Source organism: Dermochelys coriacea, chromosome 3, assembly GCF_009764565.3.
Source record: "Dermochelys coriacea isolate rDerCor1 chromosome 3, rDerCor1.pri.v4, whole genome shotgun sequence".
NCBI classification, from domain to species: Eukaryota; Metazoa; Chordata; order Testudines; family Dermochelyidae; genus Dermochelys; species Dermochelys coriacea.
Genome location: NC_050070.1, coordinates 31,462,018 through 31,522,965, shown reverse-complemented (window position 1 = coordinate 31,522,965; position 60,948 = coordinate 31,462,018). Strand labels below are relative to the sequence as shown.

At 42.7% G+C, this 60,948-nt stretch overlaps 1 protein-coding gene across 4 annotated transcripts; it reads right to left on the bottom strand.

The window, feature by feature from the left end:
- Window positions 1-358: 358 nt before the first annotated feature.
- On the bottom strand, window positions 359-47,666 carry YWHAQ (tyrosine 3-monooxygenase/tryptophan 5-monooxygenase activation protein theta). 4 transcript variants are annotated; one of them, XM_038396342.2, is made up of 6 exons: window positions 47,378-47,666; window positions 45,546-45,924; window positions 8,757-8,880; window positions 3,203-3,366; window positions 2,667-2,762; window positions 359-1,449 (listed from the first exon to the last, which is right to left on the bottom strand). In XM_038396342.2, exons 2-6 carry the CDS (start codon window positions 45,837-45,839, stop codon window positions 1,390-1,392), a joined length of 738 nt encoding a protein of 245 aa, XP_038252270.1. In that variant the 5' UTR covers window positions 45,840-45,924; window positions 47,378-47,666; the 3' UTR covers window positions 359-1,389. The 4 variants fall into 4 exon arrangements, with proteins under 4 accessions (XP_038252270.1, XP_038252271.1, XP_043366200.1 ...); XM_038396343.2 differs by having other exon boundaries at window positions 45,546-45,896; window positions 47,378-47,620; XM_043510265.1 differs by lacking the exon at window positions 47,378-47,666 and adding an exon at window positions 46,591-47,291.
- Window positions 47,667-60,948: the final 13,282 nt, after the last annotated feature.

The window sequence follows — 60,948 nt, the reverse complement described above, 5'->3', positions numbered from 1 at the left end:
CATATTTGCAGCAATGGAATACGCATCAGGCTGTTTCAACTCTTAGGAGCAAGGAGTACTACTTGGTATTTAACTGCTTAGCTTCTGCCTTTTACAACAATTTCTATCAGCACAAGAAGCTTAAAATAAGGAGGACACATGCCACAGGTTAAACTTTGAGGATTATCTGTGCCTATGAACTATTCAAATGAATAACTAACTTTCAGGTATTTTGATACAATTCATTAATATTTAAATACAAAGTGAATTCACCTGAACAACTGACTTTAAGAACGAGTTTCAGGACATTTCTCCTAGCAAGATTTGCTATAGTTCAGCCCTTAAAGTAATTGCATGGAATTGTTACAAAAACAGTAAGTGGTTTATAAAATGTAATTTTATTTAATGTTACTTTGCTGTTACATAGGGCATAACATTTTCACAAGGCTTTTTTGGGACTACAATCAATGATTAGCAACACACAATAGTGGTCCAACTCTCTAAATAACAATCACTGGACAAACTTGACACCTTCTCACATGTGCACAAATCTGCATGGAAAAGTACTAAATGTTATACTTGAACATGTGAACTTGAACTGGTTTTCCCATTCCAGTGTATTAAGAAATGACATGCACTTTAATCTGCCAAAAAGCACTGTCTGTATTCCAGTAGTTCCACGCTGCTTCTAGCACATAGTAAAGTGAATACCAAAACTACAAAGGCAGGAGTGTAAGTGACTTTTATTGGGAAGGGATATCAACTTATAAACAGCAGCAACTGAAGAATGAGTAAGAAGAGACCCCCATTTTCATAGACATACAGTAGCCCCTGCAGAATATTACACAGAAGGCAACTCAAATTTGTAATTCTCAATCTACAAATGCCAAAAACTTTCCATCTGGCCCAATACTTCCATAACCCTCATGAAAAGAATACACAGTAGCATGTGAAAATCAGTTACTGAAAGGAAACCCTGCAGAATAAGAGGGAATGTGGAGAATTAGAAAGCTATGTAGAACACTCTTTAGTTGCAATTAACTACATTTTAATATCTTTACTGTAATACAAAACACAGCCAACTTGCAGGAACTGGTTCAGATTTTTGTTTTTAAATACCAGGTACACTTTAGTCCGCTACATAAGTGTTTGGAAATGACTTATGTTTATATGAAATGAAGCTATTAATACTTTTCTACAGCAGTAACTGCACACAGGGAAGGCCAGGACAAAACACAAATCAAGGAATGGAGTTTTCCCAAAGCTGCAATGTGAAAAGACTATAAACTGATTTCCATACACATGGATGGGTTCTCTTTGCTATAGGAAATCCAAGTGGAGCTATAAGGAATGGAGACGTGTAAAAAGGTTTCTTGAGAAGGGAAGAGAGAATGACACCCCATGGGCAGTTTAGTTTTCTGCACCTTCTGCAGCATCACATTCTTCTCCTGCATTGTCTGATGTCCATAACTAGAAATAAGAAAAAAGCCACATCAGCCTGAAAACTTACTCATCTACCCTCCAGGTTAGCACCAACTGTCCTATTCCTAAAGTCAAGGACTAGATGGGAGGAGTTCTACATTTGTTAAGTGCTATGGTCTGGAGGTGTAAAGCTCTCTTGCTTTAATTTGCAGAGTTTCCACTGGCTTACCGTGAGCACCTTCTCATCCATAGGGCACAACCATATACATAACTGTTTAAGATTTAACCAGCCAAAGTGGACATAATGCTAAACAAATACAGATCTGTTTAATATATGGTACCCAATTATACGATTGGCACTTAAAAAATACACAAGTCTGTTTGACTGGCACCACCCCATAAAAGAAAATTGTTCTCGGAATGTCAACCTCTCTGGTTGTGACTGACTTGTGAGGTGAAAGTGCAATTCCTATTGTTATTGAAAACTACAGTAATATTGCTGGGAGTATGTAGAGCTAGCTGTCCCTTCGACAGTTAACATGGTATACAGTTGGTGCACCTTAAGTTTCAGAAGTATTAAAAGTTCCAGCCATATTCCCCATTTAAGTACGGGGAATATTGCTGGAACCAGTAATACCTTTAAGACAGATAACCTTTTTTCATTCTTGTCTTAATGACTGGATTATCATTTTTTCCCACCAGATTTATAGTACTATCTGCTAAGTCAAGTCAGCCTGCTAGTCTTATGATGAAAGTGAAGTTGTATTTAGCAAAACGGAAACTGACTAACTCGTGCTATTTTTTTAGTCCAAACCAAGTTTGAATCTGCCACAGATTAGTTTAATGCAATTAATTTTTCACACTAAAGTTTAAATTAGACATCAACCTATTATGAAAGTAAATCTTCAATACAGTACATAATAGGCCTAAATATCAAGATGCTCAGTGCTAGATAAAAAGAAAAGGAGTACTGGTGGCACCTTAGAGACTAACAAATTTATTAGAGCATAAGCTTTCGTGAGCTACAGCTCACTTCCGATGAAGTGAGCTGTAGCTCACGAAAGCTTATGCTCTAATAAATTTGTTAGTCTCTAAGGTGCCACCAGTACTCCTTTTCTTTTTGCGAATACAGACTAACACGGCTGCTACTCTGAAACCAGTGCGAGATAAAGACCATGTTTTGGTTTCATCACACAAATGAGGTCTAAATATAGCCATTATACAATTACAGCTATTGGACCAATTAGCACAAAAGGGCAACTTACTGTTAGGTTGTCTCTAAGCAACTGCATGATGAGAGTACTGTCTTTGTATGAGTCTTCGTTCAGTGTATCAAGTTCTGCGATAGCCTCATCAAAAGCCTGGAATAATTAAGTTGTTTTTCTTATTTACATTGATTATGAATTACTGGATTATGAATATTCCTATTAGTGTTACTATGGGTGGATATTAAAGGGACAATTCAAAATTAAGTTTAACCTTTTTCCATGAAGACAGCTTTATTAAACAAGCATGCAGCATTGAAGAAAGTGAAAAGAATTTCATTGATTTGCATTGTCCAAATTGGAAAAGTAGCTTAAAACAGCACAAATCTTGCATGTTTAAAATTCTTTCAACAACAAATATTGTAAACTAAAGTTGACAGTGTCCCTTTAAGTAGTGACAGTAGGCACCTGCAAATCAAATGCATTAAACAAAACAGGATTTTATTGTACAAGACAGACTGATCAATTCACATTATTCAGATTAGCTTCCATTCATTAGAATTACCCTCCTTCCAAAAAAAGATACAGCAACTTACTGTCTTAGCCAGCGTGCAGGCAAGCTCAGGGTTGTTGAGGATCTCATAGTAAAATACAGAAAAGTTAAGAGCTAGGCCCAAACGAATTGGATGTGTAGGTTGCATCTCTTTCTTGCTGATGTCAAACGCCTCCTGATAAGCTGCTTGTGAATTTTCTATTGTTTCTGTTGAGAAACAGGAACATTTCAACATAAAAAGGGGGATGATAGAGAAAAGTGAAAGCCAGTCCCTCACCCTAGCTTCAAATACCTCCTTAGAGAAATGCTTAGTCTCATTATTTAGGCTGAAAGAAACAGTTGCATTGGCTTAACTAAGGGTCGGACTTTTAAATTGGTGCAACTGTGTACTGACATTTATAGGCTCAAACTAAACTGATATTACACACAAAAAACCATGTTAAGATTGCAAAGTGAAGGACCCAGGAAATCCCAGAACTACGGTTGCCCACGTAACCTTTATTTAGCCCTCTTACATGTATGAATCTTTAATTACATGATCACATACAATTTTTCCACAGGATCCTAGTGGACAGGGTGGAGCTGCTCTGGGGATGCATCAGGGTTATGTAGTAAAGGAGGTTGGTGTCTATAGCGTTCCTGCTTTGTTTGTTGCAGAAGCTAGAAGGTGTACATAGTAAATGAGGCAAATGATAAGAAAAAAAAAAAAAAAGGACGTGTTTATGGTCAAGGCTATTTAATACTGCCCTGGAAATTTGGATTCTATTCCTACCACAGAGTTTCTATGATTCACTTTAAAAAACAAACAAAAAACCAAACTTTTCACAGGTAGTCACTAATTGTGTTCTCATTTTCTGGGTGCCCAAATTGAGGTCTTGGCATCTGATCTGAAAAACGGCTGAGCACTCACATCAGTGGGAGCTGTGCTTTCAACATATGAAGTGGGATATAATACTAAGAACTCCATTGGGTATTAGACGTATCTAACTGGGCAATGAAATTAGTGAATACTTTTGACTATATCATCGTGACTGTTCCCCATCTTTAAAATGGGGATAATACTTCCCCACTCTTCCCATCTCACAGGTGTACTGTGAAAATAAATTCAGTAACACCTGTAAAGCACTCTACTATATACTATCGTGATTGTCACAGAAAAGTTTACGAGGAAATAATTGTCTTTAGAGCAGCACTTGAATTAGAGCAGTAAAGACAGGGGGCCATGCACTGAGCAACAAGGAGAAAACTAAACTTCCCATTAAATGAGCACAGTTCATTCTATGCACTGAATGAGGCAGAGGTCCTATGGCAAAAATAATGTGATCATGTAAATAAGGACTATCATACTGGTACAATTTATTAGACAATCTGTAAGCACCTCCTACAGGATAATAGGGTAGTAAGGAATAGCCAGCATGGATATATCAAACACAAATCATGCCAAACAAACAATGTTATTTTTTGATAGGGTTACTGGCCTAGTGAATGTTGGGGATGTGGGGGAGATCTGATACATCTTGATTTTAATGAGGCTTTTGACAGTCCTACATGACATGCTCATAAGCAAACTAGGGAAATGTGGTCTAGATAAATTTGCTCTAAGGTGGATACATAACTGGTTGAAAGGCCATACTCAGAAAGTACACCTTCCCTTGGAGCATGGGGCCTGGGTCACTTACAGATTTGAATTCAAGTAATGGTGAATTCTCTGACTTAAAAGTCTTTAAATCAAGATGTGAGGACTTCAATAACTTAGCAAGAGGTTACGGGCCTACTGGAGGAGTGGGCAGTTGAGGTTCTGTGGCCTGTGATGGGCAGGAGTAGTTGTCAAACTGGGAGAGGCATATCTATTGAGATCCTGCACGGGGTCTGGTACTATTCAATATTTTCATCAACAAATTAGATAATAAAGTAGAGAGTATGCCAACAGAATCTGTAGATGAACTAAGCTGGGAGGGATTACAAGGACTTTACAGGACAGGATTAGCATTCAAAATGACCTTAAACTGGAAAATTAGTCTAAAAACCCCCAACATGAAAATCAATAAAGACCAGCGCAAAGGATTTTACTGGGGGGGGGGGGGAGGAGACAAAACAAAACTACAAATTGGGGAATAACTGGCTACGCAGGTGTACTGCTGAAGGATCTGGGGACTATAGTGGATCACAAATTGAATTCGAGTCAACAAACATGCAGCTGCAAAAAAGGCTAATATTCTGAGGTGTATTAAGAGGAATGTTGTAAGTAAGACATGGAAGGTAGTTGTCTTGCTGTACTGGGCATTGGTGAGGCCTCAACTGGGCACCACACTTTAGGAAAGATGTGGACAAACTGGAGAGAGTTGAGGAGAGCAATAAAAAGTGATAAAAGGTTTAGAAAATCTGAGCTATAAAGAAAGATTAAAAACTGGGCATGTTTAATTTTGAGAGAAGACAGAGGGGACCTGATAAGTCTTCAAATGTATGTTAAGGGCTCTTATAAAGAGGACAGTGATCAATTGTTCTCCATGTCCATTGAAGGTAGGACAAGTATTAATATGCTAAACCTGCAGTATAGGAAATTTAGGTGGGATATTAGGGGGGAAAAACTAACTAAGGATAATTAAGCCCTGGAATAGGCTTCCACTGGAGCTTTTTAAGAACAGGTCGGACAAACCCCTGTTAGGGATGGTCTAGATGACCACTTGAGGTCCCTTCCAACATTCTGTGATTCTATAGTGCACATGTACAGGCAACCTGAATTCTGGCATTTAACTTTCAAGTTCTTGACTTTACAACCTTGAAAATTGTATTTTAAACAGTGTGTTTAATTTCCTAGTTTTTTTAAAAAAACTAAAAACAAATTTCTCCCTGTGGCATCATATTGACACCCACATAGATGAGCAGGAACCATTAGATACACCATGCACCTTGGCCACTTGAGCTAATGGAATAGCTCATATTGTTAGTCCCCTCAAGAATATGGAGGAGTGCGCGCCTTAAGGGGCATTTCTGCCTACCTGCCCCCCATCCCCACTTCTTCCTCCCACCAAACTCAACTCCTTTTTCCACATACCCTCCTTCACCCTGTCCTATCTTTCCCACACCTGGCTCCTGTTCCAGTCCACATTCTTCAGGCTTCTCATCGCTCTCCTACTCTGGCTCTCAGTCTGTATCCTTGTTCTGTGTCCCAATCTCCCTCCCGAATTCCCGCCAGTCTCTAGCCCCAGTTTCCTCATCCCAACCTACTTTCCACTCAAAGGTCTGGTTTTTGTCTCATCTGCATTATAGTCAGGCAGATTCCTCCTCCATTCTGCCTGGGCCCATCAGGGGGATCACTGAGGGGACAGGAGACAAAGTCTCAATGCTCTCATTTGAGGTGTGTGAATCCAGGCTGGCTTGCAGCAGTCCAGAGCTGCGGTAAAAGGTAAAGTCCTGCTCAGCCCTGGGCTGGAGAATACTCAGTGCAGATGGAACCTTCAAGGAAGTTAGCTGTTAAAAATTAAACAGTCCCTATTGAACATGTGGGAAGTACAATTCTTCAAAAGCTTTACAACAGCCAAATTTGGGTAGATATTCACAGGGATGGAAAAGGCACACCCCTGACACAAAGGCCACCTCCTGCCAAATTTCAAATCTGTGCTTCAAAGCTTTTCAAAGAAAAGTCATCAGAATTTTGTTGCACGGGCAAAGCATTTTTCTCTGTTGTTGTTTTCGTAAACTAGTAAACCATTTTGGCTGAAAATTTCTAAACAAATTTAGCCTGAGGCAGACACCTGACAGAAAATTTTAACCCAAATGGTTTGACAAAGTTATAAGCCACTAAAAACAGGGTCTTATTATGGAAAATGTCAGGGAATATTAATACCACAGAGTACCCACACAGGGATTTGCATTAGTTTACAAAAATGGGTTTTAAAACCCAAGTTTTAATTACTGCAACATCTGTGCTTAGACAAGCCCTTAGAGTTATATTGGGTACTGGAGAATAAAACAGAGGTAAGACTATCATCATGGAAGCTGAACAAAGATAGCGTTGACAGCTTGATTACATTCGATGATAGCCTTATACAAAGCTTTTCCCTTGATGCTATGGTACTGGCTTTGACTCTCTGCTACAGTCCTGTTGGGGCCAAGGGCTTCAAAAAATTTAGATTCTGTTCTCATTTACATCAAGGCCTCTTTACACCGTTTTACATTTGCACCCATTTTGAGGTCACTTTACACTGCCAGAAAAAGTGTAACGAGGCCTTTATGTAAGTGAAAAATCAGCTCCATGCCCCTCCCTCACAGCTGGTTTAAATGGATTCATCTGCAACTGACACCCTATCAGCAACCCATTCTGTTCAATGGCCAGCCAGAAATATTGACAGCTCAGCTCCTCAGGGACTGGCAAACTCCCTTCTCTATCAGGGCAGAACTCCAGGAATACCTTTTGGTTTGAGCTGCGTGAAGTTATCACTAATTCTTAATACCTGCCCAAGCTTTTATATTGCCCTTGCTGTGACATCTGGGTACCATACAGGATAGTTCTCTTACTTGTTCCAATGTGCCTTCTGAACATCTAGTTTAATTGTTATGGTGAACAATTTTCTATGGTCTATAGAACTGGTGTTGACTGCTAGCAGTGTCAGAATGCCCCGTATCAACTAACGGGCTGTTTCTTCCGCCCCTGCAGTAAGTCCTAATGGCTGCTGAGGTTTCTGAGGGACTACAGTCCTTCACGATCAGCAGCAGTAGGCAGACTAGAATCACAAAAGGAGTGTACTATCTCTACCAGCATCAGACAGCTTAAGACTGGAGCTCACCATAAAGGTTTTCTTGATAGGGTACCAGATTACTATTATTTTAGTATCACTTTGTCCATCTAGGTAGTAATTTAATTTACATTTGTAATCTTATTCAGGGCATGTGTACACCTAAAGCACTACAGCAGCATAGCTGCGCCACTGTAGCGCTTCCGTATAGACATTACCTACGCTGACAGGAGGGATTCTCCCGTTGGCATAGGTAATCCACCTCCCAGAGAGGGAGTAGCTACGTTGACAGAAGGATTTTTACACCCCTGGAAAACAGCTATACTGAAGTAAATTCCTAGTGTACATCATGCCTCATCTGACTCAAAGAGTCATGGCTTGACAGTTAAGTTTTGCCCAATTAAAACTATGGGTTGATAGGGTCAATGCAGATAGAAAGTTGTAGACAGCTTCCTCTTTCCCTAATACCTCTAGCCTACTTACCCTGGGGGGAAAAAAAAAATACAAGCATCTCTTAAGCCATTAGGAGATCTTTCACCTAAACAGTATTTTGAAAGTTTCAAATGAGCATTTCTTCAATAGCCATTCACACAGGAGGTGGTAGGGGAAGGGACTATTACACTAAATTCCATTCCATCATATACTGAAGTCTTCAGGTCCAATAAAAGTCAACCTAAATTTTGAAAATTAGCACCGAGAGATCAGATCTAAACGCGGCTCCTCTCCATTTTATTGGTGGCATATGAATTATGAAAGTTAGTGACACATGCAGTGCATTCTAGCTCCTCTTTCCTCTCCCCACCACCTCAAAACAGAAGTAAGCATTAACTATTTGAGCATGATTGAACACATTATGCTTACGTTTTCTGTCATCTCCACATGCAACTTCAGCAAGGTACCGGAAGTAGTCTCCCTTCATCTTCAGGTAGAATACCTTGCTCTCTGGATTAGTTGCATTAGCTATTAAAAATTTGTCCAGCAGCTCCTAAAGCAGGAATAGGAGACATTAGCATGTTACATGCACTGCAATGGAAGACCCTCCAAATATTGGTCTAGATAAAGTAATCTTAGTCATGTGCCACCTCAAGCACGTTGCGCATATGCAAAGAAGTGGCTCAGAGTAAAATATACAAAGTATTTAGAAATTTTTAACTATGTCTTTTAGACAAATGTATATTCACTTAACTAATCAGACTACTTGCATAGTAACAAACACTAAAACCTAGAACATTTTAAAGTCTCCAGTTCGGTGAGCTGTCTAAAACGTTGTGGAAAGCGTGATAGTAAGTTAGAAAAGGGCAAAAATCTAGTAGCAAATGGCAAGTCTGAATATATACTTATGCACTAAGGAAGAATCCATGTATTCCAATAGAAATTAATTTCAACTGAAGATTAGTGTGAGACCAGTCCATTTCACTGGAAAAAACCCAACACAATCTATCAGAAATTCAAGTCTCTTTAAAAAGAGGGAATTTTTATTTTCCACTTTATGGCCAAGACATATGAGCAGGATTTTATTTACAATTTTCTTAAGTGATATTCATTAGTCAATTATGACTGAATATTTAGGTGTGGAATATAAACTTGTCTGCCAGTTTGTTGTAGCTATCCAGCAAGCATGACATCCAGATTCAAATGAAAGCTTGCATCCCACATAAAACAGTTTCTAGGCCTCATTGGTATAAATACAACCTTAAAATATGAACATATGTGTGAGCCTGGAGAATGCTGTATAAACCTGAAGCAGCTCAGACACATGAACCACCCAAGCAATCTCAACAGGAGATTATCTGAAACCATGGGGCAATTTAGGCAATTTACAGGCCAAACGTTCAAGTGTACATGTGCATCATGCACACTTCATTTGTAGATGACATTTATTGATTCATATAATTTAAGGCCAGAAGGGACCATAAGGTTGTCTGACCTCTTGTATGCAAGGGCCAATAAATTTCATCCACCTATCCCATACTGAACACAAACATATGGTTGGCTAAAGCATATCTTCCAGGAAGCACATCCAGTCTTGATCTGAAGACTAAGAAATGGAGAACCCACCACTATCCCAATGGCTAATCACCCTCATTGTTAAACTCAAAATTAAAAGCAATGCACACATTAGGTCTAGCTTCAACTTCCAGCCATTCGTTCTTGTTATACCTTTCCCTGGTAGACTAAAGATCCCCTTAGTACCCATATCCCATCTCCTTCCCATTCCCCAGGTACACTATAATCAAGCCACCTCAATCTTTTTGTTAACTGAAGAGACTGAATTTCTTAAGTCTCACTGCAAGGCATTTTCTCCAGCCCTCAAAACCCCCTTTTCTTTCTGCTCCCAAAATACTTTTACAAAAAAAGTAGACACTAGAACTGTACATAGTATTCCAATATCTGCCCCTCTAGCGCCATAGACAGAAGTAAAACTCATCTCCCTAGTTGTATTTACTAATCCTGTCTACATCCAAGGGCCATATTAGCTCTTTTTTCCACAACATTGCATCGGGAGTTCATGTTGAGTTGTCTGTCCAATACATTTAGTTGTATTAAAACATTTAGTTTGTAGGAGGCCAGTTTACCAAGTGATCCAGATCTCTGTGTTTGCTCTGTCACTTAGTACTCAAATCTGCAAGTTTCAGAGTAGCAGCCGTGTTAGTCTGTATTCGCAAAAAGAAAAGGAGTACTTGTGGCACCTTAGAGACTAACAAATTTATTAGAGCATAAGCTTTCGTGAGCTACAGCTCACTTCATCGGATGCATTTGGTGGAAAAAACAGAGGAGAGATTTATATACACACACACAGAGAACATGAAACAATGGGTTTATCATACACACTGTAAGGAGAGTGATCACTTAAGATAAGCCATCACCAACAGCAGGGGGGGAAAGGAGGAAAACCTTTCATGGTGACAAGCAGGTAGGCTAATTCCAGCAGTTAACAAGAATATCAGAGGGACAGTGGGGGGTGGGATGGGGAGGGAGAAATACCATGGGGAAATAGTTTTACTTTGTGTAATGACTCATCCATTCCCAGTCTCTATTCAAGCCTAAGTTAATTGTATCCAGTTTGCAAATTAATTCCAATTCAGCAGTCTCTCGTTGGAGTCTGTTTTTGAAGCTTTTTTGTTGAAGTATAGCCACTCTTAGGTCTGTGATCGAGTGACCAGAGAGATTGAAGTGTTCTCCAACTGGTTTTTGAATGTTATAATTCTTGACGTCTGAGTTGTGTCCATTCATTCTTTTACGTAGAGACTGTCCAGTTTGGCCAATGTACATGGCAGAGGGGCATTGCTGGCACATGATGGCATATATCACATTGGTAGATGCGCAGGTGAACGAGCCTCTGATAGTGTGGCTGATGTGATTAGGCCCTATGATGGTATCCCCTGAATAGATATGTGGACAGAGTTGGCAACGGGCTTTGTTGCAAGGATAGGTTCCTGGGTTAGTGGTTCTGTTGTGTGGTGTGTGGTTGCTGGTGAGTATTTGCTTCAGATTGGGGGGCATTTGCTCCAACCCCTCAGACAGAGACAAACACCTACAAGATCTCTATCATGCATTCCTACAACTACAATACCCACCTGCTGAAGTGAAGAAACAGATTGACAGAGCCAGAAGAGTACCCAGAAGTCACCTACTACAGGACAGGCCCAACAAAGAAAACAACAGAACGCCACTAGCCATCACCTTCAGCCCCCAACTAAAACCTCTCCAACGCATCATCAAGGATCTACAACCTATTCTGAAGGACGAGCCATCGCTCTCTCAGATCTTGGGAGACAGACCAGTCCTTGCTTACAGACAGCCCCCCAATCTGAAGCAAATACTCACCAGCAACCGCACACCACACAACAGAACCACTAACCCAGGAACCTATCCTTGCAACAAAGCCCGTTGCCAACTCTGTCCACATATCTATTCAGGGGATACCATCATAGGGCCTAATCACATCAGCCACACTATCAGAGGCTCGTTCACCTGCGCATCTACCAATGTGATATATGCCATCATGTGCCAGCAATGCCCCTCTGCCATGTACATTGGCCAAACTGGACAGTCTCTACGTAAAAGAATGAATGGACACAAATCAGACGTCAAGAATTATAACATTCAAAAACCAGTTGGAGAACACTTCAATCTCTCTGGTCACTCGATCACAGACCTAAGAGTGGCTATACTTCAACAAAAAAGCTTCAAAAACAGACTCCAACGAGAGACTGCTGAATTGGAATTAATTTGCAAACTGGATACAATTAACTTAGGCTTGAATAGAGACTGGGAATGGATGAGTCATTACACAAAGTAAAACTATTTCCCCATGGTATTTCTCCCTCCCACCCCACCCCCCACTGTCCCTCTGATATTCTTGTTAACTGCTGGAATTAGCCTACCTGCTTGTCACCATGAAAGGTTTTCCTCCTTCCCCCCCCTGCTGTTGGTGATGGCTTATCTTAAGTGATCACTTGAGCTGTAGCTCACGAAAGCTTATGCTCTAATAAATTTGTTAGTCTCTAAGGTGCCACAAGTACTCCTTTTCTTTTTGCGAATACAGACTAACACGGCTGCTACTCTGAAATCTCCTTACAGTGTGTATGATAAACCCATTGTTTCATGTTCTCTCTGTGTGTGTGTATATAAATCTCTCCCCTGTTTTTTCCACCAAATGCATCCGATGAAGTGAGCTGTAGCTCACGAAAGCTTATGCTCTAATAAATTTGTTAGTCTCTAAGGTGCCACAAGTACTCCTTTTCAAATCTGCAAGTCATCCTCAAATTTGATCAACACTGATTTTATATTTACTTCCCGATCACTAATGAAAATTTTGAATAGCACTGTCGAACCTCACTGATTTGATGGTTTTCCTATTGACTATTTTTTAAAGTCTGTCAGTTACCACCTCTTAATTCATTTAAGATGTGCTCTGTTGACAATTGTATAGTGCTAATTTTTTAAATCAGAATGTTATGCTTTACCAACAAAAAACTATGTTTATTACATTTACATACTTGCCTAATCAACCAAACTTGTAATTCCAAAGAATGAAATCAGGTTTGACAAAATCAATTTTCCATAAAACTCTGTTGACTGGAATTATATTCCTATCCTCCATCATCTGAACTCTTGATTAGCTTTCCCATTATTTTGCCCAGAACTGATGTCAAGTTAACCAGTTTATACTTCCTAGGTAATCTGGCTTAACCTCTTAATATTAGTACAAAGTTAGCACTCTTCCAGCCTTCTAGAATTCCCTTGTATTCCAAGATTTATTAAAAAGTAAGATGTTCATTCCCCTCAGCAAACTCCTTTGGGTCTTTTGGGTGCATGTTATTCAAGCCTGCCGATTTTAAAATGTTTATCCCTAGTAGATTTCTAAACATCGTCCTTTGTTACAAATAGTCTGGATACTACATTCTCTTGCTATGAATGCATCATTCTGATTCTCTCCAAATACAGAACAGAATTATTTACTGAACTCTTGTTTTTCTGCATCACTATTAATAATTTTACTATTGCCATCTGGTACAGGGGTGGGTAAACTATGGCCCATGGGCGGCATCCAACCTTCGAGCTCCAGCTGGGGACCACTCCATGCGGCTCCCGGAAACAGCAGCATGTCCCCCTTCCAGCTCATACGCGTAGGGGCAGCCACAGGGGCCTCTGCTCCGCATGCTGCCACTGCAGCTCCCATTGGCTGGGAACCGCGACCAATGGGAGCTGCAGGGGCAGCATCTGTGGATGGGGCAGCATGCAGCAGAGCTGCCTGGCCATGCAGGAGCCGGAGGGGCAACATGCTGCTACTTTTGGGAGCTGCTTGAGGTAAGTGCTGCCCGGAGCTGCGCCCGAGCCACCCTCCCACCCCCTACCGAACCGCTCAGTCCCAACCCGGAGAACCCTCCTGTACCCCAAATCCATCATCCTCAGCCCAGACTCCCAGCTCAAGCCCTCACCCCCCATGCCCCAACCCCATTCCTGCCCTGATCCCTCTTCCGCCCTCCGAACCCCTCATCCCCAGCCCAGAGCACCCTTGTACACTGCAAACCCCTCATCCCCATCAGGAGCCCTAACCCCCCACTCCCCAATCCCAATTTCATGAGCATTCATGGCCCGCCAATTTCTATATCCAGATATGGACCTTGGGCCAAAAAAGTTTGCCCACCCCGATCTAATATCTGGACAATACCATTGTCTTTTGTCCTATACATAAACTTCTTATTGTCCTGACGGCTGCCAGCCATGGATTTTCCTTGATTGATAAGGGAAGCTAAAGCAATTTTCTGCACTTCACAGTAAGAGATATAAAATCAATAGTTACCTATTCTGTTTCCATGTGTTAGGTATTTTTTTTTTTATTTCTAATTGCTTCCTTCATTTTACCACTGAACCCAGATGGACTTTTAAGCCAAGTTGTCCTCTCTTGATTGTGGCATTTTGGACATATACTAAAAACTTTAAGAACTCCCAATTTTCATTCAGTTTTCTTTCCAAATTTTTGCTTCCAGTATGTTTTGCTTATAATTTTCCTGTCACAGTCACTAGTCCCTAGACAATCACAAACTTCCAGTCCAGTGATTAATCAATCTTTAAACTGTCCAAAATTATTACCTGTTCTATATATGAAAAAGTCAAATATAGTAAAAATCTCAAAATGAATCAAATCTCAATGGACAGAAATTTCATGCTTGAATAATAAGAGCATAACACAAGGAATATGTTACCAACCACCTGACTAGGATGGTGATTTGAAATATGATAGAGGGGAATATGATAGAGGTCTATAAAATCAGGAATGGTGGGGAGAAAGTGAATACGGAAGTGTTATTTACTCATTCACAATACAAGAACCAGGGATCATCCAATTACATTAATAGGTAGCAGGTTTAACAACATCAGAAGGAGGTGGTACTTCACACAATATACAGTCAATCTGTGCACCTCATTGCTAAAGAATGTTGTAAAGAGCAAAAGTATAACTGGGTATTAGATAAATTAATGGAGGATAGGTCCAACAATAACTACTAGCCAAAATGGTCAGAGATGCAACCCCATGCTCTGAATTTCCCTAAGCCTCTAACTGCCAGATGCGACTGAACAATAGAAGATGGATCACACAATAATTGTCCAGTTCTGTTTATTCCCTCTGAAGCATCTGGCAATGCCCACCATTGGAAGACCAGAAACTGGGCTAGACAGACCATTGGTCTGATCCACTATCCTTTCCAATATTCTTACCTTGTATTGGGTGCAGTACCTTGTGTGTTAGAAAAAACTTCAATAATTTTTAGAAATTCATGCTTTACTGCTAGCTGCACGAGACCACCACAAGTTCCCCAAACGCTTTTGCCACTTTTTAAGTCTGTAATTGAGTGAACCAAGAGATTGAAGTGTTCTCCGACTGGTTTGTGAATGTTATAATTCTTGACATCTGATTTGTATCCATTTATTCTTTTACGTAGAGATTGTCAAGTTTCACCAATGTACATGGCAGAGGGGCATTGCTGGCACATGATGGCATATATAACATTGATAGATGTGCAAGTGAACGAGTCTCCGATAGCGTGGCTGATGTGATTAGGCCCTATGATGGCGTCCCCTGAATAGATGTGGACAGAGTTGGCAACAGGCTTTGTTGCAAGGATAGGTTCCTGGGTTAGTGGTTCTGTTGTGGTGTGTGGTTGCTGGTGAGTATTTGCTTCAGGTTGGGGGGCTGTCTGTAAGCAAGGACTGGCCTGTCTCCCAAGATCTGTGAGAGTGATGGGTCATCCTTCAGGATAGGTTGTAGATCCTTGATGCGTTGGAGAGGTTTTAGTTGGGGGCTGAAGGTGACGGCTAGTGGTGTTTGTTATTTTCTTTGTTGGGCCTGTCCTGTAGTAGGTGACTTCTGGGTACTCTTCTGGCTCTGTCAATCTGTTGCTTCACTTCAGCAGGTGGGTACTGTAATTGTAAGAACGCTTGATAGAGATCTTGTAGGTGTTTGTCTCTGTTTGAGGGGTTGGAGCAAATGCGGTTGTATCGTAGAGACTGGCTGTAGACAATGGATCGCGTGGTGTGGTCTGGATGAAAGCTGGAGGCATTTAGGTAGGAATAACGGTCAGTAGGTTTCCAGTATAGGGTGGTGTTTATGTGACCATCGCTTATTAGCACCGTAGTGTCCAGGAAGTGGATCTCTTGTGTGGACTGATCCAGGCTGAGGTTGATGGTGGGATGGAAATTGTTGAAATCATGGTGGAATTCCTCAAGGGCTTTTTTTCCATGGGTCCAGGTGATGAAGATGTCATCAATGTAACAAGTAGAGTAGGGGCATTAGGGGACGAGAGCTGAGGAAGCGTTGTTCTAAGTCAGCCATAAAAATGTTGGCATACTGTGGGGCCATGCGGGTACCCATAGCAGTGCCGCTGATTTGAAGGTATACATTGTCCCCAAATGTGAAATAGTTATGGGTGAGGACAAAGTCACAAAGTTCAGCCACCAGGTTTGCCGTGACAGTATCGGGGATACTGTTCCTGACGGCTTGTAGTCCATCTTTGTGTGGAATGTTGGTGTAGAGGGCTTCTACATCCATAGTGGCCAGGATGGTGTTTTCAGGAAGATCACCGATGGATTGTAGTTTCCTCAGGAAGTCAGTGGTGTCTCGAAGATAGCTGGGAGTGCTGGTAGTATAGGGCCTGAGGAGGGAGTCTATATAGCCAGACAATCCTGCTGTCAGGGTGCCAATGCCTGAGATGATGGGGCATCAAGGATTTCCAGGTTTATGGATCTTGGGCAGCAGAAAGAATACCCCAGGTTGGGGTTCCAGGGGGGTGTCTGTGCGGATTTGTTTTTGTGCTTTTTAGGGAGTTTCTTGAGCAAATGCTGTAGTTTCTTTTGGTAACCCTCAGTGGGGTCACAGGGTAATGGCTTGTACAAAGTGGTATTGGAGAGCTGCCTAACAGCCTCTTGTTCATATTCCAACCCATTCATGATGACGACAGCACCTCCTATCTCAGCCTTTTTGATTATTATGTCCATTACAATCTACATACCACGCAGACTATGCTGACAGCTTGTGCCACATGCTCTCAAAGAAACTGCGGAACCATCTGATCCTCTACAGCAAACAGGGAAAGATTCAGAATGAGCTCCCAAAACTGGATACTCTCATAAAAACCAACCTTCCACACAAACTTCCTCATGGCTGGACTTTGCAAGAACTAGACAAGCCATTTACAACACACATTTTGCTTCTCTACAAAAAGACAAAGGACACTAAACTATCTAAACTACTACATGTGACAAAGCAGGAGCTCTTAGGACTTCCTCTCCCCAAAAAAGGAAAATACCGCAATGGACTAGAAACTGGCTAAGAGGCAAGAACGAGCTGGAATAAATGTTAAATTTTCAGCATAATAAAATCTTATCAGTTGAGTACCTCAAGGTTCCATATTAGGACTACATTGATTGTATTCAGTTCCTGATCTGAAAGAGGCAGAAGAGAGTGATGCAGCAAAGTTTCAATGTGACAAGATTTACCCTCAAATTTAAAGACTGAGGAATTCAGAGGGTCAGGGACCAGGCCACAGTAGCCAAATGCACAGCATGATGGAAAACCGAGTTCTGTATTGAGGCTATGTCTACACTGTGCAGCTTAAGCAGCATGGCTGTGCCACTGTAAGTCTTGCCGCTATAAGGCACACAATATAGTGGCTTTTTGTCAGCAGGAAAGAGCTTTCCTGCCGACAAAACACTCTCTCCCCCCAACGAGGAGTGGTAGCTTTGTTGGTGGGAGAGTGTCTCCTGCTGACAACGACAACACAACGGCACTTATCAGTAAAACCCCCGAGTGACAAAAGTTTTACTGATGAAAGTGCAGTGTAGATACCGCCTGAGAAGTGCCAAATAATGCACACAGGAACGAATATGAACTATTCACACATACTATTGGGTTATAAAGCAAAACATGGTAGTAAGATAAACATCTGAGAATCAAGATGCAGAGAAAAATCAAGAGACAAGGACAGAGATCAATGCTGGGCATAAAAGCCATTAGCACTCTGGAAACTAGCAGTGAGAACACTACAGAAATGTATATATAGTACAGCCACCAACTGGATTGAAAGGTAGTGTCAAGATGAGCTATTGTAGCTTAAGTTCTCCTGAATCCCAACAACTGACATGCAAACTTTTGTCAAGCTCCTTCAAACAGTCAGGGAGGAACTGATTAGAACAATCAGAGGACAGAATTTGGCTTGGGAGGATGTGGCCTACATGGTCTACCTTCCTCTGCCAAAAAGCCTTAAAAGTAGGTGGGATCTGCCAGTCTAAGGAGCTAACATTCCAGAAGTGAAAATCCTGCACAGAAGGTTCTTTAAAACCAAAGATTTGTTAAAGCATGTCATTTTTTAGTTTGTAACAATAGCAGCCTTTCCATACCCCCTCACCTCCAAAATCACCGATGTCAACTTTAGAAAGTGTTAGTTATTTCAGCAAATAAAGCTATATTTGTAGAAGGGGTTTAGGGAGGGACCTCATTTCATCAGTTAAATTGGTTTATGCTTTCTGTAAACTGAAGATTTATTGGAAACTTTTAGTACTACAGAATCTTACAGAAATACTTAAACAGCTGTCTACGAAAAGAGAAAGATAAACCACATAACACTGACAGAAGTTTACCTGTTATTCTACTTGCAAACTGAAGAGTGTCAAGAAAGCAGCAACACTGAAGCTATTGAAACGGTATGAAGTAAATGAAGCCTCTAGGGAATTTAGCTAGTATAAAAATACTACACAAACAACTAAAAAAAGTGATTTTCCCCTCCCCCACCATTCTTGGCACATTCCAAAACTAAATACATATGGTAAGATATTTATTGCATGTTTCTAAAGCATGCTCAGAAGATGGACTGATGCTAATAATTTAGATATGTCTGTTGAACAAATAGTGGGTCTTAGCTAGTATTAATATACTATACACAATATAGAAAGACTTGTAGATTTGAAATTAACTAAGATATATGAAGTGTTCTAGTTACTTTTCATCCATAGAGCTCACAGAAAAGGGTGTCATCTCTCCCCTCTCCACCCACAATTGTGATAGAGAAGTGATCACAGATGTGGAGATGGTGATTCAGAAGTGGAGAGTTCAGTGACTTGCTCCAAAAACCACAGTAAGTCAGTAGGAGTAGAATAGCCAAGAGCAGAAAAAAATCTGACCTATTCTTCTTTTCCATCCACTTGGACATACTTACCTTTCCATAAAACATTTAATGTCTTACAAATAACTCCATTTTATGTATATTGTCACTTATGAAATGAGCAGTAATCTAGAGTACAGGTGGCATGAATGATCCTCTCTCTTCCCACCACAACTTGTGACATTTATAATTAACTTTATGTAATGAAGACAAAAGGTTCAGGAAACTTATTTGCAGTGTGTATAATATGTTGCATGTTAAAATATGTTATGTAAGCACACATTTGATGCTATTCTTGAATACACAGTGGACAAGGAGAAATAGTTTACATACTAAGTTAAAGAGTGGGAAAGCATGTTTACCATTACCAATATGTAATCATAAAACAAATGCTCTATCAAGGACCTCCACACTTTACAAGTTTTAATCAAAACTTTAAATACCCCTCCATGATACACGTCTCATTTTTATAAAGTGAGAAGTTTGCCAAGATCACCAAGGAAGTCTGTCAGAAGCAAGAACAGAATTTAGATTCTCCAACTTCTAAACCTATACTCAAACAATATAGGAGCAAGTATGCTAGAACAATAAAGGCATCAAAAATGAGTCAACTTCAAGCGCAAAAATATTCCGTTCCAAACCAAGAACTTCCTACTTCCCCTTTAGATAGGTCCTTACTGTATTGAATCATGGTCATGACGACAAATTCCAAAGGGATGTGGCCTCTTTGCAGATCAAGTGCCACCAGGATCAAATTTCTGGCTAGGTCCTTAAGGTAGTCTGGCTGGATATTCACATCAGGTCCATCACTGGCAATCGTATTGTGCCTCAAGCTTTTGGCACCCACGTAATTGCTGAGTGAGTAGCGGCATTCCTTGGTAAACACACTTCAGAATTTGCGGTCTTCAGTATGTCCATGCCAAGAAAGCCAACAAAACTGAACCAGTGCTGGTGGAGACAATTGCTGGGTTCAGCTTTAAATAGCCTCATTTCTGATCTCATCCTGCTACTTCATAGCAAGCAGCTGATGAAGATGAGAATTGAAAACATCAATCCTGGTGTGTTTCAGCCTCTCTCAGAACCCATATTTTATTTCCATACAAGAGGGGTGGTACAACTCTGGTTCTACAGAGCCACAGTGTTGTGGCGAGCTTCATGTCACAACATCCTCATAGAGGTCACTAAAGGGCCCAAAAAAGTGCAGCAGCAGTTGCTCCTGCTACACAAGCATCCACATCTTTTGATTATCCTCCAGAACCATTTACAGTGCTTCCCAAATATTTGGCAGACAACATCTGTTCAATGTCCCATCCTGACACGGTAATACTGGGACAGTTGTAATCTGGAGATGCAAGCAAATTGATGGCAATGGCCAAGGAGTTAGTTTTATCTGGACTAATCAAACCCATGTGCACTGCTTCTTGCTCAAAACACATCAGCCATCAGTGAGTACAATTCACCAAGCTGAGACAAGACAATATCAATGTATTCAAGATCTTGAAGCAGAATGTTATTCAGCTCAAGGCCACTGACAACTGCCTCCTCAAGCTTATCCATTAACTAATCAATGTAAATACTGAATAGATGGTCATGATAGTCCCTTTTGACCTTAAAACCTCTGATGGTGATATAACGCAGCCCTACCAAACTCCCGTGGAGATAGGAAAACATTCCATGCATCTGTCGTTACCCAAGCACAGCTTTGTTCTATGCCACAGAATGCTGATTACAGAATGCTGATTTGTTATGACAACTGTAGTGCCTAGGATCCCTAATTATGGGCCAGGATCATATTGTGCTGCCTACCTTCCTGAATATAGGTGATTCCCAGGGATTTTCAAGAGAAGGGTGAGCTAGTGAGGGGCACTGTAGTTAGGATGTTGTGTTCTAGAGGATCCATACTCTCTTGTGCCTTACATGATTAAAGCAAAGAACAATCTTGTCAGAATATTTGCGAAGGGTCTGTGTGTGTTAATTGTCTACACCTACCACTTCATCCCCTGAAGAGGTAATCCAGAAAGCTCACAACTTTAAGTGGAGTTCTGAGAGGGGGTATTTAAGCTCTGGGGGAAATCTGAAGGATGAGCACTGAGCTGATGGGCTAGGCAACTGGACAGTAGGTTGCAGGTTCCAGCTTTCAGGAGGCAGTTGCAGACAAAGAGGGTGCGTGCCTAGAATGTGTCCAGGGATCCCATGACTGAGGCAGTGGTTAGCCTTCATTCAGGGCTGGTCTACACTAAGAAATTAGGCCGGTATAACTACGTCACGTAGGGGTGTGAAAAAATCCACTATCCTGAGCAATGCAGTTAAACCAACCTACCTCCTGGTGTAGACAGTGGTAGGTTGATGAGAGAATTCTCCTGTTGACCTAGCTACTGCCTTTCAGAGAGGTAGATTACCTACGCTGATAGGAGAACCTCTCTAGTCAGAATAGCTGGCATCTTCACTGAAGCACTATAGCCGCTACAGCATAATAAGTGTAGATATGCCCTCAGGCTCTGGAAGCTTTAAGATACCCAGGGACCCAGTCATTAGGTTCCCTCATAGCAGTCTAGTGAGTGGTCACAAAGGGGCAATCAGTTGGAAGCTGTGACAGGCAGTATACAAGGAAAACAATGAGAATGCTGGTTTGCATGACTGGCAGTGGTCTCAGCACCCCAGCAGGCTAACAGTTGTCAAGTTTTTCATCGGAATCACAGAAAAAGGAGTATTAAGAAGGGTTTTGAAGGAGGATAATCATGTTTATGGATGTTTACAAGGAACTCCTCCCAAGCATGAGGGGCAGCATGGGAGAAAACATGAAGGCTCTTGTTTCAAAATTTAGCAAGTGAGGGATGGAGGCTGCCATCATAGGCCAACTGAATGTGAGATTCAGCATCCTGATAGAAAGTAGGGTAGGCTCTGAAGCAGAAGTGGGCAAACTACGGCCCGTAGGCCACATCCGGCCTGTGGGACTGTCCTGCCCAGCCCTTAAGCTCCCAACCAGGGAGGCCCCTTCCCTGCTGTCCCCCTGCTCCCCTGCAGCCTCACCTCACTGCACGCGCTCTGGCCCACTGCTCCTCCCAGGCAGCAGGGCTGCGAGTTCCTGCCACTCTGAGCGGCATGGTAAGGGGTGGAGGAAGGTTGGATGGGGTGGAGGATCAGGGGAGAGGTCGGTCAGGGGACGGGAAGGGGTTGGATAGGCGTGGGAGTCCTAGGGGGCCTGTCAGGGGTTGGAGGGGCAGATAGGGGGTGAGGTTCCAGGGGGGCTGCTAGAGATGGGGGTCCCGGGGGAGGGGTTGATGAGTCAGGGTTTCTGAGGGGGACAGTAAGGGGGTGGAAAGTGGGAGGGAGTGGATAGGGGGGCAAGGGCCAAGCTGCTTGGGGAGGCACAGCCCTCCATACAGTTTTGCAACCACGATGTGGTCCTCGGGCCAAGAAGTTTGCCCATCCCTGCTCTGAAGGGTCTTCAAAGTGAAGACAGGTAGCTTATGTTTGAAGAGACAGAGGGGTCACGTAGTCAAAGTAACAGGCTAGGGAAATGACTTTAAGCAGTAGCATTCTGAATGGATACGAGTATAGCAAGGTTGCATTTGTCAAGGTCACAGAGAAGGATGCTGCAGCGGATCGAGATGCAATATTAGAGACTGGACAAGAGTTTCAGCTGTGTGGATAGAAGTGTTATGCAGAAAGTATCATCAAGCCTAGATGAGAGTACCTACACTATGTTTATACAGCACAAGTGTGAGAGCACATCCCCACTGAAAAGTCTACTTATCCTCATTGTTTCTGCACATGCCTAAGTGTGTCTGAGGGCATATCCTCTAGGATTCTTTCCCAGTCATTGCAGAAGAACTTACCTGTCCTTTGAGGGACCTGGGGGAAGAGCAACTGTGATCAAATCAGCCCCCTCTTCTAAAGTTTTTTTTTGTGCAAAACATTCAGTACTCCACTTCATTTTAAGGCTACACAGCTGCATGCTTTAATTTTACTCCTTTGTCAGACCATACGCTAACTCAGTAGTTTTTAACCTTTGCAGACTACTGTACCCCCTTCAGCAGTCTGATTTGTCTTGCGTACCCCAAGTTTCACCTCACTTAAAAATACAGAAGCGTGACAGCACACTATTACTGAAAATTGCTTACTTTCTCATTTTGTCTGTATGAAATTTTAGTTTATACTGACTTCGCTAGTGCATTTTATGTAGCCTGTTGTAAAACTAGGCAAATATCTAGATGAACTGATGTATCCCCTGGAAGACCTCTCTGTAGTTCAGGAGTACAGGTATCCCTGGTTGAGAACCACTGCATGAACTAACTACACATTTACATTCCACATTGAGTTTAGGTGAACAGAATATAAGCAAAAGGGAGAAATAAGATAGTGAAACACTGGCGATTTATTTTCCCTCCCTCAAACTGTCTAGTAAAGCTTTCTGCTACCAAAATTCTTGTACCTGAAAGCGCAGTTCTCCCACTAGAATTGTAATTCAATGTATACCTATGTCATCTTCTATGTTTACCCTCTTTTCACGTTGGCCACTAATTTTGAGTAATTGAGAACAAAACTATTTTAATTCAAGGAGTCCCACAAGAGGAATATGAACTAAGTCAACTTTGCTGACTGTTTGCTGACCACATTAATCCAAGAACATCAAGCCTCCAATTTTCAAGTCACCCTAAGGGAATTAGGTGCCTAACTCCCTTAGGCCCCTTTGAAGATATCAATTTCAAATAGTGTAGTTTCATTTTGAAAAGTTTGGGATGCTACAGCAATATTCAGAAGATTACACATAGTAGAACCAAAGATGGATTCTATTACCAGCACTTGAGTTATTTGGTTTCAAGGTAGTTAAAAAAGTTAGGCGATACACTAACATATTCCTCAACTCTGAATGGCTGAAAGTTATTTTTGCACCACCCAAAACATGTTGAGTAATCTTGCTTTTATAACGATGCACAGATGGTTAAGCATCATCATGTTAAAAAAAAGCTACTTGGAAAAATGAGCTGGTTGAGTTAGTATTTAGTGTCAAGCAATAAGCATGTTAATGTTCAGAATTCCTGCTGTAATGAAAGTTACCCACTGAATGAAGTTCAGGTTATATTAAAACTTGATTCTTAGGTCAAACTGCTTAAGCACTTGAGTTGAAGTGCCATTTAAGTTACTTGCACTGACTCAGATATTACCACCAACACCTCCAAGTTTGACTCTGACTTGTAAGGAACAGCATCTTAACAAGCATCTTAACAGTATCAATTTAATTTTTTAGAAAGCACTTCAAGGCTACTAAAGCTTGAAATCCAGTAAATATGATATGGGTAAATCCTAAACACTACTTTTTACACCAAGACAGACAAGATGGGTCTTTTACCATTTGAGCTTCAGCAAAAGAGTTCAATAGGATCAGTCTAGTCAGCAAGAGAATATCAGGATAATGATCACAGTTGTCAATGCCGATACTGCTCAAAGGCAAGAGCTCAATTTCTGCAATCTTTTCCAGCCCGAGTAGAAGTAACAGATTTTAGTCATCTTATGTTAAAACCGAGACAAATTTAGTTGCAAATCCCACCTAGCATTCACTTAACCAAGTTCTTAGATGTCTGAACAAGAGCCAACATTCAACTCTTGAAGGAAAGCTAATCTTTCTGCAGTATGTGGGAGAAATGAACTTAATTTCTACAGCTTCACCCACAGATCTTAAAATAGTAGCTTCAGTTTTAATACTATTTTCTTCAGCATGTTCTCCTAACTACTTAAAAATACAGAATATTTGAATATGTCTAGGTTCCTAAGAACATTGCCATTCAGTCATCAAAAGATGCCACTTATGACAGAACAAATAGTGCTGAGAAAGTATTTAACAGTTAGCAACAATATATACAAATACACACCAGAGAACTGTTTTCTACCTTTTGCAGTACAAAGTGAAGGTACAGGGGCTGCTGAAGTAGCTTACTTAGGGTATGTCTACACTGGCAAGTTTCTGCAGCACAAGTTATACCACTTTTATTAAAATGCTGGAATTAAACCGCTGTTGCGTGTCCACACTGTGCTCCTTGTGATGCTGGAGCGCATCCACATTATCAGCTCTTGAAATGGCAAAGACAGCAATGCATTGTGGTAGCTATCCCACTGTGGAACTGGCCACAGGGTGCTTTGCGAATGGTTTGCAATGCCTCATGAGGCAAGCACAAGGTCACATGATGCAGGTTTCCCAATCCCCACTCTGGCGCTCCAGCTGGGGCACCGGGTCAGGGGCTGCACCACGTAGCTCAGCCCCGCTCCAGACGGGGCGCAGGGTTGGGGGCTGCACCATGCAACTCCCAGAAGCAGCTGCATGGCCCCGCTCTGAGGGTCTGTGTCCACTCCATGTGTAGGAGCTGGAGAAGGGACATGCCACTTCTTCTGGGAGCCTCTTGAGGTAAGCGCTGCTCAGAACCTGCACCCCAGAACCTCTCCCCATGCCCTAACCTCTGCCCCAGTCCTGATCCCCCTCCCGCACCCTCGGTCCCATCCCAGAGCACTCTCCCACACCCCAAACTCCTCATTCCAAGCTCCACTCCAAAGCCCGCACCCTCAACCAGAGCCCTCAGCCCCTCCCACACCCCAACCCCAATTTGTGAGTATGGAGAGTGGGCCATACAATTTCTGTACCCCGATGTGGCCCTCAGGCCAAAAAGTTTGCCCACCCCTGCCTTAGACCATGTCACCCGCTCAAAATTAGCTTCAAATGACTATCAACAGTAGTTAAAAAGGTGCTAAATTGCTTTAGTTTCATAGCACACTGATCAGTGTGGATTTAGAACACATGTAGTTACGCTTGTATTCATGAACGATTGCATTTTCCTGTGCCCCTGCCAAATGTCTGAACACCAACTGCCTATTTCATGCTGACGCATTTCAGTGGTCACTGACTTCCAGTAAAGCAGAAATAATTCCCCGGCCTAGTCAGTAAGGGTATTTTACCTTTCATAACGGAATTCCAAAAAAGAGGCAAAACTATCCTTCCAGATCCAATCTTTGTGTATCAGTTTACTGTTTTTAGACATTAAGAGGGGGCTGGATGACAAGCTATTTAAGACAGTAGGCTTTTATCACCAGATTTCATAAGCAATTTAGGGATCAAGTGAAGTGATTTTCCATTTAATTCCTTTCCAATAATAGTGGAATGACCTTTATTAGAATAGTTTAAAATGACCTGACAAAGTTCTGCAGAAAAACACAGGAACACTCCCATATGGCATGGAAATGGATAAGATGACCTAGTCTGCCTTTTCCATTTTGATTCTGAATGCTTGCTTACATAGTTAAGAACTGGCAGCCAATGTTTAGGATTGGCTAAGGACTAAATATATGGAACTGCACTTAAGCAAATGCACTAGAAGCTTTGGTTGCACTGTGTCTGCGCACACTATTCCTACTAGCCAAGATGATTCTGAATGAGGCTAAATATTTACTGGTTACATTTCTCTTACAAGTACAAGAAAAATTAGAATTCTATGGTTCCAGAACATCCATGTAAACCAGAAACTAGTGTTGCTTGGTTATATTGTCGAACCTCAGAGTTATGAATACCTCGGGAATGAAGGTTGTTTGTACCTCTGAAACGTTCCTAACTCTGAACAAAAATGTTATGGTTGCTTTCAAAAGTCCACAGACTGAATACCGACTTAATATAGCTTTGAAACTTCACTATGCAGAAGAAAAATGCTGCTTTTAAAAACATTTCAATGAAGTAAGCACAGAAAAACAGTTTCCTTACCTTTTCAAATTTTTTTTAAACTTGCTTTTTTTTTTTTAAAGTGGATTACATTTAACAGTACTATATTTTTATTATTTATTTTTTGTCTCTGCTGCTGCTGACTGCATACTTCTGGTTCCAAATGAGGTGTGTGGTTGACTGATCAGTTTGTAACTGAGGTACTACTGTAGGAGTTCTCCCTAACAAAATTTATCATAGAAAAAAACTGAACATGCACTGGCAGGCACCAAATCATAGAAATTATATGGAAAATGCCTTGAGTTAAACAGTAAAATATAGAAATGATTCCTTAAAACATATTCATGCTAGTTTTAGATCACTTAAGCGATCGGGCTTCCACCACTTCAACTGAAAGGCTATGACATGTAGTTAAGAAGATCTTTCAGGAAAGTTTTCCTGATGTTAAGCATAGCTTGCTCTTCATTCCAGCACTCCTACCTATATCACCATTTGCCACACCCTTCATGGTATTTCTATTCTTCAAATACTTGAAGTGTCATGTTCCTTTTCAGTGATCAAAGTCAATTTACATATTAAGATCTTCTTGTAAATAACCCCCTTCAGATATTGGCCATTTAAAACTCCTTCCATTTAATATCTTTTGTGATGTGATCGAAGGCATGTTTAAACCATAGACATATGTCTGGGGCCTAAACTCCTGGGTCTTGTAAGGACATGAGCTATTAACATGAAAGTTGCACCAGTTTAACTAAAGGTAATGTTTAAAGCCAATTTAGTTAAACTAGTGCAAAAGATTATGTGAAGACTTCCACTGAAGCCAATTCCCAATCAATTTAAATTAAACCAAATTAAGCCACTCAAGCAAAAAATAACTGTCTACACAAAGGTTTGCACCAGTTTAAAAGCTAATTTAAACTGAATTGGTCTACACAAGGCCTAAGCAATCTTTCCAACTCTGCCTCCCATTTTCATTATTTTGTTGAGTGCAGCATTTTTATTTGTGTGATGATTTCCACACAACTCCTGCATCAGTTAGCACTAAAATAATGGCTGGCCCAGCATAGTGAGCAATCTACTATTAGATACAGAAACAAAGACACAGAAGAGCCAGCTAGTAACTAACAAAATAAGGACAAAAGGAAATTGTAGAAACAGCCTTCTGACATTACGATGAAAGTTTATAGCTCAAAAGACTACTGTCCCAACAGGCAACTTTATGGCCCACAATTTTTCACAAGCATCTTACTTAACGGCAAGCACTGGGAACCCCCTGGTTTAAATCAAAAGGAAGTTATGGCAGGAGACTTGCTATTAGCACTACAGTGCAGAGTCTGGACAGTTAAAGGCCTGTTTCCTTTGTCTTAGAGCAGTGGGTAGAGCTGGGTATAGTTTTGAAGGAGTCATTTTGGTATTATGCTAATATATTGTTGAACTGTCTTCCAAAAACTGGCACATTACTGAGTCAGTATTTTATAAAAATAAATGTGTCAGGAACTCTTGGTTTTGGTAGATAAACTTTTGGTGTTATCTACGAAATTACAAATAATTTTGTCATGACTTCAGTCTGCAAACTATCTGAAACAATGATTTGTATTTACATAATTACTAGGAGTTTCCATGTGTTCACTTAAGTGGACTCCCCTCCGCACACTTCAATATTAATTATGTATACAAGAATCCTACAGTAGGGTCTCACTGACATTTGCAGAAGTGGTGATTCAAGTGAAACTCCTGAGGAAACAGTGTTTTTTTCCTTAATAGGAAAGGTCCACAGGAAGACACCATCTTAGTTTATAAAAGTTAATCGCAGTGGAGATACAGTGACACCAGGCAGGATGTTAGGTTTTTTAATAAGTAGATTAAAATGGTGTTAATAACTAATGGCATAGTTCTAAGTCACGGAATCATAGAAACGTAGAGTTGGAAGGGACCCCAGGGACGTCATCTAGTCCAGCCCATGCACCGAGGAACAAGCAAGGTAGATTAATTTAAATAATTTATTGATTAAAATTTATTTAAATCCAGGTTTTCCACTTGGTAATTTAAATAAAATATTTTGCATACACAAACTCTTATCAAGATGTGTTTCACATTTATAACTAAATGATTTATTAAACAGAGGGATCAACTGTAGAGTTAGTGAATTAAACTAAGTTCAGGTCAGCCTGGGAAAAGTTTCACATATGTCTAAATGAAAGTGATCTTAAATTCCTACTTGCCCAAGTCTCCTGCAAAATAAGAGTCTCCTGAGTTACTCACTCAGATCTATTGTGCCATATTTATAAAACATGAGCTCAAAAAAGTTAGATGTCCTTCCCCTCCACCCTCGATTCTCTCTATATATAGAAAAGCAGACTAACTCAAAGATCTGACTGAGGATTCAGCATATTTATATTTAAATGTTTTAAGAGATTATAAATGTAGGCCTTTGCACATTTTGTATTACATTCAGATTTCATTTTAAACAGATTTTTTAAAAGAAGAAATATTTAAATTTTAAAAATCTGCTTTAAATTTTAAAAAAAGTAACTTTTAGATTGTCAAATAAATCATTGATTTTTATCCACCCTGGAACCAAGTGCAGTAACTCCTCACTTAACACTGTAGTTATGTTCTTGAAAAACGTGACTAAGCAAAATGATGTTAAGCGAATCAAATTTTCCAATAAGAATTAATGTAAATTGGGGGGGGGATTAGTTTCCAGGGAATTTTTTTTCTCCAGACAAAAGACATTATATACATATACAGTATAAATTCTAAACAATGTAATACTGTACTCAGCAATGATGATTGTGAAGCTTCGCTGAAGTGGTGGAGTCAGAGGGCGAAAGAGGATGGAGCATCTGGCTGCTGTTCTTTCCTAAGTGCCAGAGGGCAGCTGATTGTTGCGGACAGGAGGCTTGTGGAGGGAGGCCAGAGGCTTCGTCCAGGCTCCTCCCACCCCCAGCCTCCTGAACACTGCAGAACAGCTGTTTGCTGCAGGCAGGAGGCAAGCAGCCTCACCACTCCTTCCCCAGGCCTCCCCACCCGCTGCAAAATGCAGCAATCAGCTGTTTTGCAGCATTCAGGAAGCATGCAGCCTCCCCCCTCCTCCCATCTGCAGCAATCAGCTGTTTCAGGGCATTCAGGAGGCTCTTGGGGGAGAGGGGACAAGCTACATGCTATGGTCTTGCTCCTCCCCCCTCCCCCATCAACTCCTGAACCCTGCTAAATAGCTGATAGCTGCAGGCAGGAGGCACAGGGAGGAGGAGTTGCTGATCCGTGGGGCTGACAGCAAGCAGGAGGCGCTGGGGGTGGTGGAGGGAAGCTGATCGGGGGCTGACTGCCCACCCTGGTTCCAAGCCCCAAAGGCCAAACATGGCGCAACTTTAAAATGTGTACATCTCTAATAGATCAGCGATATAACAACGAAACAATGTTGTTAACTGGGACAACTGTATACCAAGATCATCTCTGATAGGTGTTTGTCTAAACCAGAGATGGCCAGCCTGAGAAGGAGCCAGAATTTACCAATATACATTGTCAAAGAGCCACAGTAATACATCAGCAGCACCCCCATCATCTGCCCCCCTGCCACCTCCCACCCACCAGCAGTCCCACCAATCAGCACCTCCCCAACAGCTGTTTCATGGCATGCAGGAGGCTCAGGATGGGGGGAGGAGCAAGGGCATGGCAGGCGCAGAGGAGGGGGTGGGAAGGGGTGGAGTGGGGGCATGGCCTGTGGCAAAGCCAGGGGTGGAGAAGCGAACACCCGCTGCGCCCCCCCCTCCCGACACATTGGAAAGTTGGCACCTGTAGCTCCAGCCCTGGAGTTGGTGTCTATACATAGAGCTGCATATTAACTTCTCAAGAACCGCATGTGGCTCCGGAGCCATAGGTTGACCACCCCTAGTCTAACTGTTCTTAAAGACCCCCAATGACTAGGGCCCTACCAAATTCATGATCCATTTTGATCAATTTCAGGGTCATAGGATTTTAAAAATCATAAGTTCCATGACATCAGCTAAATCTGAAATTTCACAATGTTGTAATTGCAGGGGTCCTGATCAAAAAAGAAGTGGTTTTTTTTTTTGGAAAGGGGGGGGACGCGGTTTCCCACAAGGTTATTGTAGAGGGGGTTGTGGTACTACTACCCTTACCTCTGTGCTGCTGCCGCCGGCGGTGCTGCCTTCAGAGCTGGACAGCTGGAGAACAGCAGCTGCTGGCTGGGATCCCAGCTCTGAAGGCAGAGCCACCTCTAGCAGTAGTGCAGAGGTGAGGTTGGCATGGTATGGTATTGCTACTCTTACGTCTGCACTGCTGCTTCTGGGATGCTGCCTTCAGAGCTAGGTGCCTGGCCAACAGCCACCCAGCTCTGAGGGCAGCACAGATGTAAGGGTGGCAATATCGTGACCTCCATGAAAATAACCTTTTGACTCTCCTGCAACTCCCTTTCAGGTCTGGATCCCCAATTTGAAACGCTGGTCTTCCCAGGGAAATCTGTATAGTATAGGGTAAAACACACACACACACACAAAAAAAAAAAAAAACAAAAAAACCAAAAACACACCAAACAGATTTCAGGGTCTGATGAGTTTTTCATGGCCGTGAATTTGGTAGGGCCCTACCAATGACAGGGTTTCCGCAACCTTCTTTGGAAGCCTATACCAGGCTCCTTAACTATCCTTGTAGTTAAAGTTTTTCCTAAATCCATGGAACTTCTGTTGCCTCAAAACAGCAGCTCTTCACTTCACCAAGTGGATAGCCTGCCCCTTAGCAGGGAAAAAAGCTTGTCCAAATCACTATGTTTAAGTATAGGCATCTGAATTAAGTAGCAAAAAGTTACAGAAGTTAATGGTCACAGAGGCACAATATTCTTGAAATGGAGATTTATTATTATAGGCAATTCATAAATAGACAGAATTGTTTGTAAGGCACTTTAGAACCCTAAAGGCCAACACAAAAGTCTTCAGGAAACCACATAATCACTAGATCAGAGGTAAACTTCTGTCATTGATCAGAAACTGGCAAAGAGACAAAATAAGAATAAATGGTAAGTTTGACATGATACTTTACCTGTGGTCCCTTATTATCAGGGTTGGAAATATTCACTAGTGACCTAGAAAGGACAAATGGGGGGAATGAGATGGCAAAATTTAAGTCAGAACTAAAGACCTAGGTCTGGTTTACACTCCAAGTTAAGGTAACCCAGCTACATTGTCAGGGGTGTGAAAACGCCACACTTCTGAGTGGCAAAGTTAAGCTGACCTAACCCCCAGCATATACAGCGCTATGTCGACAAAAGAATTCTTCTGTTGACCTAGCTACCGAAGGAGATGAAGCATTACAGCTGCACCTCTGTAGCATTTCAAATGTAGACAAGCCCCGAGGCACTCAAGAGCCCTAACAGACGGGCGAGTGGAGAGCACCATGGTATATGAAATTCAGTATTGAAAAAAAGAAAGTAGGGTAATTTTTACAACTCAAATATTGTTAGTAAATAAGTAATAATTCAGGTAGACCTTTTGATGTCATTGTTGACAGCTTAATGAAAGCCCCTGCTCAATGAATATGGTAGTCAGAAAAGCAAACATTAAAATGTCTAAAGAATGGATTAGGATTCAGTGAAATTATAATTTCAGGTTATTAGTATACTCCAAAAATGGAACATTTTACTCTGATCATGCCTCCTCAAGGAGGAAGACAGAAAGATGAACGAACATGTTCAGAAACATGGAACAACTTCTATATTAGGAAAGAAAAATATTGGATACAATTCAGCAGAGATGGATGCATGCAATAGCAAAAGGCATATGGAAAAAAGCCTAGCGGACGTTCAAAAAGGAGGAAACGCAAATGGATAACAACATGCGGTTACAATAGACAGGATAGAGTTTAAAATTTATAAACCCTCATGTTTCAGGGCATGTGCTAACCACTTATGGGATCATGAAGGAATTGTTCCCATAGACTATTTATTTTCCATAATAGATTTTATTACCTTATTTGAAAAACTGGTACTGGAAAAAGGATACCTGACCAGGTGAGCTTCCGATCCAGTATGAAACTGGAACATTTTGCTGTTTCACCAATGCTAATTTAAGATGTACATTGATCCAAATGAGTGCCTTGGTGCAGAACCCCAAATTAATTATCTTCAGTTTTCACAGCTTCTAGAGCAGTGGTTAGGTGCCCGAACATTTCGTCCCACGTTTTCCTTTGGGCTCACCTCTTAATGCGACTCCTCCAGGGCCAGCAATGATGCCATTTCACATATTTCAAGGAAGAGAACAAGTTTTCCAGCCCTACATCCCCCAATCGACATCCAGCCTTGCTAACCCCTTCAGCAGGAGGGAGTTGCCACTGCAATCCAGACTGGGCACCTCTACTTCAGCAGCATAGGTTCCCCCTCCCTACCAGGCTGGGGGGGCTCAGCACCATCAACTCTTGGATCTGTTACCAGGGACCAGCCACTGAGAGCCAACTCTGTGCCCCTGATGCCTTCCCTGGGATGAAATCATGAACAGCCGCACTCCTAAATGGCATTCCTGGCCCATGCTGCACCTCTCCCCCACCCATTCCTTATGCCTCCCTGCTGGCTTGGGACTTCCTATTGCACCGAGAGGAGCTGCTGTGGGTTCCAACAGGACCACCAAAGCAGGCAGAGCTGGATCCAGATGTGAGCTGTGCTCCCTCCAAGGCCCCTGCCTCCCACACCCTACTCCTTACCCTCCTCCCTCCTGGCTTGACATCTCAAACCCTCCCAGCTCCCACTTACCCTTTCACAATATCCATGGTGGGGGAGGGTCGCAACCCAGTTTAGGAAACACTTTTGTACAGTGTTACCTTTTTTCATTTCCATTTCTTTCAATGACTCTCACTTATATTAGTAATATTAGTCACACTGTTTGGAGTGTTTCTCGACTATGAGTGCCAGCCTCTGGGCAGACACCTAAACTGGTGGTATGTTCTATAATTACATTTCACCAAGCCAGTAAAAAATGTCAACTCCTAGATCACTGTACAGTAACAATATTACTATGGAGTCACAGACAGTCCCCTTAACCTCTCCAGTCTATCTGGTCTACCAACAGCTCCTTTAGGAGGTTTATGCTTGTATAAAATGATTGTCAGGCAAGCAGAAATGACCCACTGAAATCCTAATAAAATGTAATTTTTTCAATTATTGCAAGGTTCAGATTTTCCCTCTTTCTAGAAACTGCTTCCCTTAGGTTGTTCTAAGCAGCTTATATTTTTTATGCATGCATACATACATAAGAGGAAGTTCCCCCCAAAAGAGTGTCAGATGCTAGGATGTCTAACCCAGTAGTAGTCATAGCTAAGCAGCAAGACCCTTGTCTATCAACATGCTGATTTAAGCCAGCATGATTAACTAATCACTTTTTTGAAACATTGACTTAATATGGTTGTACACAAGACTTTTGTTGCTGGAACCTTGTTTTCCCCATCAACAGTCTTCATAAATTAGTTTTACCAGTTCATAATAGCCTTAAGACTATAGAAGCTATGAAGAGTCACCCAGACAATAAAAGTAGTCCTTTTAGTTGCCATTACCTAAACACAAAAGAGTTGATGAGCCAACTGCCCTCTGTCAGTTAGTTGCCTTTCTTACTTTTCACAATGACCAAATAACTCTTTGCTCTGTTCCCAACTTTACCCCCAAATTAATTCAGATTTCCAAAGGAGTCAGGACATTAGTTTACCTTTCTCAAATAACCTCTGAAAAAGGAACGGCTGTTGCTGCATTTCTTAGCCATTGCTAAGATCACAATGTTTTACCTACATACAGTTGATAAATTCAGGATCTCACCTTATATTTATCATGTGTTTCAGGTTTGATTCAGTATTAAGATTAAAAACGCATATAGAGAGTGCCTAACACATTCCACAGGTACTTAAGCTTAATTCCTCTCATAACATAATCACCACCTGGGTGCAGAAAGAATCTGCCCCAGTGTAGGACCTCTGCTGAATTGCCAGATGCCACGATACATAATGTCACTGGGTGGATTTGGCAACCTCCTCCAAAACAGAATTCAGTTCTAGGGGCCTGAACATTGTACTCCAAGATTTCTCTTGTTCAATTTGGCCATCTAGTTTGAGGACTGCTAGACAGAACTGCTTCCACATTGTGGAAGCCCCTACCAGGGGAGTTTCTTCCATCTGTAAATTGCATTTCTGCTCTGGTGTTCGACAATTTGGAATCTCACCCAGAATCCTAATTTGTATATAGTTTTAAATTAAGGTTCTGGCATTATCAACCCTGCTAAATTTGACTGATTTCTGAATGGTTGCCAACTGTAGAAAAAAGCCAATTGGTGAAAAAAGCCAAGTCTATCAGCCAATTGGTGAAGATACTCTGAAGATATTCAATTCAACGAAACAGCAGCAACCCAGTATCCAGATTGTTTTAAACACCTCTCCTACTTTCTTCTCTCCCCCAAGAAGAAATTTATATATGGGATGCACATTTACATATGGGATCACAGTTCCTCCTTTTCTCCTGAATCCGGTATCTGACAGCCTGCTGAATCCATCATAATCCAGGCAAGATTATCTAGTGACAAAATCTGAAATGGAAAAAAATAACCACAGAGGATCATAGAGTCAGGGATTACAAGCAGACTTCAAAGAAGTCTCAAGCTCAACTATGGAGTGGTAACAACATTCATAAGCTTCACAATTTTATATAGCTTGTTGGATTAAAATTTTACCCTTTTAACTTTTTAAATGTTACCCTTTCCAAAATCATGTACTTGTACCAGAAATTTAACAAGAAATTTCCACAAGAATTAGAGAGGGTTTTTTTTTAGGGCTGTTGATTAATCACAGTTAACTCATGCGATTAACTCAAAAAATTGTGATAAAAAATTAATCAGTTTTAATAGCACTGTTAAAAAGAATACCAGTTAAAATTTATTAAATAAATATTTTGGATGTTTTCTACATTTTCAAATATACTGATATCAATTACAACACAAAATAAAAAATGTGAGCACTGTACACTTTGTATTACAAATATTTGCACTGTAAAAATGATAAATGAAATAGTATTTTTCAATTCACCTCATACAAGTACTATAGTGAAATATATTGTTAAAATGCAACTTACAAATATAATTTGTTACACAACTGCACTCAAAAACAAAATGTAAAACTCTAGAGTCTACAAATCCACTCAGTCCTACTAGTTGTTCAGCCAATTGCTAAGACAAACAAGTTTGTTTACATTTAAAAGAGATAATGCTGCCTGCTTCCTACTTACATTCCAGCGGACATGCTTCCACGCTGATAACGCTCGTTAAAAAGTGATGTGTTAATTACCTTTGTAACTGAACTCCTTGGAGGGGGTGGGGGGAGGAGACACTGTACATCTTCTGCTCTGTTTTACCTGCATTCTGCCCTATATTTCATGTTATAGCAGTCTTGGATGATGATCCAGCACACTGTTCATTTTTAAGAACAATTTCACTGCAGATTTGACAAAATGCAAAGAAGGTACCAATGTGAGATTTCTAAAAGATAGCTACACCACGTGACCCAAGGTTTAAGAATTTGAAGTGGCTTTCAAAATCTGAGAGGGACGAGGTGTGGTATGTGCTTTCAGAAGTCTTAAAAGAGCAACGCGCTAGTATGGAAACTACAAAACCCGAACCACCAAAAAAGAAAAAATCAGCCATCTGCTGGTGGCATCTGACTCAAATGATGAAAATGAACACGTGTTGGTCTGCACTGCTTTGGATCGTTAACGAGCAGAACCTGTCATCAGCATGGACACACATGCTCTGGAATGATGGCTGAAGCATGAAGGGACATATTAATCTTCAGGGCATCTGGCACGTAAATATCTTGTGACACCAGCTACAGCAGAGCCATGTGAACACCTGTTCTCACTTTCAGGTGGCACTATAAACAAGAAGCGGGCAACATTCTCTAGATATTAATATAACAGATCATGGAACTCAAATGCTCTGAAATTTGATCACACCAATAAGATGTCAATTAGGTCAGATACAAAGAGGAAAAAAAAAAAAAAAAATCAAATCTTGAGCAACACCAGAGTCAGTTCTTCCTGATTCAAATTTCAATGAATTCCATAAGAAATCAGGTTGATATTAGTCATTGATTTTTATCCATTTAAAAACATGACACTTTTTTTTAAAATACAGCTGTTTTTTAAAAGTATTCTAAAGTTGTTAAATTTTTTTATTACAATTAAATTTGAAATTTAAAACTTGTTGAGAACTAAGCTGATATCTATTAAAGTCATTTAAATTAAATACAAAAATAATTACTATTCAGAAGTAAATGGTTCTTGCTAAGTTTTAAAAGTCACTGGCTAATCAACTGGAATCTGAAATTGCTGAAGTGCTAAACCAGCTTTTGACAGCAGTAGCCTCCTTCTGCAGATGGAGATGACTCCTTAGTTACAGTCTACTCATCTAGTTTAGTTCAATTACTAGCTCATAGCAGTCAAGAAACCAACCGAGTTGAAAAAGCAGGAAAGCTTTCCCCCCCCCCCCAATCAGAAGAACAGAGAGGATGAGATCTACTAGTTCTAAAGTCTTGAAGGACATAGTGATCAGATACAATCAATTCAATTAAATAACTACAGATAATACTGCCTGTGTTTACTAAAAAAAAAAAGTTTACATGCAAAACATTGAATGCAAAAATTGAAAAGACTGTGTACCCAGAACACTAAAGGTAGTTCTATTAAATAATAAAAATGCTGTTTTGGTGCATTTCTAACTGATTATGAATTTCCATCCAAATAGAGCTTGACACAAATTGCAAGCCAAAAATTAAAAAGTTATTCTAGTTAAAAAGTTATTCTATATACTTTCTTAAATAAATGGGGATACAGTGTATACTCCTGGTTAGCAAAGAGAAGCACCAAACGTAGTTGCAAAGTGACATATTTTAATGGTTACCAATGAGAATCAGCCTCTCTAATAAATAGTACAAGTGCAAAACACAAGTAAATAGATTTAAATCAACGTTTCCTGCTTGCTGATTTAAAATCATGATTTAAATCAATCCACCCTGTAAGAAAACCGTATGTACAATTTGAAGTAGGAAAGACTTCTCAAGATGAAGTTTCATGATTCCTACTGTATACATGCATATGTATATTAAAGGTGCATTGCCTATCCAGCAGAGGGGCATTGCTGGCACATGATGGATATATCACATTGGTAGATGCGCAGGTGAACGAGCCTCTGATAGTGTGGCTGATGTGATTAGGCCCTATGATGGTTGGCCCGTTGCCAACTCTGTCCACATATCTATTCAGGGGATACCATCATAGGGCCTAATCACATCAGCCACACTATCAGAGGCTCGTTCACCTGCGCATCTACCAATGTGATATATCCATCATGTGCCAGCAATGTCCCTCTGCCATGTACATTGGCCAAACTGGACAGTCTCTACGTAAAAGAATGAATGGACACAAATCAGACGTCAAGAATTATAACATTCAAAAACCAGTTGGAGAACACTTCAATCTCTCTGGTCACTCGATCACAGACCTGAGGGTGGCTATACTTCAACAAAAAAGCTTCAAAAACAGACTCCAACGAGAGACTGCTGAATTGGAATTAATTTGCAAACTGGATACAATTAACTTAGGCTTGAATAGAGACTGGGAATGGATGAGTCATTACACAAAGTAAAGCTATTTCCCCATGGTATTTCTCCCTCCCACCCCACCCCCCACTGTTCCTCTGATATTCTTGTTAACTGCTGGAATTAGCCTACCTTGCTTGTCACCATGGAAGGTTTTCCTCCTTTCCCCCCCCTGCTGCTGGTGATGGCTTATCTTAAGTGATCACTCTCCTTACAGTGTGTATGATAAACCCATTGTTTCATGTTCTCTGTGTGTGTGTGTGTGTATATAAATCTCTCCTCTGCTTTTTCCACCAAATGCATCCGATGAAGTGAGCTGTAGCTCACGAAAGCTTATGCTCTAATAAATTTGTTAGTCTCTAAGGTGCCACGGGTACTCCTTTTCTTTTTTCTAAATTAATAGATTGCAAGGCCAAAAGGGACTACACTGATCATCTAGTCCAGTGGTGGGCAACCTGTGGCCCATCAGGGTAATCCGCTGTCGGGCTGCCAGACAGGTTGTTTACATTTGCACAGCCGCCCGCATCTCCCAGCGGCTGCGGTTTGCTGTTCCCGGCCAATGGTAGCTGCGGGAAGCGGCGTGGGTCATAGAGACATGCTGGTTGCCACTGCGTGCAGCTCCCATTGGCTAGGAATGGCAAACTGCGGCCACTGGGAGCTGTGGGGGGCCGTGCAAATGTAAACGACCTGTCTGGCAGTCCACCAGCGGATTACCCTGACAGGCTGTGTGCAGCCCGCAGGTCTAATCTGCCCTCCTGTTTACACAGGCCATACAATTTCCCACAATAATTTCTTATGAACTAGAGTATCTTTTAGAAAATCATCGTATGTTGATTTAAAAAACTGCCGGTGATGACGAATCTACCATGAACGTTGGTAAATTGTTCCAATAGTTAAATCACACTCACTGTTAAAAATGTATACCTCATTTCCAGTTTGAATTTGTCTAGCTTCAATTTCCAGCCATTGGATCCTGTTAAAACTTTGCATACTAGATTGAAGAGAACAAGTTTGTTCCCCATATATGTACTTACAGAATCTGATCAAGTCACCCCTTAAACCATCTCTAAGCTAAAAAGGAGCTCTCTCTAAATCGCATATGGCATGTTTTCCCTAATCTTTTAGTCACTCTCATGGCTCTCCTCAGGCTCAGGCTCTCCAGTTCAACATCCTTCTTCAATCATTTTACTGATCAAATGACTGCTTCCTGATACGTTTTTAAAAACTAGTAACCACCATGTTAGTCTGGTAAGAAAGTCTGATCAACCATCACACAACAAGCTTTGAGAGGTGGGATGACAGTTTACGCTGTTTCCTGATTAAGTATCTGACCAGCATGATTGACTCAAAGCTGCTACAATTTGAGGGATTAAAAAAAAAATAAATAAAAAAATAAAAAAGGCATGAAGCAAGGAACATCAGCATTTTGAAAGTTAGCCACTCTTAAATTTTAAGATTTAGTTTCAGTACTGTCCCCACATTACCGTACTAATTTATTTTCAATTTAAAAATCTCTTCTCTTTGTTGTATGAAAAGCCCCAATGAACTAGGGACATAGAAAATGATATACAAAGTGTTATCTAATACAGAAAGTACACAAATTAAACATAAAATAATGAACCTTGAGAAACATTTGCAATCTGATATGTCCCTTGAAGGGTGAAGTACTAAGGACCTTGAAGTTGGTACACGTTATCACAGAAGCCTGCCATATTGGGAAAAATCTCCATTCCCTTCCCTCCACACAAAAGGCAGCAAGCTAGGAATCAATACTGGTATCAGTAGCATACAAGTAGCAATCAAAAGGTTCTCAGCCACCACTGTACTGTTTACACTCTGCAACACCACACTTTAATTGCTTCTCAAAGGAAGGGTGCACCACAGCTTTCCATAGTATGGTGCATTTGGAAGTATTCCGTTTTTTAAAAACCTGAAAGCTGTAGCCATTAAGATACACTGGATGATTGCGAATGCAGCAATGTTCATGTGCTAGAGCTCTGAGAATGCCAGGCAAGTTTAACACTACATTTAACCATACTCATAAAAGTACAAGTTATGGATTGTTTACTTTATCTTTCTAAAATTCTTTATTCATCAGTGATATAGAATCAGTTATTTATAATCAGTTATATAGAAATCAAATTCCATGGCCACCAAGTCTGGGGAAGTGTGCCAACTTCAAAAGACAGTGACTTGGGACCTGTGCTCCTAAATCACTTACGCACTTATGAAAATTCCACAGTTTTAGTAATTCAATAGTATCCAGTAGAACAGTCAAGGAATTAAACCAGCTTTACTGAAAGTTTCTCAGCATATGGGAAACAAATGACATTCAAACAGCAAGTTTTCTGCCAAAGCCATACCGTAACTATGCTATGCTTTGGTTTCAATGACAGTTCTCTTGCCTGAAGGATTAAATCCCCCATCACCTGTTAAACTTCATCAAGATTATCTTAAATTCCATCTTCCATGTGCTTTTGGGACACAATTAGCACCAATAATGTCTTATCACACAGTTGTGACCAACTGTGTCCACTGATGAGAGCTGTATGTGAATGGCTTGCAAGAGAGCAGGTAACTTAAAATCAAATTAAGAATTTAAAACAGCCTGCAGTAGAAGTATTTCAGTGGAGATAAGAATAAAATATTTTTTAAAAAATTTATTATTAATTATTATTAAACCAGGAGAACTGGAGCACTCTTTAGGGAAAAAAGGAATGTCAGACTCAATGTTACAGCATTTTTGTTATTTAACCACAGTAGAACCTCACAGTTATGAACACCTCAGGAATGGAGGTTGTTTGTTACTCTGAACAAAATGTTATTGTTTTCAGATGTCTACAACTGAACAATGACTAAATACAGCTTTGAAACTTTACTATGCAGAAGAAAAATGCTGCTTTTAACCATCTTAATTTAAATGAAATAAGCACAGAAACTTCCTTACCATGTCAAATCTTTTTTAAAAAACTTGCTTTTTTTTTTAAAAGTAGTTTATGGCTAACATACAGTAACTCCTTGCTTAAGATTGTAGTTATGTTCCTGAAAAATGTGACCAAGTGAAAAGATGTTAAGCAAATCCAATTTCCGCATAAGAATTAATGTAAATGGGGGGGGTTAGGTTCCAGGGAATTTTTTTTCACCAGACAAAAGACTAATATATATGTACATACACACAATAAGTTTTAAACAAACAATTTAATATGGGTACACAGCAATGATGATTGTGAAGCTTGGTTGAAGTGGTGAAGTCAGAGGGTGGGATATTTCCCAGGATGCCTTACTGCTAAATAATGAACTAGCAATTGGCTGAACCCTCAAGGGTTAACTCATTGTTAATGTAGCCTCACACCTTACAAGGCAGCTCCAATGGAGGGAGGGGAGACAGCATTGCGAACACAGAGAGAGAGAGAGAGAGAGAGACACCCTGTGTGTAAGAGAGAGAGATGTGCATTGCTCCTTTAAGTACACTGACTCCACTCTTAAGTACATTGCCTTTTTAAGCTAATCAGCAAGCTGCAATGCAGCTGCTGCCAGGAAGCTCCCTCTATCCTGAGCCCTGTCATGTATCCCCCCCGATCCATGGAAGATGGGGAAAGTGGGGTGCAGGAGTAGGGGACACCCTGACATTAACCCCCCCTTCTTCTCTCCTGCCCCCCCAAGCAAGCAGGAGGCTCTGGAGAGCAGCTCCAAGGCAGAGGGCAGGAGCAGCACATGGCAGTGGGAGAAGGGACAGCTGAACTGCTGGCAATTGATAGCCTCCTGGGCAGGTGCCGCATGGGGAACAGGGAGCTGACAGGGAGGCTGCCAGTCCACCCTGGTTCTAAGTCCCCACCAGCTAGCTGCAATGGGCTGCTCTTCCTGCAAGCAGCCGACAAAGCAGGCGGTGCCAAACGACATTATAAGGGAGCATTGCACAACTTTAAACAAGCATCTTCCCTAATTGATCATCAACATAACAAAGTTAACCAGAACGACTTTAAGTGAAGAATTACTGTAGTACAGTGTTGTATTTGCCTTTTTTTGGGGGGGGGGGAGGGTGTCATTGCTGCTGTCTGACTGCATACTTCCAATTCAAAATGACATGTGCGGTTTGACTGGTAAGTTCATAACACTGCTATTCGTAACTCTGAAGTTCTACTGAAGCATGCGAAATACTGCTAAGATTTATATATGCAAATTTCTAGAACAGCATATATAAATTTGTGAAAGCTGAGCTTTACAGACAGCAACAAAATTTTTTTGTTAGTAACATAACTGAGTAATAGCAGCCACTTACTGCACCCAAAATATCCACCCTTTTTAAGATCGCTATAGTTTAGTGACTGACAAGGATCCCTTCCATATTGTTTGCAAACAGTTATTGCATTTGCCACAGACTAGACTACAGAGAAGTTTTGTAGTAAAGTAATAACCTTTGAGAGGTAGCTTACCAGAGTAGGAACTTAATATTCCTGGAAACCAGGAATAACTTCAGCACATCATAGCTTTTAATCAAATTTCAAAGTAACCTGAAGGGGGCTCACCAGAGCACTTTTTGTTCCTTCTCTAATTCATATACAATCACTAGGAAATTTGTTCTTTATAGTGGCAGTTTCAGTCTTTCAGTTGCTGACTCACAGAACAGAGTAGTGGCAGAATGAAGGTACCGGAAAGGAAAATGGGGTAAAACTGCAGATGGTGCTGGGAGGGAAAGCAGCAGTATCACAGCTAGCAGTGAAAACTGATAATAAACCCCTTTCTCCCCCCTCACTACAGGAAGATGTGCATCTTTGTTTTTGCTGATGCCAGGGAACAGGAAAAGCATGTGGCTTTGTAGGTTTCTGTCTTCACTACTTCCTGCAGACTTTAGGGGCAAATAAAAACAGGCAGTTGCCAATGAGACCCCAGATGAGAGCAGAGGGAGCATGTTCAGTGAAACTAGGATAAGTTTACTGGGATACGCACAAATATCATCTTTGTGAACATTACACATTTGCACTAGTGCCACTACACCAGTTACTGACCAACTGACTAAACTAGGGTAACTTCAGCATAGACAAGACCCAAAAGGGCTCAATGCTCACATCTCATTCAGTTCCAGAGCCATTAGACCAGTGCTTCTCAAGCTACCGGATGTGGGGGACTGGAATTCCCCCCCCCAATGTGTGTGCAGACTGGCAGCCGATGGCTCGCGGACCAGCACCGGTCCGCGGACCACCACTTTGAGTAGCATTGCACTATACCACTTAGAGAAGCATCTATTAAGATGAAGTAACAAACAGGATGAGATGGTTTAATCACAAAACCTCTGGAGAATTCAATTTGACAAGAGGGTAAAAGTCTGGAGGGTTGGTTGGGTATATGAATCCCAACACACTGGTGGCTGGAGTGGATCACAGAAGAGGAGAGATGATTTGAGGGAGCCCCATTGTAAAATAATGGCAACACACCAGTAAGTCTAATTAGAATTTTGTCACAGGAAACAAGAATGAATCTAAACCTGCGGTTTATGAGAGTCATTTCATTTTTTTTTTAAAAAAATGAAGCTTTAGCAAGTTTTAACCATGCCTGAAACAGTAGACTTTTTAAAAGAAATTAAATACCCTTTAAGCGTATTAAGGAAAAAGTAGTAATCGTTTTGACTGATTTACCAAGTAGCTTCAAATAAATCTTTATAAGAAAACTGCGTAGAATTGTTAGACCATATTTTTAATTCAGAAAAAAGATTCTAGGTGACAGCAAACATTGGAATGTGTAAGTATTTCCACACAACCCAGGAAGATGTTCTCCCCTGTCAGATAAGCTAGAATTCTTGGCTTGATTTTGCTTCTAAATGACTACTGAAAGAGACAGCAATAAACACAAGTCTCCTAATCCAAGTGAGTACAAGTTTACCTCCTGGTTAAACTAGAAATACTAGTTTATTTGTAAGAACTTGCTATCACCTCTTCCTGTCCTAAGATGCCTGAAATATTAGATACCACTTGAAATGCTATTTTATCATTACTTTGGTAATAAAGTATTCAAGATTTGCTACATTTCCAACTGCATTATACATCTAACTAGCTTTCTGCAGCCAGAACTTTCATTGATCATGTGGAATAGGGTGCTGCACCTTCTGCACTGCTGCTACAGATTCAGCCCCCACAGTAATGCAGTATATTTGCACCACTGTGAACATCTAGAAGACTAGGACACGGTCTTAAAAAAAAAAAAAAAAAAAAAACGCAGCAGCATTTCTGTACTCTTGTATTCATCTGCAGCACCTCTTACAAGCTTAAATCTTTGTAGTTTTGCATTATTCCACAATGACTGCATCTCTACAATGCAATGCAGTCTGAAGAGTACATCTTCAAGTGCAGGAAGCCTAATTTTCTACAGATTTAATATTTACACCTTCACTGAAAAAGGCTTTATATTTTATACAATATAAAATATACATTTTATTCAAGACCACCTCTAAAGCTATTCAAGTCTCCTCTTGACCCAAGGTAACACAGAAGTTTGTGACCACCACCCAACTGAGGACACCAAAGCAGACAATTCAGATATCACTCAGATTTCAGAGTAGCAGCTGAGTTAGTCTGTATTCGCAAAAAAGAAAAGGAGTACTAGTGGCACCTTAGAGACTAAAATTTGAGCATAAGCTTTCGTGAGCTACAGCTGAATGCATCCGATGAAGTGAGCTGTAGCTCACAAAAGCTTATGCTCAAATAAATTTGTTAGTCTCTAAGGTGCCACAAGTACTCCTTTTCTTCTTAGATATCACTCAGTTAATTTGGATGCTTACAACTGTTTTATTAATCAAGAACCACAAAAGAAAAAGGAACTTTCTTGTTTTCCCTTCCAACCCAGTTACTGCAGACAGATAAGCATACCTGTGTAATGGTACAGATGGACTTGAGCTCAAATCCTCTGATAACCCCATAACAAGACAGTGCTGCATATTGATCTTGCCCTCATTCTCCTTTCCCACACTTCACCATGACACCCCTGCATCCTTCAGTCGAGTAGTGCAATGGCTTACCCCACACCTCAGCATAGTGTCACACACAGATCTCCCACACCCAAACCTAGGATCTCACCCTCAAGCTCAGAGGTATGTATAGATATCTTGTGCATCACTTCCAGAGGGTTGTGAGATGTATCCCCAGTTCCCCAACTCACCAGCACAGTGGTGCAGATGGACCTGAGCTCAGACTCCACCTTCTCCCGATAGTCCTTGACAAGCTGCATCTTCTTGTCGTTGGTGTCTGTTTTCTGCTCAATGCTAGAGATGACCCTCCAGGCAGAGCGCCGCCCCCCCACTACGTTCTTGTAGGCCACAGAGAGAAGGTTGCGCTCCTCGTTGGATAACTCAGCACCCTGTTCGGTTACTGCCTTCATGCAGGTGGCCATATCATCATAGCGCTCAGCCTGCTCAGCCAGCTTGGCTTTCTGGATCATCTCGGTCTTCTCCATGGTGGCTGGCAGAGGGGAAAGCGCAGCAAGGCAGAAGGAGAGGCTGTGGCTGTCACACTGTCAAGAGGAAAAGGCACCTCAAAACCTGCCAGGGAGGAAACAGATTAGCCATGTCTCTGGGAGCCAAGAGCTGCAAGACACCACACTCTGCTCCTCCCCAAAACTCAGAAGACACCAAACCAACCATCTCCCCAGGAACCAAGAATCCCAGGCCAGAAGGGGTCCCCTCCACTACATCACCCCAAGAGCTATCCTGGAATGAAGAACCCTAGGCCTATACAACCAGCCCATTTCACAACAAATTGGTTACAGGAAAGGGGAAGTGCACCCATCTCCAGAGCCTCTAAGGAAGGTTAATAACCCAGACCACCAGGACAGGAGAAAAGATAACTCATTCTCTCCCCAGAGGAGACCAATCTAGAGACCAGATGGTGGAAAGAGACACTCCAGCCTCCTCAGCATGGCTTTTGGCTCCACCTCCACTTTCCTCGCTCTCACCCCTGTGTGCACTAGTGAGTCAAAAAATTAGAGGCAGGGAAGGGAAGCAACAGACGGCTGGAAGCCATTAACCCAAGGGGGCCATCCCCAAGAACCTTGCCCAAACCCTTCTCTCTAGGCGTGGGGGTCAGAGTGGTTTGCCTTGAAGGTGGGAGCCATGGGGAGGGGCAGTAAAAGAACCACCAGGACAGACACAGGACAGACACAGGAGGACGAAGAGGCCTAAAGGACACGGGGAGGAGAAGGCGGTTACCTAGTGCGTGCCTGGGGACTCAATAGCCCCGAAAACAGAGAATCCGAGGACAGGGATCGCGATCCGCGCCCCCACAGGGCAAGCAGGAGCCCTGGGAGGGGCGGGCGGATCGGGCAGACACGGGGGGGAGGAGTGCCCCTGAGAGGAGAATAAGGGAACCTTTGTCCCTTGGCGAAGGAGGGGGCGCGGGACGAGGCCGGGAGACCACGGGGAGCCTTTCCCTGGAGCAAAGAAAGGGGATGAGGCGCCGGAACAGCGGCAAGCGGATCCGCGTCCCCAGCGCGAGGCAAGGGAAGCAGGCGGCTTCAGGTCCCGAGCAGGGAAGCCCCTACCCGAGTCTCCCGGGGGGGGGGGGCGCACCGACACTCTGTCCCCCGGGAGAGGGCGGGGACGGGGGGAGTCCCATCCCCCTAGGGGGCGCGGCGAGCAGGACTCGCTCAGGCAGGGTGGGTGGGGTCTGCAGGCTCAGGCCGAAACGGGCGGGGGAACGGCAACTCCGTCCACGCCTTAGGCCCGGCCCGGCGGTCTCCCGGGGAGGACGGGGCTCGGCAGGTCTCTCCAGGGCAGGGCGCGACCCCTGCCCGGGCAGGCGGGGGGAGCTGCCGCCCAGGGGGACCCAGGCGAAGGGGAAAGCGTGGTGTCCCCGCGGCCCCGCCGGGCGTGAAATGGCGGCGGCGCTGGCGGGATCTCCCGCGCCCCGACACGGCTGGGGACTCCGCGCCGCTCTCACAAAATGGAGGACGCGGCGACCGCTCTCATCGCCGTGGCCGACCTCGGCCCCGCTCACCTGGGTCCGTTCCGCTAGGCCGGGCCGGCTGGCGCCGCTGGATCGGGTGCGCTCCGCTCAGGGTTGGGGCGAGGAGAAAGAGCCGCTCCCGTCTCAAGCGAGAGCCAGCGCTAAAGGGCGTTGGCACAGGCAACCCTACCCGCTGCCAGACCCGCGCTCACACGGCCAATCCGAACCCCTGCTCCAAAGCGGGGCCCACCCACCGCGTGCTATTAACCAATCCAGACGTAGCGCGCCGTCGCGGGGGCGGGCACAGACAGGTCGCAAGCTCGGTTGGCCCGTGGGCTGCGGCTGGGGCCACGGGGTTTCCTCCAATTAGATCCAGGGTGAGCTGACGTCACTGTCACCATAGTGATGCTGCTACAACCCTCCCCCCCCCCAACCTCCACGCCTTGCCCTGGGACTGGGAGCCAAGTCTGGGCGCGGCACGAGACAGCGCGGAGGCGCGGCTGGGGCGGCTCGTGCTGCTGCGGCTGGGAGGGGGAGAGGGGGACTCGGAGGCCGGAGAGCGGGTGGGAGCGTGGGGTGCTGGGGGTGGGTGTTGCACTGAAGGGCGTGCTCCCATAGAGGAGAACTGGGAGGTTGCTGAGGGGGGAGGGTGCACTGATAGAGGGGAACTGGGGGTGGGTGTTACATGGGGGAGCGTGCACGGATTGAAGAGAGCTGGGGGTAGATGCTGAAGGGGAAGCGTGCACGGATTGAAGGGAGCTGGGGGGTGGATGCTGGGGGGAAGCATGCACGGATAGAGGGGGAGCTGGGATGGGTGCTGCGGGGGGTAGAAGTGATGGAATGTGCTGAGAACTGGAGGGCAGGGAGATGGATGTGAAGGCTAGTTAAGTGTCAGTGCTGTTGGAAGTTTAGGGTGCTGTAGAAGTAGGTCCTGGGGTTCAGAATGCTACTGAGGATATGGCAATGGGTACTGAAGGGCCAGTGAGCTGCTGGAGGTGGGTTCTGGGATCAACTAGAGTTGTGTAGGCATGGTGGCTTCTGGGATGCATGGGGTGGTGGATGTTATTGCTAGACAATAGGGTCTACTCTACAGGTAAGTGTGAGGGAAATGGGTGGGTGATGCTGGACAGATTTGGTGGGGATGTTGTGCTTGGGGAAATAATAAATGGCTGTTGGGAGGTGTGCAGAACGAGTGTGTGTTGCTGGTTGGTATATGGGGGTTGGAATGGCTTGGGGGATGGGTGGGAGATGTGAGGGAACGAAAGGAGCTTTAAAAATTCAGAAATTATTCTCTCCTCCACCTCAACAATAGTCTGTTTCTGTCCTCGGTTTTGATGATGATCAGCAGAAGTGACTGAGCAAGGTTTTTAGGCTTTTTTTTTTCTCTTGTGGATTTGGTGGGGATAGTTGATAAGGGGGTATTTCAAGAGGGGTGAAGACTTGAGTGATTTAAGTTTATCTTTTTCCTTAGGTGGAGGTGAAAGATCGATAGGATAAATAAAAAATAGTGGATTGAGTTTTCCTTGATTTTTAGGCCTTGTCACCAGTCTTTGACCTTTCATGGGGCAGGAGCATGTGGTTGATGATGCAGACAAGAATTCCTCTCTTGCCAACAGTTAGATACTCATAATGGAGGGAGTAATGTCCTTTTGGAGGGGTTGGTCTGGGGTAGGAGGGGCCAGGGAGAAAAAAGGGTTGGGGTAAATTCCTCCCCCTTTCTTAGCCTAATTATGGCATTTTGAAGATGTTTGGTAATCTTTAATGTAAAGGCAAGAGCCTCAGGAAAAGGGAAGGAGGGATGGATTTTTTTTCTCTCTGCTGATCGGAAGATAGGGGATGAATAGAAATTGGTTTTACAGCCAGCCCTGGAGATCCTTATTCTGACAACGAGCTTTGGCAGCTATGTCTCTTCAGCGGGTCCAAGAAAGTGGAACAACTGTGCTGTGCACTTTGGATACAAAGGCTTGGAATGAGGGGCTTGGTTGTAAAGCTTGCGGTTCTTTGAGCCCTGTGGTAATGGGTTGGGGAGACAAGGCAGGAAGAAATCCTAGTTTAAACAAGAAATTGTTTAGTTTCTATTCCATTGGTTTCATCTAGAGGTTGGGGATGTTATTGTTAGACAATATTTATCGGTGGACAAATATTTCTATCTTATGCTCATACATGTGTTATATATAAAGATTGGTGGTTAATAAAGTGTCATCTGTCCATGATTTAATTAAAGATGACCCCTGCCCCACCAGTCTTGCATGCATTTCTGAAATGCTGATTGAATGATTCTGCTGGACAAGTTTTGGCATAGTTGATTCGAGACAAGCATTGGGTACAGCATGAGCCTAAGAGGAAGTGATGAAGAGATGCTGTGGTTGTGTTCTTTGCAGCCAATTAGAAATACATGAGGTCTCCTACCTCGAAGCTGAATTAAATGCATACTTGTGTGAGTCCTGGGACTTACTCTATGGGCAAATCATCCTGCTGCATTGCAAAGTCCCTGCATGAGCTAATACATTTTCTCACCACAGTGGTTTTGGAATCATCAAGGATGACAACACTCAGTAACTTAAATATAGGCACTGACTCGGTGGGTGCTTTGAGGCTGGAGCACCCATGGGGAAAAATTAGTGGGTGCTCTGCAACCACTGGCAGCCAAGCTCCCCGCCCCTACCCCCACCTCACCTCCGCCTCCTCCCAGCGCGCTGCGTCCCCGCTCCTCCCTCCCTCCTAGCACGTGCTGCTACCAAACAGCTGTAGCAAGCGCTGGGAGGGGGGAGGAGCGGGAACATAGCGCACTGGGAGGAGGCAGGGCCAGGGTGGGGATTTGGGGAAGGAGTCGAATAGGGGTAGGGACTTTGGGGAAGGGGTTGGGGAATTGAGCACCCACCGGCACCGGAAGAAGTTGGTGCCTATGAACTTAAACATCCATCTCAGGTGATGAGTTCTCTATATTAGCTCAGGATTTCATGGGTACCATGGAGATGAAGGAATTATTGGCTCAGATTCCTGATTTAGTGTGTAGCTAGGACTGGAGATTAGGCATTTGGATATTTAATATCCAAATATCTCTGTCACGGACTAATCATTACCTACCTCCTGTGGTTTGAGTTTGGGACGCATCTATTCTCCACAAGGGACTGGTTGATAGTACACCTTATGAAGTTAACGGAATGGGAACTTCCAGAAGGCCCAAAGGGAAGATATGACACATTCAACAGACTTGCAAAAGAAAGGAGTACTTGCGGCACCTTAGAGGCTAACAAGTTTATTTGAGCATAAGCTTTCGTGAGCTACAGCTCACTTCATCGATAAATTTGTTAGTCTCTAAGGTGCCACAAGTACTCCTTTTCTTTTTGCGAATACAGACTAACATGGCGGCTACTCTGAAATCAACAGACTTGGGGACTTGGTAGGATTTACGTTAATCTACTATTTTCAGTCATTGATGGGGTGGCCCTAGTGCCCTTGTCTTTAGCTATGTCCTCACTGATCACCTTGATTTACAGATGAAGTGAGAGTGAAGACTGTTAGAACACCAGTGACAGAAGTCATGGGCTGAAACTGACCAAGTGCGCTACAAAAGCTTTTTGAATTCTTATGTCATGGCTCTGGAGGAGACAAATGCCTACACCATGTTGTCTGCAAAGTGCTGTTCAGTGGATTTTGAGTCATGACAGTTGGGTTAATCCAAGCTATCTTTATTCAATGGCCCAACTCAAAAAAGTTACGAAATGCCCGAATTAAGGTTGCCCATGCAACTTTAATTTGGTCCTCTTCTGTGTATGCATTATGGTACATTTCTTAATTATATGATCACATACTGTTTTTCCATAGGACCCTGATCTTATTCAGTACACTGGGAGGACAGTGTTCAGAAAATAGGTAGCTATTCAGTATTTCTTTTTATCCTCATCATTCAGTGTGTGGTCCCATGCATTGTTTAATTCATACCACCCAAACTCTGCACTAAATACAGAATTGTTAATTTCCTCATGGGCTTTTCTGCGATGCTGTCATTGTCATAGCTTAGTTCTTAACAAACTTTAGCAAATTTATCTTCACAACACTCTTGTGACATGAGCTCTTACTGTTTGTCCCTATTTTACAGATGAGGAAACGAGACATGGAGATAAAAGTAAAAAAAAGTTAACAATTTTGGGTGCCCAATTGAAGACACGCAGGTCCTAATTTTTCAGAGTACTTAGCATTAAATAGCACTTTGTGTTCAGAGCAGAGCTCCCATTGCTCTCAGTTGCAATTGTGAATGGTCAACACTTCTGCAAATCAGACTTCAGCTGTCTTAAAATTAACATCCAGAAAATGAGGACTGCACAGTGGCCACCCATGAAAATTCTGGTTTATGTCATTTCTCAGTATCACATAAGAACTCTCTGGTAGAAGCAGAGATCTAGTTCTCAGGATGGCATTGAGACCCTCCTTTCTCTTCCTGAAGTTCTCTGCCTCGTTCACTACACATCTTCCAAAGAAGTTGGATGAGGTGGGATGGGAGTGCTCTGCAACTGTAGGGCCTATTTCCGTTTCCTTGTACAGTCACTCCTCCAAAAAGATTTCCCCTGGGCAGTGTTCACTGAATTCCTCAATGCCTTTGAGAAGCAGAGTGTGCTGTCGGTGGCTCTCTGCTCAGTATCCCTTTCTGGTTACCAGATTTTTATCCTGTAAGTTACTCCTGCCCCTGTTTTTTTATTTGTTGTCACCAGTGTTCATTTGTGGCCCAGGTCCACTGGTCCTTTCCCCTCAGATGAGGGGGAAGATCTTTAGCTATGTGCGGGCTTAAGGCCCACCATCCCCCCCCATTCCACAATAGGCACGCTCGTTCCAATTTCTGAAACAAATGAAACGAGTCCTATGTGAAGTCAGTAGCCTCATTCGCTACACAACCATGATTAATTCTCAGAGCAGATCCAGCGTTTGCAGTGAATGAAAGAAGTGTCTTGTGGAAAAAATAGTACGTAATCATATAATTAAGAACTGTTTCATAATGCATATGCGCCAGGGGGTTAAATTAAAGTCACATGAGCAACCTTAATTCTGGCATTTCCTAATTTTGCAACCTTAATAATGCTCTTTTAAGAGCATAAGAACCGCCATACTGGGTCAGACCAATGGTCCATCAATCCCAGAATCCTGTCTTCCCACAAAAAGAAAAGGAGTACTTGTGGCACTTTAGAGACTAACAAATTTATTTGAGCATAAGCTTTCGTGAGCTACAGCTCACTTCATCAGATGCATTCAGTGAAAAATACAGTGGGGAGATTTATATACACAGAGAACATGAAACAATGGGTGTTATCATACACACTGTAAGGAGAGTGATCACTTAAGATGAGCTATTACCAGCGGGCGGGGGGAGGGGGGAGGAAGAAAACCTTCTGTAGTGATAATCAAGGTGGGCCATTTCCAGCAGTTGACAAAAACGTCTGAGGAACAGTGGGGGGCGGGGGGATAACATGGGGAAATAGTTTTACTTTGTGTAATGACCCATCCACTCCCAGTCTCTATTCAAGCCTAAGTTAATTGTATTCAGTTTGCAAATTAATTCCAATTCAGCAGTCTCTCGTTGGAGTCTGTTTTTGAAGTTTTTTTGTTAAAGAATAGCCACTCTAAGGTCTGTAATCGAGTGACCAGAGAGACTGAAGTGTTCTCCGACTCGTTTTTGAACGTCATAATTCTTGACGTCTCATTTGTGTCTATTTATTCTTCTACGTAGAGACTGTCCAGTTTGACCAATGTACATGGCAGAGGGGCATTGCTGGCACATGATGGCATATATCACATTGGTAGATGCACAGGTGAACAAGCCTCTGATAGTGTGGCTGATGTGATTGGACCCTATGATGGTGTCCCCTGAATAGATATGTAGACACAGTTGGCAATGGGCGTTGTTGCAAGGATAGGTTCCTGGGTTAGTGGTTCTGTTGTGTGGTGTGTGGTTGCTGGTGAGTATTTGCTTCAGGTTCGGGGGCTGTCTGTCTGTAAGCAAGGACTGGCCAGTCTCCCAAGATGTGTGAGAGTGATGGGTCGTCCTTCAGGATAGGTTGTAGATCCTTGATGTTGTGTTGGAGAGGTTTTAGTTGGGGGTTGAAGGTGATGGCTAGTGGCGTTCTGTTATTTTCTTTGTTGGGCCTGTCCTGTAGTAGTGACTTCTGGGTACTCTTCTGGCTCTGTCAATCTGTTTCTTCACTTCAGCAGGTGGGTATTGTAGTTGTAAGAATGCTTGATAGAGATCTTGTAGGTGTTTGTCTCTGTCCGAGGGGTTGGAGCAAATGTGGTTGTATCGTAGAGATTGGCTGTAGAAAATGGATCATGTGGTGTGATCTGGGTGAAAGCTGGAGGCATGTAGGTAGGAATAGCGGTCAGTAGGTTTCTGGTATAGGGTGGTGTTTATGTGACCATCGCTTATTAGCACCGTAGTGTCCAGGAAGTGGATCTCGTGTGGACTGGTCCAGGATGAGATTGATGGTGGGATGGAAATTGTTGAAATCATGGTGGAATTCCTCAAGGGCTTCTTCTCCATGGGTCCAGATGATGAAGATGTCATCAATGTAGCACAAGTAGAGGAGGGGCATTAGGAGACAAGAGCTGAGGAAGCGTTGTTCTAAGTCAGCCATAAAAATGTTGGCATACTGTTGGGCCATGCAGGTACCCATCGCAGTGCCACTGATTTGAAGGTATACATTGTCCCCAAATGTGAAATAGTTATGGGTGAGGACAAAGTCAAAGTTCAGCCACTAGGTTAGCCGTGACATTATCGGGGATACTGTTCATAGAATCATAGAATCATAGAATATCAGGGTTGGAAGGGACCCCAGAAGGTCATCTAGTCCAACCCCCTGCTCAAAGCAGGACCAAGTCCCAGTTAAATCATCCCAGCTAGGGCTTTGTCAAGCCTGACCTTAAAAACCTCTAAGGAAGGAGATTCTACCACCTCCCTAGGTAACGCATTCCAGTGTTTCACCACCCTCTTAGTGAAAAGTTTTTCCTAATATCCAATCTAAACCTCCCCCATTGCAACTTGAGACCATTACTCCTCGTTCTGTCATCTGCTACCATTGAGAACAGTCTAGAGCCATCCTCTTTGAAACCCCCTTTCAGGTAGTTGAAAGCAGCTATCAAATCCCCCCTCATTCTTCTCTTCTGCAGACTAAACAATCCCAGCTCCCTCAGCCTCTCCTCATAAGTCATGTGCTCTAGACCCCTAATCATTTCGTTGCCCTTCGCTGTACTCTTTCCAATTATCCACATCCTTCCCTGTAGTGTGGGGCCCAAAACTGGACACAGTACTCCAGATGAGGCCTCACCAGTGTCGAATAGAGGGGAACGATCACGTCCCTCGATCTGCTCGCTATGCCCCTACTTATACAACCCAAAATGCCATTGGCCTTCTTGGCAACAAGGGCACACTGCTGACTCATATCCAGCTTCTCGTCCACTGTCACCCCTAGGTCCTTTTCCGCAGAACTGCTGCCGAGCCATTCGGTCCCTAGTCTGTAGCGGTGCATTGGATTCTTCCATCCTAAGTGCAGGACCCTGCATTTATCCTTATTGAACCTCATTAGATTTCTTTTGGCCCAATCCTCCAATTGTCTAGGTCCTTCTGTCTGTTCCTGACGGCTTGTAGCCCATCTTTGTGTGGAATGTTGGTGTAGAGGGCTTCTACATCCATAGTGGCTAGGATGGTGTTTTTAGGAAGATCACCGATGGATTGTTGTTTTCTCAGGAAGTCAGTGGTGTATCGAAGATAGCTAGGAGTGCTGGTAACGTAGGGCCTGAGGAGGGAGTCTACATAGCCAGACAATCCTGCTGTCAGGGTGCCAATGCCTGAGATGATGGGGCGTCCAGGATTTCCAGGTTTATGGATCTTGGGCAGCAGATAGAATACCCCAGGTCAGGGTTCCGGGGTGTGTCTGTGCGGATTTGTTCTTGTGCTTTTTCAGGGAGTTTCTTGAGCAAATGCTGTAGTTTCTTTTGGTAACCCTCAGTGGGGTCACAGGGTAATGGCTTGTACAAAGTGGTGTTGGAGAGCTGCCTAGCAGCCTCTTATTCATATTCCAACCTATTCATGACAATGACAGCACCTCCTTTGTCAGCCTTTTTGATTATGATGTCAGAGTTGTTTCTGAGGCAGTGGGTGGCATTGTGTTCTGCACAGCTGAGGTTATGGGGCAAGTGATGCTGCTTTTCCACAATTTCAGCCCATGCATGTTGGCGGAAGCACTCTCTGTAGAAGTCCAGTCTGTCGTTTCGACCTTCAGGAGGAGTCCACCCAGAATCCTTCTTTTTGTAGTCTTGGTAGGAAGGTCTCTGTGGATTAGTATGTTGTTCAGAGGTGTGCTGGAAATATTCCTTGAGTTGGAGACGTTGAAAATAGGATTCTAGGTCACCACAGAAGTGTATTATGTTCATGGGGATGGAGGGGCAGAAGGAGAGGCCCCGAGATAGGACAGATTCTTCTGCTGGGCTAAGAGTATAGTTGAATAGATTAACAATATTGCTGGGTGGGTTAAGGGAACCGGTGTTGTGGCCCCCTTGTGGCATGTAGTAGTTTAGATAGTTTAGTGTCCTTTTTCTTTTGTAGAGAAGCAAAGTGTGTGTTGTAAATGCTTGTCTAGTTTTTGTAAAGTCCAGCCACGAGGAAGTTTGTGTGGAAGGTTGTTTTTTTATGAGAGTATCCAGTTTTGAGAGCTCATTCTTAATCTTTCCCTGTTTTGCTGTAGAGGAGGTTGATCAGGTGGTTCCGCAGTTTCTTTGAGAGCATGTGGCACAAGCTGTCAGCATAGTCTGTGTGGTATATAGATTGTAATGGATTTTTTACCTTCAGTCCTTTTGGTATGATGTCCATCTGTTTGCGTTTGGAAAGGAAGATGATGTCTGTCTGTATCTGTACAAGCTTTTTCATAAAGTTGATAGATTTCAACTCCATACGGCTGAATTCAGTGCCTTGCATAATGACAGGTTTCAGGGTAGCAGCCATGTTAGTCTGTATCTGCAAAAAAGAAAAGGAGTACTTGTGGCACCTTAGAGACTAACAAATTTATTTGAGCATAAGCTTTCGTGAGCTACAGCTCACTTCATCGGATGCATTCAGTGGAAAATATAGTGAGGAGATTTGTATACACAGAGAACATGAAATAATGGGCGTTACCATACACACTGTAACGAGAGAGATCAGGTAAGGTGAGCTATTACCAGCAGGAGAGTGGGGCCGGGGGACCTTTTGTAGTGATAATCAAGGTGGGCAATTTCCAGCAGTTGACAAGAATGTCTGAGGAACGTGGGGCAGGAATAAACATGGGGAAATAGTTTTACTTTGTGTAATGACCCATGCACTCCCAGTCTTTATTCAAGCCTAAGTTAATTGTATCCAGTTTGCAAATTAATTCCAATTCAGCAGTCTCTCGTTGGAGTCTGTTTTTGAAACAGAAACAGATTAACAGAGCCAGAAGAGTACCCAGAAGTTACCTACTACAGGACAGGCCCAACAAAGAAATAACAGAACGCCACTAGCCATTACCTTGAGCCCCCAACTAAAACCTCTCCAATGCGTCATCAGGGATCTACCACCTATCCTGAAGGATGACCCATCACTCCCACAGATCTTGGGAGACAAGCCAGTCCTTGCTTACAGATAGACAGCCCCCGAACCTGAAGCAAATACTCACCAGCAACCACACAACAGAACCACTAATCCAGGAACCTATCCTTGCAACAAAGCCCGTTGCCAACTGTGTCCACATAGCTATTCAGGGACACTATCATAGGGGTCTAATCACATCAGCCATACTATCAGAGGCTCGTTCATCTGCACATCTACAATGTGATATATGCCATCATGTGCCAGCAATGCCCTCTGCCATGTACATTGGTCAAACTGGACAGTCTCTATGTAAAAGAATAAATGGACAACAAATCAGACTTCAAGAATATAACCTTTCAAAAACCAGTCGGAGAACACTTCAATCTCTCTGGTCACTCGATTACAGACCTAAACGTGGCAATTTCTTCAACAAACAAACCTTCAGAAACAGACTCCAACAAGAGGACTGCTGAATTGGAATTAATTTGCATAACTGGATACAATTAACTTAGGCTTGAATAAAGACTTGGAGGTGCATGGGTCATTACACAAGTAAAACTATTTCCCCATATTTATTCCCCCACCCCTTCCTCAGACATCTTGTCAATTGCTGGGAAATGGCCCCCACCTTGGTTATCACTACAAAAGATCCCCACCCCCCCGCTCTCCTGCTGGTAATAGCTCACCTTACCTGATCACTCTCCTTACAGTGTGTATGATAACACCCATTGTTTCATGTTCTCTGTGTATATAAATCTCCCCACTGTATTTCCACTGAATGCATCCGATGAAGTGAGCTGTAGCTCATGAAAGCTTATGCTCAAATAAATTTTTTTAGTCTCTAGGTGCCTTTTCTTTTTGCGGATACAGACTAACACGGCTGCTACTCTGAAACCTGTCTTCCCACAGTGGACAATGCAGATCTTCTGAGGGAATGAAGAGAACACACAATCATAGAGTTTTCTGTCTACTGTCGTCCTCTTCTCAACTTCTGGCAAACAGAGGCTAGCGACATTCAGAGCATGTCGTTGCATACCTGACCATCTTAACTAATAGCTATGATGGACCTATCCTTCATGAATTTATCTAAGTTCTATTGTGAACCCTGTTGTAGTTCTGGCCTTCACAACATCTCCTGGTAACGAAGTCCACAGGTTGGCTGTGCTTTGTCTGAAGAAGTACTTTTTTTGTTTGTTTAAACCTGCTACCTTTTAATTTTATTGGGTGACCTGGGTTCTTGTGTTATGTGAAGGAGTAAGCAACATTTCCTTATTCACTTTTTCCATACCATTCATGATTTTTATAGACCTCTATCATATCCCCTCTTAGCTGTTTCTTTTCCAAGCTGAAAAGTCCTAGTCTTTTTAATTTCTGCTCAGATGGAAACTGTTCCCTACCTCTAATTATTTTTGTTGCCCTTCTCTGTACCTTTCCCAATTCTAATACATCTTTTTTGAGAGGGAGTGACCAGAACTGCATGCAATATTCAAAGTGCAGGAGTTTTTTAAATGATAATTTCCTATGTTTTTTTGAAAACTTAAAAATTTAAAAAAACAAACATTTCACCATGTGGAACTATGCTAACTCCCTCCCCCAGTGCACATTCAGCATAGTTCGGGTATTTAGATCTGCAACACAGTCCTCTGCCACTTGAGCTAATGGAAATAATGGGTAGCCGTAAAAGGCTGCTTTTTTCCTGTGTGCCTCTGCATCTAGAGGGGGATGGGGACACACACATTGCCAATGGGTTTCCCAGCCTTTTGCTACACAGTAAAGGAATGTTGAGACCCAGGAATTGTGGGTTTAATTCCAAGTTCTGTAGGGAAATGTGCTGTAGTGGTTACAGATCTTTCTAACCCTGCTTCGCCGGCCTTTCCTTATCCCTTTCTGCTCCTGTCTTCCCCTCCCTCTGCTCTGTCCATGGTCCCCTCCCCTGCTCCATGTCCTCTCTCTCCCAATGCCCTCTCTGCCTCCATTCCAGCTATTACACCTCCCTCATCCTCTCCTACCCCACTCTGCTTATGCCCATGCCCCATCCCCTCTCCTGATTCTTGCTCCCTACCCCCCCATCTCCCTGTTCCTCACCCCCGTTACAGTTGAATCTGGTTGCTCTCTTTCTTTTCCACACTGCTTGGGTTCCACCCAGGGGAACACTCAGACTACAGGAGAGGCTGGCTCTGACCTCAGTTCTGGCACCATAACAGCCTCTAGCAGCCTCCCCCCCCATCAGATATTGCGATGGCTTTAAGTAGAAAAGAGAGGGAGTTGCCAGCAGAGCATTATCTGTTGGAGCCCTCAACTTTATAACTCACACCAGTATCACAAATCTGTTGAAGTTCGGGCATATGCAAGATCCACTCTGTTATGCAGGCTTTTGGAGAGGGTAGGCTGTAATGCAGACTAGCATTTGTGGGCAAAATGGAGTACTGTTTTAGTTTGTTTGTTTAGGGTTAGGAGAAGCTTCTAGTCTTGTTTCATTATGCTGTATTTTTAATTCATGGCACAGGTGCTGGAGTTTGAGATACATGCTTTTCTAGATATACATTAAAAGGGTTAAATTTTAAAAAACTATACATGTGTAGAACCCTGAGGCAAAGAAAAGATATGGCTGAGAAGTCATCTGCTATGAAATCAGTCATGTGGTAGTGACAAATGATTACATCAAGCCCACTGTGCAACTCCATCCTGTATTGTATCTACTGGTGATGAAGACGACAGGGCGGTTTTTGCTTTGATAACACTTGCGTAGCTTCTTCATTATTGGAAAAAAGTGGGTGCTTCTAGGAAAAGGGGCTGCTGTAGGAAACTGGTGCCAGGAGGTTAGTGTTGCTGCTCGTGCATACTGTTTCCTGTTGCTGGGAAGATGGGTCTCAGGAGCCTGAAGAGCTGTGGGGGGAGGTGGGCATAGGGGAGAGTGCTGGTACAGTTTGAATGTTGCTAGTGGGTGCTGTTTGTAGAGTTCGATTTGTGCTGATGAGGGAAAGGTTTTGCTGCTGCTGAGTATTGATTGTTGCTGTTTGGGGTGGGCGGAGCTGTGGGGTGATATTGATGACTGTGTTTGTGTACAAAACCCCCAGCCAGTCATAGAATCATAGAATATCAGAGTTGGAAGGGACCTCAGGAGATCATCTAGTCCAACCCCCTGCTCAAAGCAGGACCAATCCCCAATTTTTTTTTGCCCCAGATCCCTAAATGGCCCCCTCAAGGATTGAACTTGCAACCCTGGGTTTAGCAGGCCAATGCTCAAACCACTGAGCTATCCCTCCAGTCCTGAGTCTAAAGCTGTTTTTTTCCTCTGTCATAATAGCAATGTTAAATTCTACCCCTTGGCTCCCGGGTGAAATGGTTATTTCTTGGTTACAAGCATCCAGTTCTCCTCATCATGCTTCCATTTTCTGTAGAGCATGGAGCAAAACAGTGAATAAATGCCATGGGGAGTAGAGAGATAAAGTATCCATGTGAGATGTCCATTTCCCCATCTGGAGTAGCCATCTCTGTCCTCTACCTGGCCTGTGTGAACTGTGAGGCACAGAGGACACTGGCTAGGTACAGGCTGTTTCCCTTTTCACACTGTTGGTGTAAAAAGCACAGGTAAATTAATGCTGCATTTCAGTACTGTGCTTTGTGAGTCCCAGCAGAGGGGACCCCAAAGCACCAGTGCTGAGTGATGCTACCACTGCTGGGAGGAGAGCTCTAAGAGAACAGCAATAAGAGAATTCCTCCATGAGGATCCATAGGGCTTGAAACAAGGTTTCTGCAGATCCTCACTCTTTTTTTTTTTTTCTTCCCCCTCTGACCTGGCCCCAATAAGAGTGGGATGAGAATGGGGAGAGCATGGAGCCAAACAGATATACAAAAAACCCTTGTCTTAAATGGAATGGAAACATATACCCTTGTAATGGCTTTTTCTAAGCTACTGTATATGCAACTTCCTCTGCTCAAAAGATAATAAAGATGCAAGAAGGAGCTGAGATGGCAACAGTCAGTGAGATTTTCAAGTTATATCTTCCTGTAACTTTCCCAATGGGTGGCA

Coding starts and splice junctions, on each gene's coding strand:
- YWHAQ (XM_038396342.2), bottom strand. CDS start 45,839: ATGGAGAAGACCGAGATGATCCAGAAAGCCAAGCTGGCTGAGCAGGCT. Junction 8,881..45,545: donor CCATCTGCACCACTGTGCTG/GTGAGTTGGGGA, acceptor TTCCTGCTTTAG/GAGCTGCTGGACAAATTTTT. Junction 2,763..3,202: donor CCTGCACGCTGGCTAAGACA/GTAAGTTGCTGT, acceptor TAATTATTCCAG/GCTTTTGATGAGGCTATCGC.